Source organism: Phymastichus coffea, unplaced genomic scaffold (assembly GCF_024137745.1).
Source record: "Phymastichus coffea isolate CEN01 unplaced genomic scaffold, Cenicafe_Pcof_1.1 PCOF00053, whole genome shotgun sequence".
Taxonomy (NCBI): domain Eukaryota; kingdom Metazoa; phylum Arthropoda; class Insecta; order Hymenoptera; family Eulophidae; genus Phymastichus; species Phymastichus coffea.
In genome coordinates this window covers 406,574-478,662 of record NW_026706864.1, presented here as the reverse complement: position 1 = coordinate 478,662, position 72,089 = coordinate 406,574, and the positions used below count along the sequence as shown (strand labels likewise).

At 33.4% G+C, this 72,089-nt stretch overlaps 7 protein-coding genes and 1 pseudogene across 7 annotated transcripts; 7 read left to right on the top strand and 1 right to left on the bottom strand.

Annotated features, from left to right (window-relative positions):
* Window positions 1-818: 818 nt before the first annotated feature.
* LOC131665682 (uncharacterized) lies at window positions 819-3,727 on the top strand. The gene is made up of 3 exons (XM_058937739.1): window positions 819-931; window positions 2,368-2,881; window positions 3,450-3,727. Exons 2-3 carry the CDS (start codon window positions 2,386-2,388, stop codon window positions 3,725-3,727), a joined length of 774 nt encoding a protein of 257 aa, XP_058793722.1. The 5' UTR covers window positions 819-931; window positions 2,368-2,385.
* A 16,903-nt stretch (window positions 3,728-20,630) lies between these two features.
* Window positions 20,631-21,706, top strand: LOC131665711 (uncharacterized). Its single transcript, XM_058937768.1, has 3 exons — window positions 20,631-20,872; window positions 21,140-21,312; window positions 21,396-21,706. Exons 1-3 carry the CDS (start codon window positions 20,631-20,633, stop codon window positions 21,704-21,706), a joined length of 726 nt encoding a protein of 241 aa, XP_058793751.1.
* Window positions 21,707-25,485: 3,779 nt separating this feature from the next.
* On the top strand, window positions 25,486-26,560 carry LOC131665710 (uncharacterized). The gene is made up of 3 exons (XM_058937767.1): window positions 25,486-25,724; window positions 25,987-26,156; window positions 26,241-26,560. Exons 1-3 carry the CDS (start codon window positions 25,486-25,488, stop codon window positions 26,558-26,560), a joined length of 729 nt encoding a protein of 242 aa, XP_058793750.1.
* Window positions 26,561-28,837: 2,277 nt separating this feature from the next.
* Window positions 28,838-32,286, top strand: LOC131665681 (uncharacterized). The gene is made up of 3 exons (XM_058937738.1): window positions 28,838-29,285; window positions 31,343-31,555; window positions 32,021-32,286. Exons 1-3 carry the CDS (start codon window positions 28,838-28,840, stop codon window positions 32,284-32,286), a joined length of 927 nt encoding a protein of 308 aa, XP_058793721.1.
* Window positions 32,287-37,278: 4,992 nt separating this feature from the next.
* LOC131665679 (uncharacterized) lies at window positions 37,279-39,394 on the top strand. Its single transcript, XM_058937737.1, has 3 exons — window positions 37,279-37,645; window positions 37,996-38,061; window positions 39,066-39,394. Exons 1-3 carry the CDS (start codon window positions 37,279-37,281, stop codon window positions 39,287-39,289), a joined length of 657 nt encoding a protein of 218 aa, XP_058793720.1. The 3' UTR covers window positions 39,290-39,394.
* Window positions 39,395-43,347: 3,953 nt separating this feature from the next.
* LOC131665678 (uncharacterized) lies at window positions 43,348-45,145 on the bottom strand. The gene is made up of 3 exons (XM_058937736.1): window positions 44,875-45,145; window positions 44,062-44,247; window positions 43,348-43,530 (listed from the first exon to the last, which is right to left on the bottom strand). Exons 1-3 carry the CDS (start codon window positions 45,143-45,145, stop codon window positions 43,394-43,396), a joined length of 594 nt encoding a protein of 197 aa, XP_058793719.1. The 3' UTR covers window positions 43,348-43,393.
* A 10,001-nt stretch (window positions 45,146-55,146) lies between these two features.
* Window positions 55,147-55,930, top strand: LOC131665677 (uncharacterized). Its single transcript, XM_058937735.1, has one exon. It carries the CDS (start codon window positions 55,193-55,195, stop codon window positions 55,928-55,930), a length of 738 nt encoding a protein of 245 aa, XP_058793718.1. The 5' UTR covers window positions 55,147-55,192.
* An 8,179-nt stretch (window positions 55,931-64,109) lies between these two features.
* LOC131665676 (carboxypeptidase B1-like) lies at window positions 64,110-70,415 on the top strand (annotated as a pseudogene).
* Window positions 70,416-72,089: the final 1,674 nt, after the last annotated feature.

Genomic DNA, 72,089 nt, shown 5'->3' with positions numbered 1-72,089 from the left:
TAAATTATCTAGATTACTTAGGTGAGATTTGTTGAAGGGAAAGAAAAGAAATAGCGGAGTTAATTCGCTTAAACGCTGGTTTCACTAAAAGAAAAAAAAAGAGAAAAAAATAACTCAGGTTAATTTAAACCGTTGTTGTCGTCGCTCAGCGCAGACCCATATATTTTGCGTAGTAATGAGGCATTACATTGTGACAGGGGGCAAGGTACGATCTACGAAAGTAGACGAGTATCACGTTACAAAAAACCGCTTCACTTTTAAGTGGAATGCTGAAAAATATAGTTCAGCTGAGAAAAAAATATGAGCGGGCAAAATACTTTCTCGACTGTGTGGTAAAACGCACAACCGCCAAATCAATGTTAATTGAAGACTTCAAAAAATCGTTTTGCTCGAACGAAACGGTATGAAGGATTTGTGCAGGCTATCCAAATAGGAACCCGTGCGTAATTAAATTCTCTCGGAATGCACACGCATAAGTCGTAAACGACAGCCAAAGTGCTCAAGAAATGGAAAAAAGAAGCGGGGCGGAGGAGTAGGAAAACTAGGCGGGATGCTGCTGCTTTCCTCGCTCCGGTGGTTGCGGCGGCTGGTGAGCAGAGCGCGTCAGGAAGAAAAAAAACAGCCAAATGGTGCGTGGTGGTGGGGTGCAGAACTACTACTCGCGCTACGCTCTGTACACGTGTATATACGAGAGCATTTGAGAGAAGAGAGAGAGAGAGAGAGAGAGCAAGCCGACCGGATATATAGAGCTAGGGCAGGGCTTGCGCTACGTACAGTTCTCACAGAAGACTGCGAGTGCGACGAACGCATAGCGTACATAACAGTGGTATCTTAATTTAATATTTCTCGAGCTGATCGAAGGGAGGAATCGATCGACGCACCTCTTTGATTCGTATCGAATCGACATTTTCAAGTGTGTTCCCATACTAAGGTATTATACTCTTTTTTCTAATTATTTAGTCAACAAAAGTTATTTCATTTATGTTTTGAAATTACAGTTGTACGTTCTCGTTTCTGTAATTTCTTCTGAATATTTGTAGAATCTATTCCTCTGCATTTACTATATTAGATAAATACATTTATTTATAAATTTATAGTGAAATCTATATGCATTTGAACACTTCCATTTCGATTTCAAAATTTTTTATTACTGTTAATTTATCTCTAATAAGTTTCTGTAGCAGATAGCTCCCCATCGACATTGAATCAATGACTCGGGGAATTAGGTAGTGAATTTCAACGCTATAACGAAAACATAACATTTTTAAATAGATTAAGTAGATTTTATCAACGAATTTTAGACGCAAAAAAACGTGCTACGAATAACGAAATCACAGAGGCTTATAAAGCAATTATAAAAAATAATCTCTTTGACTGTTTTAAAAAGGAATTAAAGTTCGAAATTCGATTAAATGTGTCCTCCAATATTAATGCAGATAATGCAATTATAAACACAATCAAAACAGAAAAGGATTTAGAAAATTTATAAAGTTTTAGATCTGGAGCATAAAACGAAGAATAAAACAACTATCCAAAGAAATTGACAGAAATATGTCAAATTTGTAACAAGAAAGGTCATAAGGCCTTGAGTTGCAATAGCATTTCACAAAAAGCCGAACAATGTTCTTAACGTAAAAAGTCAGACCATAATTTATCTTTATTTTTATTATTATCGTATCAAAAAATGTTCTGCTTGATTGTAGATATCAGATTTTCTAACTAATTCTACCCTTTACCGTATTGTTTCATTTAGTAATAGATTAATACTTTATATATTTCAGTTAGCTATTAAATAATAAGAATTAAATAAAAAAAAAATGAAAAACTTTAAAGTAAAATATACGTGTAAAGTTTATTTAAAAAGATAACAAATTATTTTTCTATTACTTATTCGAGCTGAGGAGAATTAGTCACGAAAACGTATTTTACATTTAACACATTATTTTTCATAAAAATGTTGAGACATACTTTGCATAAAAATTTAAACGAGAATGTCTTTAATCGTCTTGTTACGTGTAATAAAATACAGTAGTAATATACTTTTCTGCATAAAAATTCAATGTGAAATCTGAAACCGTATCCATAATATTTACATAACTAAACATTTATGTCCGGAATACTAATACTTAGAAATAAAGTAGTTCTAAAATTCTACTTTTCCATCAATAAATTTATGCAAATTCTCGATAACCTGAAAAACTCGGAATTCTTCTAAATGTATAGGGTAAAATTAGTTCTGTTGAATAACTATGTAACATTAATTTAAAAATGTACCATTTATAAATTCAATATAAAATTTCATTGTTAAATAAACAAATAAGTCTTCAACTTAACTTGTCATTATTCAAAAAATTTATGCACTTTCAGGTACCAAATAACCCAAAAATGCAACGTCTATCATTCCTAATCGTGAACCTGTTGCTGGCTGGATGTGCGAACGCGCGTTCAGCCGCAGACTCAGGCCATCCAGTGAACTCATTGGATTCGGATCAGGGTCGTGCCGCTCAGGGTGGCGGTGGTGTGTTTGGCGATTTGCGGTCGGTTTATCAGATTTACAAAGATTGCTCGGGAGCAGAGGTGAGCAGCTGCCTCAAGCTCAAGCTTCTGTCTACAATGGAACGAGTATCGCGTAGCGCTCAAGTCAGTATTGTCGACGGTATTACCCTTGTGAAGGACGAACCTCAGCCTGGCGAAGCAGGACGCGAGGAACCAATCAGAACACCACAAGAGATTGAAGCTTCATTGCCAAGAAGCTTGGAAGATAAGGAAGATGCACTTAACTCTATGATTATAGACAAAGCTGTGAGCTTTCTTCAAAGCCACACTCTCAAGGTCAAGCTTCCCAATGTTGAGGAACTCCAGAGGAGTCTTTCCGATGAAGGTGAATGTCAATTTATTTTATTCTCGTCTATTCATTAGTAATGATTTGGTCATCTTCTTTAATACTAATTATTTCAAGTAACTATGACAAGTATTTTAAACTACAAGACATATTCATAACAACTATTAATTCACTTCCAAAAATTATTAAAAAATTCAAAAATTAGTTCCCGTATAATTAAAAATCGAATTTCAGTCAACTTTTTATTTACTTTTTTACTTTAAAAAATATTCATCAAATTTGTTTGAGTTATACTCTACATACACTGTGACTTGTTTAATTTGGATTACCTCTACGAAAAAATTGACGATTGATTTGAGTGTTTGTAAGATTTGAAAATCAGGTATTGGATAAAAGGTTTGTGCACATAGTTGTTCGTTAAATTTTTTATAGAAGAAACTTTGATATAGTTCTTCATTGGTTATTTCATAAAATAATAAATTCCTTTATTCAAGCAAGTAACGTATGAACATAATTTACGCTCAAATCAATTGACAGTATTTCAAACTAAAATTCGAATGATTATTACACAAACGACTAATAAACAAATCGAATGATGTGTTGACAGGCCGCGGCAAGAAAAGGAAAAACATGGGTGGTCTATTGGCCATTCCCTTGTTGATCGGTGGTACTTTGGTACCCTTGGCTCTCGGAGCACTGGCTTTACTCGCTGGTAAAGCTCTGATAGTGAGCAAATTGGCCTTGGTGTTGGCATCGATAATTGGACTGAAGAAATTAGTCTCTTCGCACGATCATGGCCACGAAGTTCACGGAGGTGGTGGTTGGGCCAGAGCTGGACAGGATCTCGCTTACTCGGCCTATAAACCTGTACCATCGACGCCCTAAGTAACAACAAAAGACTGCGAGTTATTTTCTCTTTCACATTCTCACACTCTCGCTCCTTATCAAACTTCTCCTCTTTCGTTTCATGACGACCGCCTATAATTTATTTTCTTCGATCCTTTCTTCTTTCATTCTCTTTCTCTCATCTCATTACTGTGATTCTCAGTGCCTTTTTTTCCTACCCTTGTTGTTGATTGTTGTTCGTTCTCGTAAACGGTGACGTGTTTCTTCTGTCGCCGTGGTCTTCGTCTTTGTACTCTCATTTCTCTCTCTCTCTCTCTCTCTCTCTCTCTCTCTCTCTCTCTCTCTCTTTCTTTCTTTTTCTTCGTCTTTTTCTTTTCATCTTCTCGTTATTTATTTTATCCATCACTAAGGTTCAATTTCATCTTAACATTTGTTAACTCTATTCTTTATCTTATCCTCTTTTTCGTGTCTTTGACTCATTTTTCTTCTCATTCTCTTTTTCTCTTTCTTTCTGTTTTTCATTGTGTCTGACTATCGAACAAGGAACAAAAGAAGAACAAGACAAAATAATCGCATTTCATGGCGATTTGCGAACACGTGTATGTATATTTATATAGATTTCTAATAAATTATAAGGATACACCTTTGAAACCAATACTATCATGGGGCTTATTTCCAATACCATATACCTTTCGAACGCACTTCTGAGAGTTGCGAATGGAAAAAAACAGGAAACTACTTGAAGCGTCTTGTTATCGGAACGCGGTGATGATGACCTGCCGAATTTATTAGAGCCTGACTTGGAAATTTAGCTTTTTTTACGATGAATTTTTTTACTTGATCTTGAAAGTTGTTCAAGTGTAAATACTGAAATTTTTTTTAGGATTAGGCAAACATTGACTAGAGCATGAAAAAAGGAAATGAAGCGTTCTTCCTAATTCACAAGTCTGTTATAAGATTTAAATTTTGTTTTCATCGATTGAACAAGTAATATACAATACGTCATTAATATGGAATACTCTAGTTATCTATAGATTATTTATATGTAATTAATCTAGTCATAATTATCACAGTCTAATAAAAGTTCAATATTTCTATAAAAATTTGTACGAATTCTGATTTAAGACAATAAGTTATATTCACATTCTCTTTATCTAATCGTCTTTCTAATCCTCTTATATTATTCAAAACTCAATTCATAGAGCAACTTGAAACATACATGATAATTTATTTGTTAATAAACATTAAAAGTTAAACGTGAATGAAACGTATAAGAAATAAAATCACAAAGATTGCGCTCACGCGAGCACGCGATCTAGATCATTGAAAAGCCATAGTTATATGTGCATATTTCCTATGCGGAGGCGTGGAAACAAAAGATATCCGGTAAGCAACCTGAATTTTCACACATGGCGTCGATCGATTACTATTGAAAAGTGCTCGCGAAAAATCGATCTGATGCAGGCCACCGAGTTGCCTACTTGCGAAAAAAAGAACTTGTGCGTACGTGCGTACGCGTATATGTGAGCGCGAGTGCGGCGAAGATAAGTAAACCAGGCCGCAGCAACAGGTTGCCAAGTTCAAGGCAGCCTCGCCTTATGGTATTTTCTCGCGCTATGCTTGGATGCTGTGTTTTTTTCTTATTTCTTGTTGCATACTCGATGCGTGGATGGTGACACTTTTATGATATATGTGAGCTATTTTTTCGATTTTGGATTATTAATTTTACTTAGATTAATTGCTAATATGGAATATTAAAACAATGCTGAAAAATAACAGTTTGGTAATAGTCTTCATTGATGATAATTTATCCATCTGCGAATTCGATAATTCCGATCGGATTGATCGATACGAATAACGAAAGTGAAATTGAAAATTTAATGCGGTGAAACTCACGTAGGAGAGTGTAAGTATTATATTCTATTCACGCTGGCGAAATTATTTACGACCGACTTATCTGCTATAGGTACAATGCACCAAATAGATCCAATTTATGTTCTTTATTAGAATATATAAAAATGCCTGTATCCTCAGTTGACTCAATAAAAAAGATGTATGATTTCTTAAAAAAATATTTAGAGCTAACTGTTCGAGCTGGCACGGATTATTTCGTGTATACGCACAATTTTATTGGCCGTTGCGTTAGATGAAGTGAGCTCATCGTACGGGATTTCTATCGCGTTTGCGTTGCAAATAATCTTCGGCGCAACGAGATTCGTCGTTCTTTTTTTTCTCTGTTGATCGTATAACCGATGTAGCGGTTTGAACGAACTACACGACTTTTGATTTATAATACCTTTTCGTTCCAGCAAACGAGTTGTAAATAAGATGCACGCATGGGACTCTATTTAGTTTAGTGTAACAAATATGAGGCTGTCGTATCGGCTAAGATATTTACAACACTGTTATCAATATTTTAAAAAAATTTATACATAATTTTTTACGAATTTTGATGTCTTGTCATATCTAAGATATATGTAATCTTGTGAATTATAGAGACAAATAAATATACTTTTCATAATAGGCAAAAAATTTAAACAATTTACAAAGAACATGATAAAACACTAATGCTCATATCTACTACATTACATTATTTGATTGAAAACAGACATAATTTTTCTTTCAGGAGTAGTTGGTATTAAAATAAATAAGTAACAGCTTGCGAAAAATTTTGAACTATGTATTATTATTATTATTATTATTATTATTATTATTATTATTTCACCAAATTTTTACTAGATAGCAAAACTTAGAGGTGCACATATAGATACTTATATGCAAAACGACAACTCATAGTAAATAAAACAAAACAAAAGCATATAAATTATTGCACAATCGTGATTTATTTGAACAAGCCATTTTTGTGTAAAAGATCCATCTCCAATAATGCAGTTATATTATTCCGTATCCATTTTTTATGATATTTCTCTACCTTTTTTATACTATTTTTATATATTTTATAAATTTTGTATACTATTGTTAAACTTTTGAAATATTTTAGAAGCCACTTCGCAGATTAATAACTCTGTGTATCCTTGGCATAATGATTTTGTGTCTGCTTATTTTTTTGGAATATATTATATCCCTTGGTTAGATTGTTATAGTTCTCCATTATTGCTTCTAGTATGAAGTGCTCTTTAATAGATAGTGATAGAAATAAGCTTTTTGCTTTTCTGAGTAAAATTTTTATTAATCTGCTATGAGTTTTTTGGATGTAGTTCAAGTTATAACCATACGCCTCTTTCCAAGCAATAATACCATAATTGGCAATGCTGTGAAACAGCGTATAGTAGATTATCATTAGAACCTTTATACCCATAAATTTTACAAGTTTTGCCATTACATTTTTGTTATTTTTTTATTATATCGCAGTAAACCAAATAATTATATTTGTTAGCCAACCTTGTAGGCTAATAAGAGGCATATAATGAATTGGAAAATTCATTTATTGAACGTTACATGCGTGAAAATACATAAAGAAAATATAAGTTGGTGTACAAAAGTAAATTTAAATTCAAGTATAATTTATTAAAAGAATAGAACAAAAAAGAAAAAATATTGTTTACAAAATTTCTTTTTACAAAAAAATAGCATATTCATTATTCATAATTATCACGGAGTACACAAAATTTATTCATTGTAATTGATACATTAAGTAACCAATAATTCTGTAATTGATCTTTCACTTCTTTCTAAAAGATATTGTTACGGCAAATTAACAAAACCAATCAGCTGTAAAATTATTGAGATGTGGCTGCATTAAGATACCTCAAATAGCGAGATGAATCATAAAAAGAAAGAGAAGAAAACCACTACATGCCTACATAAGTCTTTACAATAAAGCTTTGGCCATTCAAATTCTTTTGGAATTGCGTGGCACGAGAGAAATTTTCATTCAAAGAAATGCGTGATTGCAATTTTCGGCTTGCATATTCACCTAATGAAAAAAAAAAGCGCAGACGAGAAAGTGGACGTACCGCCGCCGGCTGCTGTCCTCCTTAGATTCGTATCCGTCCAGACGCTCTGTTATTTCTCCTCACTGTTCACCACAGTATCTCCGTGTATGTATTGTCGGTGAATTTCTGCTTGGAGTACATTGATCTCATGCACCTGTGGGAATGCGCATCGGTGAATGGTAGCCGATCGATGAATCAAGCGATTTTAGAAGGAAAGTGTTAATCGATTGGTTCATTTTTTCCATAGAAATTATCGAACTCCCCGAAAAATATTACGCCTATTTTATTTTCATTTCATTTGACAATCACATATTGTTATAGTACAACAAAAATAGGAACGTACTTGTTTCAAATATTATGAGAAATTGTAGTAAAGATTTCTTATAAAAAATAATGAAAAGAATGATTTTTTTTATCAATTGCACTAAAAGATTGAGGCACTTTTCACAAATGGATAGTCAATTGAAACCAATGCTATAAAGAGAAAAGTTCAATTTATATGAAGGAAGTATTTTTTTTTGTAGTGCAATTATCTGTTTAAAATTTGTAAAACAGAGCCCTGGGCTTTGTTTAATTTTTAAGTTGTATTAAAAATATTTTTAATAACGAAGATTTCTTATATATACAATAATTTATATATAAGATTCCATATATACATGTGATTAACAAAATTCGACTTTGAATATTTAATTTAGATTCAGAAAATTAGAAATATTTAAATTATGCGTGTTATTAAGTAATGCAAAATAAAACTTGTTTAAACATAATGTATATCTTTTGTAATCATAAAACGTAACGCGAAGTAAATTATTAATATTAATTCACACATTCGAATCAAAATTACATTGATTTATACATTGGTAAAAATTCTCAAATTGGGTACACTGTAGCATGTCGGTTTAATTTATGATGATTCTAAAGTTATTAGTATTCAGATAGAAGGATAGTCTTTAAAAACTCATTTTTCTACTTTTTTCACACTTTACTAGCAAATTTTATTTATTCTAGAATCTAAGAAATGTACTGTTATTCCAATCACTTTATATTCAATGTTAAATGTGCCAAGATAAAAATCAGTTTTATATATAAGAAACTCTCTAAAGTAGGTCATCTAAAATGATACAAATTCTGATAAATTACTGGTGTATGTAAAATCCTGAGTAATGGTAAATAAAATCATTCTAATCTATCATTTTTCAACTGAATTACAAGTCAAAAGTGAGTTAATGCTGAAATAAATATCTCTTTGAAATTATTTAATGAGTTAAGGATCTACTAACGCTTTCGCATATGCACACGTCGACGAAGAAATTCGAAAGTAAATCTTCGTACTTTAATTCGTCGTTTACACAGCGATCGATCTCAAAGGAAGTCGGGTGAAAGTAAAGTACTGATTATTTTAAATTTAGACTGGGCTGGATCAACAAGCCATTTCTCCTGCAACACGGCGGAGACTGTTGGTCGCCAAGACTCTCTTTTGATTTTATTTAATAAAAAAAACTGCTACTGCTTTCTATACGACGACGTTTTCAGCGATGCTTTTTTCCTGTTTGCCGTTAATTTTTCATTACCGGAACTGACATCGCAAACAATTATTTAAAACTTTTTTAATTAACAAATTTAATATCCTATGAAAATCCTACCAATTTTAAATATGAAATAAGCCTTCTATCGTAATTATAGGTATATACTTATAATAGTCACGAAAATTAAGATATTCTGCATAGATAACAATTATCTTAATCAATTTATCTTCCTTATGTGTAGCTGCATAATAAATCCAAGTTGAGTAAAACATCTTAATTAAATAGGTTAATCCTGTAAGTCACAGCTTCAGTGCGTTTATAACGAGCTTGTATAGTGTCGCAACATTAGCTATTGTAATTACTTTCATGCAAGAGATACTTCATCTCGACCACATATCCTAGTTTATTTAAATGGTTTTAGTACTGTTAATTGTAATTTGGAGGTGTTGTAACAGAATTGTTTTGTAAGCAATTTTGTTACAAGAACTATATTCTAACTCAATTCGACTGTTTGAAAAAATAAAGTAACAAATTATTACTACTAACCGAAGTACTGTCGATCAAATATTTCAGTTGAAATTAATGGGGAATGTCTGCTTAACGCAGACGGTTCATTATTTTGTAAGTCACACATTCACGATGGCTTACGAAACGCGGTCCCAAGTGCGGTGGGGCTCGAGCTATAACTGTATCTTTTATGACGTCTACTGTTATGTTCAATGTATACGTATACATATATTTTCGCGTGTGGCCGTTTCGCGGCCTCCCGAATACTTAATGAAGCGGTCGCGAAAACGACTCAAAAGATGCCTTGTTAATCGCGTTTCCAACGTTGTATATTACCTCCGCATTTATACATTATCCCTTAACTTATTATACATATAGTAAATTTATTTATTAGATTATTTCATTTATATTAAATCAAATATTTACATTGGATTATTAGCATATTATAGATAATACTTACGATGTGTTTCAAATTATTCGGGGATAGATATAATTCATCGTAAAGGTAGATCAGGACATATTACGAACGAGACCGCTTACAATTTTTCAACAGTATGCCAATGTAATTATAAAGTTATAAATAATGTAATACAAAGTGTAAACTGAAGAGGTCACTGATAAAATTGAAAGTTACCATTCAAATTCACGAAGTGAAAACTGGCTTCCGGTCCAAATACCGAAACCAACCATATGATAATTAAAGGTGATGAAACAGAATGATACATCAAGCTTCAATGAAATTCTATAAATATAGATTTGCGTCATTAAATTCAAAAATAGATTATTCACAATAAAATAAGTCCTGAAGCAAAAATTTATCGAGTTATAAAAATGAAAGTCACACCAGGGAACTGAAAGTAAGTGTATCTCTTTTGCCGCGCGGTCTATCTTCTAACCAGATTATAGATTAAAACTAATCTGTAGAGTGCGCGAAAGGACGAGAATAGAAGGTAAGTAAGTAGTAGCGTAAGTCAGGGGGGCCTTGACCTGGCCTCGATCCTGTTCTGAGTTCACTCTCGCCGCGTGTCGGTGTCGCGAGAAGAAAGTGCTCCAGCCGTTCTCTGTAGTCGCACATGCGCGATTTTAACATTGTTCGATTGCTGTATATCGGTAAATGGAGACGCATATTGCGTTGGATATATGTCGTTAGTACGGAAAAAATTTTGCTCCGTTTTCTCTATGCTTCTACCAAATAATATATATAACTGTTTAAAATAATACAACAGAAAGGCAAAAGAACAAGTTATGAAATGTATGACCATAATTTATAAGCGTCAAGGATATAATTTACACAGCCACTCATGAGTATTTAATCTCAGTCAATGAAATTATTTTTGATTCGTAATTTAAAAGGTAATTTTTGAAAACAAGTTCTTCTTGTCATCGATAAAAGAAGTGATTAAGTATATTTATATTGTCCAATAATTAATTTATATTATCCTTTGCATCTAATTTTCATACAACGCATACGATATATTTCTGGATACAACATAAAAAGGCAGTTTCCCTAATTCAATACATAAAAAAATACCGCCATTGTTACTACTGATTCGGGGTGATGAGAGATTAAACAAGATTGACATTCAGGTGAAAGTGTTATATTCTAATCAGACTTGGCAGGGAATTCAGATAAATAAAGAGAAAGACCAATTAATGTATTTATATCCTTTAGTTTTCACGCTCTTTCCCTGTTACATGCTACTCCTTGCTTATCTCTCTCCATACTCATTCATTCATACAACACAATAAGATCCATCGACGGCTAATCGCAGTGCACCCTCTCGTACCTTAATTCTTGTATTAATATTCTCTTATCTTAAGTTCACGGACTCAATGTAAGAGACTGATGACAGACTGAAAACGAAGATTGATCTTCGCTATTGTTAGTTATTTCGGCTTATCACTCTTCATATTTTCGTCGCTCTCGACTTGCGTTAAAAATCCGTTAACTGCCATAGCATCGCTTTCTTCATTCTTATCTTCTCGATCCATGAATTTTAGCAACTTTGTCAAGCGATCTTTGAGCTGTCTACCTTCTCCCGTGTTTTTTTTTTTTTTTTTTTTTTTTTTTTTATTTAGGCAAACTCAACCCAATAAAGGGTTATTTTGCAATTCAGCGTTGGCTCATTGCAAATGCCACTGTGCACTACCGACTTCTGAAAACTTCTTCGGGCAGCGATGACTCATCCAATAAATACAGTATCTTTGTATAACTATTCGTAGTTACGCCGGGCGTTTCTCAAGTACGAATATGAACCGACATCTTATAAAAAATTATCGATACACTCACTGATTTACCTTCTTTCTTATTTAAAGCTTTCTGCAGCACTAACGAAAGCAACTCGCGAGTATCAAATTCGATCAGTAACTCCTCTCTATGCAAAGCCTTATCTTAATTTTCCACAGTCGTTGGATAACCACTGACCACATTGTTTTCTTTTTAATCATTTTCGACAATTTACTTCAACTAATCCAATTTGTCTTCAATTCAACATTGAAGCATCTTAATGAAATTTTTTAAAATGTAACCTCAAAGTATAATTTATAGAAATTTTCTATAGTGTGAATATTATAAAGCTTATAATATAGTTTAAAGGCAATATTTTTTAATAGAAATAGTAAATCGTTTGTTACAGAGTAAATTACTTTTGCATCTCTTATTTCTGGTTGTGATTATTAATGGTTCTACTAGCTCTAGAAAATATTTAAAAATTCTTTGGTATGGACAAGAAATATTATTCAGGCAAAGCAATGAAACTTATTATATATTTCTATAAAATTCAGATAATACAACATAAAAAATAACAATATTATAGCAACATTTTCTTCTCCCGAATCTTCTTTAGCCTCCTGGTAAAATGAATCAGGTTTAGTAGATGGTTGTTTGTATTTAGATAATGTTCTATTATTATAAAATTCACAAATTTTAAGTATTTTCCAAAAACTCATTTATATTGACAATATAATTAATACATGTATAGTAAGTAAAATAAAAGTTAGGTATCTCAAATAAAAGAGTATCAATATTCAAGTAAGAGAAATTTTGTTCTTTATTTGATTTCTCATTGATGTTTAAGATTTCAAGGTTAGTCCTAATTTTCTTTTTCATATAGATAAAAGTAATCTGTAAGTGAAGTTGAGCATGTGGTAATCTAATCATAAATATATCGTGTTATATTTTCAAATCTAATTAGTGACCAATGTAAAAAATTACTAATGTTGAAAATAAAGATAGAAATTGTTGAAATCCAAAGAGTCACATCTTCTAATTGGTGCAATTACTCAAAGGTTTTTCTTAGAGAAGTGTAAATTAATTATTAATTAGGATCAATATTATTTATAATCATTAACTGTCTAAAATATGGATATAATGTCTTAGTCTATTTGTAAAGATGGTAGTGAATAATCTTGTAGAAAGTAGAAATAAGTTTTGCGAGCTGTTAAAAAGTACACAATCATTATTTAATCTTGGAACATCGTATCTAAACAACATTAACTATCGTCTTGTAATCCATGATAATAATAAATTGTAACAAGAATTTACAATATAGCTATAGTAGGTACATGATGCAAGGGAAAAAATGACTATGTACACTCTATTTTTAGCATACCATTTTTGTCAATAGTTTTACTATAAATTTTAATTTATTTCTTATTACTTCGAGACCATAATTTTGGACAAAGTAGCTTACTATCTTCTATATCTAGATAATTTTGAAAATCATGAACAATTTCAAAAAAATATTTCAAAAAACCTAAATTAATAAGATAAAATATTAATTTATTAATCAATTTCATTGTTTGGATTATACTGTCCAATGTTGTATTATTAAAAATACTTTATAACATAAACAATTGAAGATAGATAGAAAATAAGCCACGTTAATATTTGAAAAGTATCGATGACAAGAGGTGAGTAAGCAAACATCTGTTGAACAGGTCATGATCAAGCAGTGAGGCTATATACCGAGTGTCTTAATTGTCAAGTTCGGGGTCAGTGGTATATGTGTTCAGTTGTAAGGTGCGGCTCGATAGTCTTCCTATCTCTCTCGCTCACTGGCACGCTCCCAAACGACTTCCAACATACGTACTCATGAGTAAGTTCTCTCTCTCTCTCTCTCTCTCGCTGTTAAAGAACAAGAAGAAGCAGCACACATTCCACCATAAAACCGTTAAACGTTGGCCTCTCTCGCTCTCGGACTCTTGCTGCCGCTGTTTCTACCGGAATACATTAATTTTCAATCTTTTCTCTTGCGTGTCTGCGTGAGTACGAAAATACCTATGAGAGAGTACATTATCGGACTTGCAACGACTGATGGTTGCTTTGAAAGTTTCTAACGTCTTGATCGTAAGGAAAAAAAATCACGAATTATGCACATTGTTGCAAGCTTGCGTCAGTGACATTGAAAGGGATAATGTGGATGCTTTGAAAAAATTCACATAATTCTTTAACTTTCCCTTTTCAGTTTTTGAGACTTCGCTGCCTTGCCAGACAATTGACTGAAGTTAACTGTTCTCAATTATGATCATTCAGAAATCTAGCTTTGAATGAAAAACACGTCTAGAACGTGTGGTCTATTATTTTTCTTAAGAATTAATAAAATGTTCTCGATTCGAACGCAATCTTGCGGTTTGCGGTTTTTGAATTAAAAATCTACTATCGAGCTGAAGCAAAGGAATCATAGAAGGCAAAGTATATTCGATTTCTCTGCATTTTTTGTTTCCAGTTCAAATCAGTCATTAAGAAAATTTATATAGGTAATACGTGCGTAGAGTAAAAGTAAAATGGTTGGGCGCATGTGTGTGTATTCATATAAAATGATACTTTTTCTCTTTGTTTTTGTGCGCGGTAGGCTCATAAAGTATGTTAATTATCTTGGCGAAAGCGCAAGTCGCGAAATTCCATCAAGTATAAGGATAATAGACCATTTGAAAACGACTTTCATTTGTCATCGTGTAATTCTATTTCCTAGACTAAATCTGATTCTCTACAAGTACACGGCTGACCTAGAAACACCTTGTCCATACCTTTATCTTTATAGTTGCCTTCTACGCACGAAACATGTGTAATTGACTCTATTATGTTTTGAGGAAAAGTATGAACTTTCGTATCACATTATTTTATTAGCTTGATAATAACATCAGATAAGAGTATTTCTAAAGGAATTTGTGATGTGAATCAAGCTAAAATGTTGAATTAAATTTGAAAAACGTCAAAATGAAAAATATTTGTTGTTGCGAAATAATATTATTAGAAAGCAAATATAAAGTATCGATAAAGTTTGTCAAATTAGCATACAGATAATCTAAGACGAAATCTTGAAATTCCTACAGAAAACATTAGAAAGTAGATACATCAATCATATTAAAAAGTCATGATAACATCAGATTTAAACTATAGAGTACAACCAACTTTTTTCCTGCGTCTATATTTTTTCAATGAATACGTGTACGTTCGGCTAGTTCAATGAATTTCCAGATCACTGGTTCGGAAGAAAGACAATTCGTCCTCTTAACTTACATTGCAATAGAAAAAGTTCGATTTGTTCGCGACACTTTATTCAATGCCAAATTGGTTTTTCTTGCGTCAATTTGAAATGCAACTAGATCGAATGAGGTGTCGAACTAGAAAGAATTTCAAGATTTGAGTCTTTCGATATACTTTTAAAGATTTATTATCATATAAATTTTGCATATCTGATAACGTCTGTGGTTTTTCATCTATCAATAAAAGAAAATTTTTTTAATCAATTGTAATATTTTCTATGTACCAATTAAATAACCAGTTTACATTCTGTCGAAATAATAAAACTACAAAATTCTATGTACCGATACATCCTTATCCACTTCTAAGCAATACTTTGAAAAAAACCTTGTCAGAATCAGAACCCGCAAGCTCATAGAAAGTCAATGATCGTCGTTGGAGTGAACAAAAGAAATCGATGAAAGAGAAAAGTTCGGCGCGTTACCTAATTGCTCGACATCGCCCCGACAGAAAGTGAGACCTCCAAGTTGGATAACGTTCGCTTCAAGGCTTTTGCTTTGACTGCGACTTTGCTCTCTGATCATGCCAGGGGAGATCTTGACATTGGAATCTGGGTCAACTCTTCTTTCTCTCTCTCGTTAACGTAACTCTCTCACGGGTTGCAACGAGCGCACAGACTCGCACACACGCGCACAAATACACGCTGCAATTTCGTTCGTTCGCCTGCCGGATTTATGTGTGTTTACAAATTTTTCGGTCGCGCAGGCTTGAGCTGTAAATCACACGATTGCTGCTTAAAACTCAAAGTGTAGCTTCTCTTCTTTTTTGTTACAGGTGGTTGGCTTGTATGGTCAAGTGGATTTACGAGGACTTTCGACTGTGTTTTTAAAGCCTCACCGCAAATGAAATAATACAGGATTTTTTTTACATTTCAGCTGGTATCTTTAGCGAGTATGTTTAAACTTATTATAACATAAGCGTAGTGACCAGATATCGAAATATTAAATAGTTCAACATGTGCGCAGTTGTATTTAGAATGTTCAGTTTTGAAATTATATTTTAAAAAATCTGGTTTTTATGATTCTCCTTTAATTTTATAAGATACTTAATTCACTTGTCACTGGGCATAGACCTGCAATGTATACTTTGAAACAGTTTCAAAAATATTACCGAGCAATATTAATTCGTCCACATTAAATGAAACTTTTTTAGATCTGCAATATTATTTCGAACGAAAATTTAGATTTGTTTTATTTCTTCTAAGTTTGTTACTCGTATCAAATGTGGGAATCATCGACATACTTTCTGAAAAATAGGTCACGAACGAGGAATCAAATTTTTTAGCAAACACCGTTTCGATAAAACGCTAAAAATCGCACGTCTCATCTACTGTTCCAACGTTACAGCAATAATTCAGTCGCAGGAATTTGTTTGAAAAAGAGACCGACGACGGAAGCCGCAGCGTAAGAAAAACGGTATTCATCGATACATTTTAACAAGTCAACCGCCTCTCTAACGCGCGATGAAAAATCAAGTTTCTCAATGAACCACACACTCTTCCGTAATACGAGAACTATCTGGCTTTGTACCGTTCAATAATCTTCATTCGAACGTATACCATTTCTATTCATAAATCCCGCAAGCGACAGCATTTTTTCGCAGACTTACATTTGCATCTTTTATTCACTTTCGGGTATTATTGATTTGAAATTTTCTTTGAGCTTTTCTCCAATTACACATTAACCAGTCTGCTTTGATGATTTTTTTGAAAGCGAAACAAGCACCGAGAGACGTGCTTCGTTTTTCTGACTTTTTGGCAAATCATGCTATAAACGCTGCAATTTTTCTCGGATAAAGGAGGTCATTGAAAGTGTTGTGCTTATTACACAGGTTCTCTCTCTCTTTCTCTCTCAGACTTGCTGCCGGTATTAACAAGAATGTCAACGATCGATATGCAAGTTCTTTTTTCTTTCTTCCTCGACTTATTCACCGAGAAGCACTTAAAAAAATTGTATGCTCTGTGAAAGTTTAATGCTCTTAATCATCATTCTCTCATGATTCCTAAATGTTCTGGGATAAGAATCTATTTATGGTAATTCTTACAAGGGGACGCCTGCGGGTGAATCGCATATGTGTTATCAATGCGCGAGACGGCAGTATGATCTTCTTTTGGAAAAATAAGAAAGAGAAAAAGACCTCTGAGAGTAAGTATATACCTTTCTCTCAGACGAGGCCCTTTAACAACCTTACAGTCTTGCCTTCGGAAGCCCTCGGGCGATATTTTCTGGTTTCGACGTTCGCCTCCTGACGCGACGGATTTCGGTGCCTTTGACCGTCTCGATGAGTCTGACATACATATCGCCCCATACGACCTCCACTGCTGCTACTTTTGTCAGAAAAACCTGAACATTACTGAGAAGATACAATCGATATGACAATTGGCCTTATTAATGCGCTTCATGTAGTTCACAAAGTTATTATTGTATTATATGTGGGACACACACGATTCTTGATTTTTTAAGACCAACAGTGGGCGGATAACTTGTTTCTCTCGACACATATATTAATATCAAATGTAATCGATCCGGAATCTTCATGCATAAAAACGTGTTGAGTATCATTTTTCAAATAAACACAATGATAACGATTCTCAACGGTATAATTCTAGTGGAATAATAAAAGCATGTTTGAAAAGTGATTTTATAAGATCATTTAATTATTACTTATTAAAATATGTTTTTTACCGATCCCTAAATTCCAATTTTCTTTTTTTAGATTTTAGCTTAATTATTCTAACATTATAAAAATAGTTGTTCATTCGACAATGTCATATTTTTATTAACTTCATAGTTTTTACTGGCAAAGATTATAAATATTTGAGTTGTAAGAGATACACATCTTTTACGAGCAGTGAGAATCAATTGATAGTTAACTTTTAAAACTCATAATTTGAACAATGTATAACTTTTATGTATTTTGTAACTCCTGTTCATTTTTAGCTCTATTCGTGTATATGCTGTCCACTTGTTCTATAATACTGCAATAAGTAATCAAAATGTGATTTTCAGAAAACTATATATTTGAAAATGACTGAAACTTACCTTGCTATTTCCACGTCAAGTTTTACAATTAGAAAACAATTCATAAATAATCGTACATTTTGTAAAGTGACTTTCACTCTTAAATCGTTACCAAAAAACGTATTGTTTTCTCGTTACAAGCCTCAATATCTTTAGAAGTTTAAAAAGTCTTAAAAATTTTTCGAAGTCTTTCAAACAATATTTTGGAGTTTTAAACAAATATTAAGATATAAAACGATAGCTGTAACTTAAAATATTTGAATATCATAATACTTTTAAATTACTATACTCTGAGCTAATTAATTATATAAAACTCATTCTACATAACATGAACAATTTTCGCAAAGTGATAAATGAAGTTTAAAGTATATAAATTGTTGTTGAAACACAAACTCATATCTGATAGATAATCTATAAAAGAAAGTTATTGAAGTTATTTTAGGAGTGAATAGAAAAGTAAATCACATAATTGCAGGTGTAAAAAGTGCTTAATCATCATAAACTTTGAACCATTGGTGCCTTTGTGTACACCATCTGTGATTACAGAAAATCATATAACAGTTTCACTCGACAAATCATGGCTTTCATCGTAATCATCCAATCAAATGCCATTACTTGCACGCGTAATGAAGAAAAAAAGGAGGATATATAACGAGCTAATGAGATCGTTATTGTTTTTGTAATGCAAAGATAATAATCAATCATTTTACTCTATATTTCATAGGCTTCTCAACAATTAAATTAGCCTACAGATGTTTTAATATAATATACCATAAAACTAATCGTTGGAACCGAATGAATGAAAACAGAAAAAAGAAGAAAAAAAGAAGCTTCACGTATATGGGCACTTTCATGCGCACTGCTAAATGCATAAATTCGCACGTGACTAAATAAAATGCAGGCACGCGCGTGTTTAAACTTCGCTCGTGCGCCTTTCAGATACAAAGACGATGCCGACAAGACATTGGCATAGATGGGATTTCGAGAGAAACAAAAAATAAGAATTTGCATTTTTATGGAGACACGCTAGCTCTTTCCTTTCTTTCTACAGAGAGATTTCGATGACTGAATGAGCACTTATTCCTTTAAGAAGATTCATTTTCGTTTGGATTTACATGGTAAAAATTTTTCGGGCAATTATTTATTGAAATCAGGATTAGAATTTCGTTTGAAATTTGAATCATGCGAAATCTAGCATTTCTGCGAGATGTTTTCTTAAATGAAATCTATTCGTACAGCATGTTAACAGGAATTTCGAGATAAACGTTCTATCGTATATGTGAATAATTTACGCGCAACTTCCGCACTGATTCGTATAAAGTGAAATCATATTCGTTTCAATATCTAAAAAAAGCTTACAGAGCATATTCCGCCTATTTTGCACATAATCTTTTTGTAATTTGTCATGATTGTTATAGAAAACGTTGTTTTATTTCATAGCAATAAACCATTTCGACATTTCTACAATAAATTCTCTCCTGGCAAAACATAATTTTATCGAGAAAGAAAAAATAAAAAAACTGATAACGTAATTTTATGTAGCTTGTTCAAATGGTCACTACTTATACAACATTCATATTCATGTTAGTACACTTGAAAAAAGTGCGCGGTGCAGCTCTCAAATTCTCTTGAAATGTGTTCAACGTTAAAGTTGCTTTCCCGCGGGTGCACATTGGAAATTAGAGGCATTTGAAAGCAGTGGCCACACCAAGGTAAACGCGCGCATGCAGTCGATTCGACCAAAGGCAGGTCTTAAACTCACAACCGCATTCACACATTTTTCCCCGACTCGCGGCTGCAGATGAGTAAAAGAGGAGGACCTGCTACTGGCGCGTGAGAGAAGCAAGCAAAAACAAAAAAAAAGAAAAATGAAAAAAGAGTCTCAGGGTGTACATACCTCTCTCGGCGCTTGCCTCGCGAGAAAGAAAGAAGGAAGGAGAAAGAAGAAAGCACGCAGCTCTTGTGTATACAGCGAGTGCGGAGCCAAGCAAGCAGCGTGTGGGCACACATCCAACGGATGACCAGCTTGGCTTGCTGGCAGTGGCGGTGACATGAAGAGGACACGCATACATGTACGTACGCGCACATGCTATAAGCGAACCTGACCGAGCAAGAGAGAAAAGAAAAGAGAGTACCAATACAGCTAAAGGAGGGCTTTGGGAATGTACGGTGGGGGCCATCAAAATTTCAAAAACGTACGCGGGCCCCTTTCGCGCACAGGGATAAAAGCCAGCATCGTGATTCTTTCGGTCAGTTCCGATACGATCGCCGTCGTCGTCGTTCCCGTTGCAGAGTTCGCGATATTTCACTCGCCACTTTGTATTTTTTCGCAATATAATATTTCGCTTCGGTGAAGTGCAACCCAACAGAAAAAGCAACAGAAGCATCATGCTGAGATTCGTGGTTGTTTGCGCCCTTGTGGCTATCGCCTCTGCTGCTCCTGCAGCTCAGGAACAGCAAACTTCACTCTTCGAAGATGCTTACAATCTGTATAGCTCGTGCTCGTCCGAAGCTGATATTGCTGTCTGTCTGAAGCTTAAAGCTCTTGGATACGTCGACAGGGTTTCCAGGTCGGCACAAATCGACCTTATTGATGGATTGAAAATCGTTCAGAATGAAGAAGGCAAAAGGTAATTAAGAAAAAAAAAAAACTATTTTATCTCTCTCTCTCTCTCTCTCTCTCTCTCTCTCTCTCTTTCTCTCTCCCTTCCGTGGGTTGGATAAAACTTTCGATTAAGGAATTTCACTTTTGCTTTCTGTATCTTAAATAATTTCTCCCACGGATGAATATTAAGCAGAAACGTCAGAATGTGATGAAAGTAGAATGGAAAATTAACATGGATTGCGTAATACATAAAATAAAATAATCACGATGATTCATTTGTTTCTTGTTGCAGCCGCGCCGACAATGCCAGGTCGTTGAACGATATCGAAGCTACATTGCCTACCGAGCCAGAAGCTAGGGAATCAGCTATCAACGAAGCTCTTGTTGACAGAGTTGCCCGTTTCCTATCTACTCACACCGTTGAATTAAGTATGCCCGAGGAAGTCTCCCGTTCTCTTGGCGAAGGTACGTCATAACTTAAATATTCTCGTTATTTATTTTCGCAAAATTAACAAATTTTTTAAAAGCATAATTTACCATCGTTGCAGCTCGTGGCAAGAAGAAGAAGATCGTTAAATCGCTACTGCCTCTTCTCCTTCTGCTGAAATTGAAGGCTGCCGCACTTATCCCCATCGCTCTTGGTGGACTCGCCCTTCTTGCTTTCAAGGCTCTCGTTATCGGCAAAATTGCTCTGATTCTCAGCGCCGTGATTGCCCTGCAAAAACTCTTTGGAAACAAGCACCAAAGCTATGAGGTTGTTACCCATGATGTACCACACCATCACGACGAGCACCACAGCAGCGGTTGGGGACGATCACTCGAGATGGCTTACAGCGCCCATAAACCTGCCACCGCTTAAAAGGTGTCGAAGTTTGTGATGACGATAATTCATCTCTTCCCAAATGTCATCTTGTCTCTCACTCTCTGTCTCGTCCATCGGCGTTCAATTTCTCAATCAACTGGAGTTGTTGATCATGCGCCTGACCAAGCCATTCTGATTATGTCTCCAACTATCTAATATACTCTTCTATCCTTTCGATCCTGAAATGATACACTGGCACTCAGGAATTGAGGACGACGATGATCGTGAACTACACAACTAACTGACAATCGTGAATTACACGATGACTAACTTGACTGTGCGACAAAAACGACTGTGGACGTGACTCACATTTGTTGTTGATGTTGTTATTGTTATTGTTATTACTGGACGTTTCATCGCTAGTTTTTGATGAAGTGGCGATATGACAGAAAAACGCACACGCACGAGACAAAAAAAGGACGATTGTTGATTATTGATGACAAGTTGTTAGAAAAAAAGACTCATTTAACAAAGTCTCTACTACGTGGACATTGAGACAGTGACGACGTAATTGTGCCTTAGTTCTTATTCCTGATGGACTTCGGGAACTTTCTTCTCCTTCTTCTCTTCATTTTTTCTCTTCATTCTTCGCTATCTCTACCTACAAAGTTATTTATTACACGGACAATGTTAACAAATAACTTTGCAGGAGACTAAACTAAAGTGGTCATACGCGTGCGCATCTCGCATCATCATCTACCTTGGGGTCATCAGGGTTATATTCTATAACCATAAGATATGACGACCCCTAGTCAGCATTCACAAGCATACTTACGCCACTGAGATTATTTGTTTCCAATGATTATTTATATTTAAACCGGCTTGAAAATAGTCCGGATATCACCATTGTAACTTATGATTTATTTATAAATAAACCTTAATACGTTTTTATTATAAATACCTTATTTTAATTCATTGTCTATCTTATCCTTCATATTATTCAATTTACGAATACGTTAATGACAATTGTTACAGCTTATGTCTCAAGTAACAAAAACTATTATATTTACAATTATTGATCACGCGTAAGAATAAATAAATCAAGAAAAATAGATATTTACCAAGATATAAATATTAATGCTAAGAAAGTAATAAGATTATTGATTAAGAAAAGAACTAGATACTACTATAACTACTGCTGATGCTACGTCGAAAGACTACATTATTCGATTTTAGTCTTGTGTAATAATCATATTTTTTTGTGTCCATATATAAAAAATTATAGATATCTCTGAGAATAGTTACTACAGATACGCGGTCAATCGATTCGATAAAGAAAGGCCATAGCTGAGTCATTTACACCTTTTCTGCTTCGTAAATAAGCAAGAAGAGGAGAATCTTCGACGTGTAAAAGAGAAGGACAAACGCTTTGATACACGCCTCATGGTACGTGTGAGAAAAAAAGAAAGAAGGAGAAAGAAAGCATATCGTGTATACAGCGTGTTCGAACGACGCGTAGGCACATATTGAACGAATGCCCAAATTGGTGGGGATGTGAAGCTGACACGCATTTATATGGGTTATAGCGAATTGACTTAGAGAGAGAGAGAGAGAGAGAGAGAGAGAGAGAGAGAGAGAGAGAGAGAGAGAGAGAGAGACAGACAGACAGACAGACAGACAGACAGACAGACACTTATTTTAAATTGTGTCAAAGATGCGGTCAAAAAAATAAGAGAAAAGACGATTAAATTGATAAATAATTTAATTGAGAGAGGGGGGGGGAGAGAAAGAGAAGGACTTCCATTATATAAAATTTCATTAGGGTAACAATGCATATGGTTTCACAACTGTGGTCAAAAAAAAATTGATTAAATTAATAAATAATTAATTTTGAGAGAGGAAGAGAGAGAGAGTGAGAGAGAGAGAGAGAAAGAGAAAGGTAGGAGTTTGTTTATATCTAGGCAGCGAAATGTAAAGGAAGATAGGATGACAGAAGTATGTGCATTTTTCGTCACAGGACGAGCAAAATGTTTTAAAGTTTTATAATTTGGCTTCAATGTACCAGATATTTTTAAAACAAATATAATTAAAGATTTTATACATAATTTTTTACAATTTGATATCTGGAAATCCATTTATATTATTATTGATACAAATGAAGAAGAGAAAATAATAAAAAGAAAATACTACCAAATGTCGATGAAATATTACATTTTTTGATAATCCACTTACAGAAAAAGATTAGTTCTTTGAAAAAGACAGAATCATGAATGGATACGAATGCGTAATTCATAAATTTTTTTTCAACCAACTTTATTTACAATCTGTCTACGAAAGTGACAATAAGTAAATTTTATATATGCGATAAAATTATACCTGAAGGTATTTACCTTCATGTATAATATTAAATAAAATATAAATACCTTCAGTGATCCGTATCATTACCGTTACATATTTACATTATATTTATAAATTAATTTATAAATAACACGAAACAATTACAATCAATCTTGTTATTATGTTGACCGTAAATGTTGATCCCATTTTTTTTTTCGAGTAACGCATAGCGAAAAACAGTCCATTTCTCAACAAGAATTTTTTTTCATTTCTACAGCTCTCATCTTCAAAGCTATACTAAGCCGCTGGGAATATTTGACCCACCTTTACCTAAATATTTCTGTGCAATATAGACTCGAGCCAGAAGTGAAACTCGAAACGGTTACTGTACAATTTAGTTAATATATTTTTACGATAAATTTTAATATTCCAAATTATGTTTATTTTTTACAATTTAAAAATCTTTTTCATCAAAATTCTACAAAACTATATATGTGTAAATTGTAATTTACAAAAATTGTTTTTACAACTTTTCATTTTATCAATTGAAAAGAAATAATTTAATTAATCTGTATAAGCGCAAGTGGATGGTTCGTAAATGATATGGTCTTATTTAATGCATAATTAATGGTGGTATAAAGATTTTCACGCTATTTATCAAACATTACTGCTTTAGCAATCCATGGCCATTGATTATCAATTAATGAAAAATCATTATAAATTCGTTAAATAATGTACATAAAACATTTGAAAAATAATTTAGGCTAAATACATAAATAATAGAAGCTACATTATTAGTACTAATAGACTTAAAATGTTGATTAAATTTTTTGATAGCTTTCAAAATACACTATTCCTTTTATTGTCTATATTTACAGTAATATTTTAATCAAACCATGATAAATAAAATTACTCATATATTTTTTTATTGTCGCAATGTAAAATGTTTTATAAATATTGATATTTTCGAAAACGTGAAAATAATTTTCCAAATTTCCCATGAATAAATTTCATTTCTGAACACTTAGTGACTATTCATAATTTAAATAGAAAATAATTTTTATTTGTCTTGAAAACTTAGATATCGCTTAAATATTTTCCGTGGTATCCTGTACAGTAAAATAAAAATATTCTATGACATCGGATTCCAATGAAAAAAATTTTGCATAGAATTGGAAAAATTTATCAACAGTTATGTAGAATCGTTATTGGACATAGCGGCTTTCTAAAAACTTGTCGAACAGTTTAATAAAATTTTTTTGGGGATCCAATAAGCTATAGAATGGCCTAGACATTGGTGGTGGGGCTTATTAGAATTTCAAAAACGTACGATGGCCCCTTTCGCTCTCCGTAATAAAAGGCAGCATCTCGATTCAGTCGATCAGTTCCGATACGATCGTCGTCGTTCGAGTAGCTCAAGTCTGAGTTAAAAGTCTCTCTAGGTGACTTTATACTATTTTAATACCATTGTCGGTGAAGTGCTTCAACGTAGAACCAAGATGTTAAGATTCGTGGTTTTATGTGGCCTTGTCGCTGCTACCTTCGCTGCTCCAGCTCAAGAACAGCAAGCTTCTTTCCTCGAAGATGCTTATAATCTATACAACTCGTGCTCTGCAGAAGCTGACATTGCCGTTTGCTTGAAACTCAAAGCTCTCGGTTTCGTTGATAGAGCCGCCAGGTCTGCTCAAATTGAAGTTATCGATGGATTCAAAATCGTACAGAATGAAGACGCGAAAAGGTGAGATTACATTTTATTAAGTTATTTGAAATTTTTTTTGTCGGTAGCTCGGTAAACCTTCCATAAAAGTTATTGTTCAAAAGTTCACTTTTATCTAACCTTTTCTTTTCGTACGTAAAGTGAAATAACACTAAAGCAGAAGACACTAAATTACATTCCGTAGTTGCAATTACTTATATCTCACCGGAAAATAACGAAGGATTATATTAGAGTGATGCCCGAGGAAACGTTAATATTAAGGACATTTGCATTTTGGTTGCAGTCGTGTCGAAAACGCCAGGTCTTTAAATGAAATCGAAGCTTCTCTGCCTGTTGAGATTGAAGCTAGAGATGCTGCCATTAACGATGCTCTCGTCGACAGAGCTGCCCGTTTCCTCACCACTCACACCATCGAAATCAGCTTACCCGAGGAAGCCCGATCCCTCGAAGAATGTAAGTATCTTAATTATCACGTCGGTCGATTGTTTTTTGCAAAATTGAATGAAAATTAAGATTGTGTTTCATTTGTTGTTACAGCTCGTGGCAAGAAGAAAAAGAAGCAGATCATGGAAAATCTGAAATCCGCCCTTTCGCTTTTGAAACTGAAGGCTGCCCTCTTCCTCCCAATTGCCATCATCGGATTTAAACTTCTTGTCCTTAAGGCTTTGGTGTTCAGCAAGATTGCCCTCATCCTCAGTTTGGTCTTGGTTGTCAAAAAATTCCTCGAGAAGAGGAACGTGGGTGGTCACGAAAACACTCCCCACGATGTACCATACCATCATGACGAATACCACGGCGCCGGATATGGACGTTCACTCGAGATGGCCTACAGTGCTCACAAACCTGCCACCGCCTAAATAGTGACGAGGTTGCTGTTAAATATACTTCTTATCCGGAACGATCTGGAACTGAGGAAAAGAATAACGCGAACGATGACGACTGTGACACTTAACTGCGACTGACTTTACTGTGACGTGACTATTTTGCTTGTTGTTGTTTGCTGTTTATGGTTTTTGCCAAACATTCAGTTTTTACCAAGTGACGATATATAGCATTAGACAAAGAACGGATCATCGACGAGTTACTAGAGACAAAGAGACTTTTTGAGGAAGTTTTTTACGTGGACGTTTTAAGACAGCTAAGACAGTAACGACATATACAACTTGTGCCCTTAGTTCTTGTTTTCTAACGCATTTGAAGAACTTATTTATTTCTCTGCGATTTATTTTTTTTTGTTGTTTTTCTTTGTTATATTTATACTAAGCTACTGATTTGCATGAACAAATGTCGATCACGTTTCTTATTAGAAATAAGTAGCTTTTTATAAATATCAACTTCAATTATGAATTGATAACATATCTATGTTATGAGGTGTTATATTTATTTAGATAGGTAGATGAAACTAAGTATCTCGCCTTTTATCGATCGGTTACGGTACTATGTTGTTACAATATAATCACACAGATGAAATACAATTGACGTACCATAAGACACAAACTCTAAGTATGCAAAGATTTGACTCGAGTAACAATAATTACGAGTTCTCAGGAAATATGCTCTGAAGTAGGTTATCGAGGTCATCGGAATCGTATCTATAACTGGATATGATTCAGTGCGATTGACCTGTAGTCAGTATTCAGATTATGCTACTGAGTAATCGTGTCGAAGAATTATTTATATTTAAACCGGTCCTTCTTGCCCGGATCAACAATGTAACTTATGATTTATTTATAAATAAAATTTAATAATTTTTTTATAAATCTCTGATATTTTACTTTATCTTAAACTTATTAAGATGCAATCCTTTGTCCTGATGACCAATGTCTTTCAATGGAATTTTTCTTAAAAAAGTTCAGAATTGATACCTCGACCTATCAACTATTAGCAACATCATTTTTGTTAAGGTTATCTTAAATAAATATTTGCAGTTAAACTACAAAAGTAGTTTGTTACAACAATAACTTGATTGTATAATTATACCTGTTTGGAGAAGGCAGTAAGTTTTCCGATATCCTACATTCTCTAAATTGTGGTTGCGAAATAACTGAATAGCCGGCAAGGGAGCGTCGCGTGAGAGCTTAAGTAAAAGTTAATAGACGACATCTTCCCATGGCAATGTCGTCGCGACATAAATTAAATATCGCTCAGAAGGAAAGTTGTGCCTCGCACACTATCTTCGATAATCAGATAAGCCCTGCCAGAATACATCACTTTCGTACGACGAAAGAACAATATTGCTTATATTGTTCTGTCGGTAGTTAGCCGGAACTCTTCGGGTGCATCCGGTGTGTCCTTTCCCATGCGGGCGAGAGAGGACACATCGGACATCATAGCGGATGTACCATGAGTGTACGAAATACATGCACGCAGGAAAAGTACTTTGTTCGTTGCCTTTACTTTCGCTTGCCGCTAATCTGCCAAGTGAAACCGATTGTTGTTCCCTCGTGTGTGAACGCCCTGAGAGAGTATATAGCTTCGCTCCCCAGGATCAAGGTATAGCAGTTTTACTCGAGACCTCATGGAGGAGTGAAATTTCCTTCTTCATGAAGAGATTCAGTTCTATTGTTTACATGCTACGAGCTCGTCGTTCATTGCAAGTCTCAGCATTTTATTTTCGTTCTTCAGAGAGTGATTGTTAAGTTAACAAAGTGATGTGTGATCGGAATTTATCATATTTAAATTATCAAATTTAAAGATTAATCCAAAAAATTCGACGAGAAATATTATGAATCAGTATTAACTAATGAAAATCTTTGGCTAAAATTTAAGAATGTTAATAGGTTTCAATTATTAAAATTATTAAAATAATAAATACATGGCATTATCCTGTCGCTTCTTCATTTATATAACGATACGTTACAAGCCGCAAGTCCAAAAGTAAGAGAAATTGACTTCAAAGTAAGTGATTCTCATGTGAGAAAAAAAGTGTATAATTAAAATTCAAGGACACTAACGGTATTTTCTTTAAAAGTGTATCTTTGGACATCGAATAAAACGTATATTGAAATTGAGTTGGCCTCTGTGATCTCAAAATCAATATTCAACGCTAAATATTCGAAAAAGAAAAAAAAATGAAGACAATTTTTCACTACACACCTTTCTTCGCTCTCGTATCCGCTGGTCTAACGGTAATAATGAATCCTGACTCATCAAACGATCATCATCAGTTACCCCCAGATCTGCTGCAGATAGAAGAACCACGAACCTTCAATGAAGCTCTACGCAATTGTTTCGCTAAACGAAGTTACAGCACATTCGAGTGCGTTAACAGAGGTGCATTAACAGCCCTGCAATCCTGGAACGATGACGAGTGTTTAGACTTTGGCAGTGTAAAATTGGAGCGCAATTCTGGGGAAAGTCGCAGTCTATTAGATCTCGATTGGGATCCCAAAGATTTTGGCAACGTAGTAAGGGCAGCCTCGAGATTACTGGAGCGTAGAAATATGAAATGGGATCTTGGGAATGTTTATCCAGGACTGCAGATGCGCGTAGGCCCAACTTTGTCAGCGGGAAGTGGCATTCTTGAATTCGTGATGGACGAGAGGAGTCATCATCATCTCCATAATAGGCAGGCCGCCACCGGTGAGTGAGTGAGCGCGCCAACGCAAAAGAGTGAGAGCGAGATAAGATGCCTCGTAAAAATTTTCGAGAGATCCGAAATTTACGGGAGGCTGTTAGCCGCCTGTGAACAGTTATGATTTGTAGGTTAATCCTCGAACTGTGGTTTACGCACACCTATATTATACTCGATGCAAGTCTTGCGTTATTTATTGCACGCGCGCCTAATAGTCAATGTTCGAAGCATCGGAAACTGCTGGAGTTATTTTTTTTAAAGCATGCTTTAAATTTTTCTTTTGTTAAAATCTTTTTGATGAATTAAAATATTATTGTTCGTAGTATAATCTACACATGTTGAGATCGTAATGAAATATCTACGTCAAATGGTTCTGATACTGGAAAGTAGAATTTTCAATAATTTTATATAAATATTAATAAAATTATTGTTACTTATTGAAAAAGCGGGCTGATATTGAATAATGAAAGTTTATTTTACTGTTGCTTAAAAATCATTTCCATACAGAGAACAACAGCAACTTTTCTCATCTTGGATTTCTCGATCTGGACCTTTATTTTGTAAAATATATTATTTACTAAAAAAAATGAATAGCATTCATAGAGTCAAAAGTGAAAAACGATAATCAGTAGATTGCGTATTTAGACCATGAATGTATTTGGTAAGTCCATAGAACGTAATAATTAACAACCGAGGTGAAGTCAAGATTGTCAAACATGCGCTGTGGGCTTGTCGATATTCCCGGCTGTGGTTTTTATGCTATTTTTTGTTCATCAGTCTCACTAGGCAAAAAAAATACTATACGGCCTATGGCCATCGTATTCACAAGCCCATAGCGCTTGTAAATTGACACCCGAATCGAAGCCGAGTATTTGTAATTTTCCAATGAACGAATCGCTTATTCAATAAACTTAATTTTTTAATTTTTAACAACTTAAAAATAACAAAAACAAAATAAATAAAAAAATTTCGTTTGGTTTCATATTCAAAATTTTTTACAATAGTAATATTGTTCAATAGATGAGATCTAAAACTATGACCTTATGGAGTCTTCAATTAAGATTTTGAAACGCGTAACATAATAATTGAAGTTAATGTCATAATAAAAAAGTGACGATATCTTTATTAGCAGAATTGTTAAACAGTAATAAAAATAATTTTTAATTTTCATTATTTAATGTTTACCGAACCTTTAATGAATTAGTGCTTTTTGGTAAGGTAATGTATGCATAAAGTTTTTTAATAACTATTTCTTTTTTTACATACTGTATATTCTAAAAAACTACTTTTAATGAAAATATCCAGTTAATTATTACGATAATTACAAAATATATCATAAAATAAAAATCTATTAAGTGCTCTTAAAGTTCCGAGCCACTTTTATTGCGTATAAGTGTCAATAAAGTTGAAAAACGAAATGACATTCCACAGATGAAATAATTCCAATGTAATTTCATTTATTTATTATAAAAAAATTATATATTAATTTTCTTACATACTTGTATAACTTTCTAAATCTCACTCTAGCGGCCAACGACTGAAACTCGTCTGGCTAACGTTGCTTTTAACATTATTTGAGAGTTTATGAATACAATTCAATATAATTTACTATAAATTCATAACTTTATCATGAATAATAATTTCTACTATATAACTTGGTTTGTAGTAATAAAAAAAATTGATTTGCGTGATATTTATTAATATTTAAATTACCATTCAAAGTATTGACTCATAATTTATTACCGGTAAACTTGAGTTTACAAGCATCAGTAGCTGCAACTTGTTAATCAAAATTATCACTCACAAACATTTAAACATTGAAAAAATTGAAAGAAAAGCAACTAATCTATGTATGTACACGAAATATGCATTGTACCTGCTCGCTCGCGGACCAAAGTCAGTATGTATACCGACAGTCAACCTTTGATACCGACGAAAGTAAAATTCAAGGCTACCCGCGGTCATTACCACCTGTAAGCTCCGTTCTCCAGGCGGCAGCACATTCAAGGCCGCTGGTAATAACCGCGAGTAGATGTTCCTTAACTCTCTGCTTTACCACTTACAGGCAGACTTTTAGTAAGACAACTAGTGCTGCCGTTTTTGTTGGGTTTCAAGTTTAACTTGGCCTCCCTACTGCCTCTACTTTTTGGTATGCTGATAATTATCTCGAAGAAAGCCCTGCTGTTAACCAAAATCGCCCTCTTCATCGCCGGTTTTCTGGGTTGGAATTCGCTGTTTGGCTCTGGGGGAGTCTCGGCTGGCGGCTACATTCCTAACGGTCTCTGATTTTGCATTTATGCACGCTCTCGCTGCGGGCGGAACTCACGTGAATTCTTTGGGCTTCAGGTGTGGCAGTTAGACATTCACAAGCGGGATTATTCTTGAGCGGTAGGAACGTACTTTCGATAAGAGTAATTGGAATTCTCGGCTTAAAGAGTTACGTTTTCGACGAGTGGAGGCAACTGTTGTTGGAAAATGGTTTAATTCACAAGCTTTTTAATTCCTCCGAAAGAATAATTTTCGCATCAACAAATAGCTGCAACATCTGTTGATGCATCAAGTATGACCATTAGCAACTTGCACTCGATTTGTAATCTTTTCTAATCCCCGCACGCGCGTGATCACAATATAAAAGAATGTGCGCACGATGGCCACGCTCCGATTGAAGCCCACGTAAATCACGATTTTTCCTCAGCGCGCACCATGGAAATAAAACACTAATGTGGCTGCTCTACAATTGCAGCTTTCAATGGTCTAAATAACTATAATGGCTACGGGAGTGGTGGAAACGGTGGACCTATTGGCGCTGTAGGTTTAGGTGCTAATATTGTTCAAGATCAGAATTATCCATTCCAACCGTATCGACAGACACCTGATCCTAATGCTGGATTTCCATTTGGACAACATGTCATCCGTGAAATTGTCAATGTGTACGAGAACGCTAATCAGGAAGCTGAGGAGTCCGAGAGGAGGAAAAAGAGCTTCGTGTGGACTAGAAATGATTCTTGAAATAAATTGTAATATTTACCCAACATTTTATAAAGAATATTTTTTCATGCTCTTTTATTTATGTGTTTTCACGTTGATCTAGGATATATATGTTTAAAAATATGAAAGAGTTAGTTGACAAGGTAAATAGGATAGTGAAAATACCATTGTGCTAATATCTTAATGTTAGAATTCGAATCCGTTGCATTCACAAAATAGCTAAAATCACGCGAACTTCCGTAATTTAAGAAAATTACATAATTAAACTCTGATGAATTATTAATTTTTTTCAATAACCCGTGGCGTATTTTATAATACCGTTGAAACATATACCAATGAAATTCATTGCTTTATTCTTCTAGTTAAATACGCATTGACGTTATAAAAAAGAGGTATTTTTGTAGCAAATTTATATGAAATACCATATTTTCAGTTTGAAAATTCATTTGAAACGACCAAAGAATCACCAATAATAAAAGTTAAAAATTCGTTACTAAATATAAAGGTCTTGCATTATAAGTCCTTGAACTAGATTCTCCATGATGTTATTCTCATTAGAAATTAATGGCCTTTTAAACTTGCACGACGTTGCGATAAGAAGGAGTCGGTTTTCCTGGTAATATAACAAACAAAGCAAGTAGTGCAGTAAAAGTGACTACTCGTCTCCACACCGCTCTGCTGACATAATTGGATTATCATACACTTATGAGAAAAGAAAAAATATATGTGCCTGCATTAGATTCCCGTGACGCCGTGGTCCAATAAAAAATAAAAACCAGGATCTCGCATAATATTGAAGTCAGTAGAGCTCACAGCTGCTGCCTGCTGGCCAATTACAGTCAAATAACTTCTCGCGCCTACTCGCAATTCTAGCTTTCCGTTCCGTTTCCGCTTTCACTGTCGTTTTCAAACTCGCGCTCGTGCGATTACCCAGAGGGAGTTTCTGTACAAGTATGATCGCGATTATTTGATTGTATGCAAGTGAGTGAAACAATGATAAAGCAATATAGAGAAGAATGAAATGAAAGACACACAAGACGGATGTTCTTACACCGTTCGCTCTCTGGGTGTCTCCCTATTAGTCTCACTCTATTATCGCGCACTACGCGAACTCAGCAAATCTCGTCTAACTGTTTTATTTATTACCTTGTGTGGTCGTGCCGAGATTCAACTTTTTTTCAACTTGCACGATCATATACTTTTGTCGTGGTTTTTTATTCAATCATAAGCTAACTCCTCACAAATTATGCATCGTTGTTTTCTTTCATTTCACGATTTGCAAATATGACTATTTCTACATCTCAGTGTGTACTTATATGTATTCCATCAATATTTAATATTCTAAAATTCTAATTTCCTGAAACTTCAATCTTAATAAACTATTTCAATTACCTCGTCATCGAAATCCATTATGACAAATCAATCTTCTGTTTATATCGTATAAAAAATTACATTCAATACTTTATCTTCTCGAATTGAACAATAATGAAGCTCAATTGGAAAGTTACGTCAAAAATAAAAAGAAGAATTTTCAATATCACGCCTCAGCTGGCATCATGAATATGCTGGCTAATGTACATCATGAAACCCGACGAATTTCTCCCGACTATTAAACACCTTTATAGTTTCCCCGACCCAATTGCTCTGCACGCGCGTCAAATCTACGTGCGAAGCCCATATATCGGGTAAATAAATTACTTCATCTCTCTCTCTCTCTCTCTGTCTCTCTGTCTCTCTCTCTCTCTCTCTCTCTCTCTCTCTCTCTCTCCCTTTCTCTGTTTTGATTACGAGAGTACACAAACTTTACCAACGTATTGTAGAAAGAGAAAAAGATTTAGATCATTCAGGCACACAAAATTTCGGAACGCGAATAGAAGCCAGTTTTTGTGAACGTGCAGTTTCGGTCTTCTCTTGACTCGATTTCTTTATATAATTGTGAAAGAGCGTCACTGGTAGTTTTGTGTAATGAAGTAAAGAAATGTTAATGGAACTTAGACTAAATAAATTTATCTCGACTGTCAGTTTTTTGTATGTGATGCGTGATTATGATTGCATAGATGTGAATCCTGGGAATAGGAACGTAATGCATTTACTTTTACGGCTAATGATAATTTGTAATGAGAATCCGGCAGACTGTTTTTCAAGCAACTTCAATTTTATACCCGATGCTGAATTATTTGTCACGTAATGCTTTTTAGCTAAAATTACAGTGATTTTGATAAAAACTAATCAGAACAGTTTTTTTAAGTAATTAATACGGTTCAAATAGAATATTACCACTTCATTACATTTTCAAATCCTAATCACCCATGTAATCAACAAGATGCAAATAATCTCTATAATCGATATAAGCTTCTGTTTCGCGTGGTTTTTTGTCATTTTTTCGTTCATAAACATTGTATTTCAAATACTTGTAAACTGATTAGATATAACAAAATAAAAAGTTTCTTTTAATGCTATTTAATGATTTCATGACATTTATAAAAAAAAGTTCATGATAACTTTTTCTTTGCGTAGCTGCGTAATTTAAATTGTATCTGGAAATCTATAACTTAAGATCTGTACATCTGCACATGATAAAATCTTCAGTGAAATAAAAACCTGCCTCATGTATACTTTCAAATGACTCGAAATAGGATGCTTTCGTAGAACAACGGAACCAAGCTCAAGATTACTTTGCAAATAAATCGATAATAAACTTTTCACTTAATTTATTTATAAGAAAATTGTAATCATTTTTTAAATGAGAACAATTAATTACTGAAATATAAAATAAATAACGAAAAACGCATAATTTATTGGAAATATTACGTTACGCCCTATAGTTTAAAAAAGATATATTTAAGCCAGTCAATAAAAATGTATCAAAAAATTTTGAATGAAAATATTATTATTTATATAAAAACAATAGTATTTTTTTAAATATAGAAACATTTAAATTCAGTCGTTCAATAACATCTAGTCTTTTGCTTTCTCTATAGTGCATTAGGTTTTTATTTACTTACTGCCGTCACGAACGGTGACACAAAAAGTACCTAACAGAAAAACTCAATTAATTTGCATGTGACGGCAAAGAGACCGTTTCTTACAAGCTGGGACAAACGAGAGAAGATGTTAAAAGTAAACCTCTATTTGAAAGGAAATGAGAAGTAGAGTTGAAACAAAGAGCGGAAAAAAGAAGAAATTCTGCTTTGCGCGTTCGCCTTGCAAATGACATAATTCGAGCTTGCTCAGTGGGTTAAATGCACGATATATGCTCATGCGCCGCTAGAACACAACAACCATTTATGCGTGAACTCACGGAAAGAGAGAATCAATTACCTTGTGCTCTCTCGTACAAAATGTACTTATATTACCAGAGGCTGCGGTTGGACATTTATAACGCATGTACGCGATGCCGCGGTGCATTTGATTATACAGACTTACCGTGTTTACATAAAATTCTTGGGTTTGTACTGCGTTTTGCATAGGATACCATCTTTTTTTTCTTACGAATCAGGGTCAGTGAGCCAATGGATTCCTTTATTGGTCATGATCAATTTCTTTGTTTTTTTAGTAGTAAAAGGCAGCTGTGGTCAAACATGTGTTTGTGTATAACGATATATCGAAATCCATTCGAATAGAAACTTTTGACAATTAGCGATGCCGTTAATGACTAATAGGAAATTGTTTTTCCCTAGAAGAAACTACAATTTTAAAGTTACACATTAGTAATAGAATTTCATTCGTTTGGTTGGCATCCAATTAAAAATATTTTTCTGACTAAAGCAGTTTGCGAGCTAATTATGTCAAATGTATATCGTTTATTGAAATTTTGAATGAAAGAAATCTAAAGTTTAATTTAAAAGTAATGAATTCGTACGTCATTATATCAATATATCTTGATATTACCGTAACATCGTGACCATCGACAAAAGTTATTGTCTTAACATTTTTGTTCAATGCCACAGGATTTAATTTAAAAAAATTATTACTGCATTGTTCCAGCTACACTGTGGTAATACATAAATTCAAAACATAAAAGTTTGATCTCAAAGCACTTGCTTCAACGCGGTCTGATTTCTCTGATCTATTTCATATAAAATCTCCATTCTTCTCGATGTTTGAAATTCGTAGAAAGTAGTGAAATAAGTCGATCAATCAGAAATATTTTAAACGATACGTTATTCTAGGTCTTTTTTTTTAATTAATTCGAATGTTTGACAATGTATACTGTTATTATTGCTATGATTAGAAAATAATCGTGTCGTTTAGTTTTCTATTAATTGATTTAATTAAATCCTATAGACATCTTGTACTGATGTCACATCTCACGAACTATCTCTTTGTTTCACAATTAAAATAATATTATTATCATTCGTAGTGTTTTTCATTATATCTTTTGTACTTTAATATTCAAATTTATTTTCATATACATGTTTATCATTGTAAGAAAAATCAATATTTAATTATAACAAGGACAAATGTATCAAAAGATAATATTGAATATCAAATAAAAATGTGTATTACAGATTGCTTTCTCTATTTAGCGACAATACAAATCGTACGAACAAGCAGCAGTAGTAAAAAACAATTAGCGAGGATCAAATCCAACAAACATTAATTAATCTATGCACATGTCATTCACATCCTCCGTCAAATTTCCATCCTACCCACAGGGAGAAAAAAAGGATTCCATATAGAGTGAAGCTCGCATTGCGTCGGCTCGTTTGGCAAGGGGGTCATCAGGATGCTCCAGCAGCACTCGAATTGTTTTGCTTGAGGGCTCGTCTTGTGTGTGTGTGTGTGTGTGTGTGTGTGTGTGTGTGTGTGGGTGTGTGTGTGTGTGTGTGTGTGTGTGTGTGTGTGTGTGTGTGTGTGTGTGTGTGTGTGTGCGTGCGAGCGAGCGCGCGCCGCGCCGTGCCGCGCCCCTTCTCCTTGTTGTAGCCGCACGCACCTCGTAGTCGAAGTATATATAAGAGTCTAGGCAGCAGCGTGGCGTTGTTTAATCAGTCAGACGTTCGGGTGCGAAACATGGGTAGGAAATTGTGGCTTCCCGTTGCCGCGATCCTTGTGTTCACGGTAGCTGAAGCTCGTACTCATTCGGAAGGATATGGCAAACTGTTCGAGAGATGTACCAAGGAAAAAAATACATTCGAATGTCTGAAGAAGAAAGCACTTGATATTCTGGATAACGCTATCAAGGATGACACGGTTTACTCTGTCAACGATTACATATCCATCGGTAGAGATGCCAATGCTGTTAAAAATATCGAGTTGCGATCGTTCAACGAGAATTTGACTCAACAGAGGAGCCTCGATGACGAACTGGATAAAAAGTTTCATGATTATCTAACTTCTAGGAGCATCAAACTCACAATTCCTGGAGATGCTTTCGAAGGTATGACACGCGCTTTTTATAATTAACGTATGAGTTGTACTTTTTGATTTACCAATATTTATTTTTTCATATTTTTTTTACACGAACCGCGAGTTCGACTAAATGAATAAATTTTTATTTCATATTACTTTGTTGTTCAAATATTGCGATATAGCTTTACTCTTATACGAATCATTAGTTTGTTTAGTGCGCAATTTGATAACACATGTAAACTATCTTGGAACGTAAGGTGATCTAGTGTAATGAACGAAAAATGAAAAAATTAAAGCTTCAAACATTATTATAATAAAAATGAATTTCCATATGACTAGTAATAATAAAATAATAAAAATACTACTTTTCTATAACAGGAAGAGGGAAGAAGGACAAGAAGGGTGGCATGAGTGGTCTTATGATGGGTGGGCTGGCACTTGCAGGTAAACATAATTTTTTATCATTCAATATATTTGATATTTTAAGAATGCAGCAATTTGTATATCAAACTATTATCGATGTGATTTGAACGTACATTGTTATAAATATAATAGAAGATGATTTTTCAGTAGAAAATTAATTGGAATCATATTACATAAAAGAAAATTCTTCAAAAATTTGCTGCATTCAGTTGAGAATATTTTTTACACGATCTAGTGAACTAATTTTACAAAAATCACACGCATTACTATATAATGCATAATTGTATTAATTGCATTCATATATTATTTGATTAAACTGATATTATTTGATCGGTCAATATAATTTGTACTTGATATAGTGTGTTAATATATCATTTATGACAGACAATAAATTGTGACATGTGTCGTATGTGTCGTAATAATTTTGTTGAAAATACATTAAGAATATAATTTTTGAAAACATAGTAGTACTTTTTGTAATCTCATAATTCATTTCTACGCCAGATAATCTCTTACAAAAAACCGTAACATTTTAAGAAGACTATCAGTAAAAAATACCTTCATAGAGATGATAATCGTCTCTTTACGTTAAGATAATGCTCAGAAAAACCGGGTTAAGCGTAATTAAGTAAAACAGAAGCTGAAATCTATGTAGGCCGTCTGAAAGTGCTTGTCTTCTTGCACTTATATCACATAAACCGTTTTTTCCCTCTCAAGCAATTCAGTTCTCTCAAGGTTTTCACGTCTGTTCTTGATTTATAAGCAAGGCAAACCAAACGTCAATCAAATATTTCACCTAGTATTTCATCGAAAGTTCAATTATCTTACACCTAATAATCGACTAACCTTAATAACGGTCTATCATTTTACTATCCTCTCATTAATGGGTAAAAAGATCACTCACCTCGAGAGCAGCGCACACATATCGCGAGAAAAAAAAATAACAGTTATGCGCCAGCACATAATAACTAGCGAACGGCAAATTTGTAACAAGCATTAACCTCGCTTCACTTTTATAATCGTAGGTATGTTAGCGCAGCTGGCTTTCGGTAAGATTGCTTTCCTAGCAGGAACAGCATTGCTTACAGCGAAGATTGCGCTTGTGCTGAGTGCAATTATCGGCTTGAAGAAACTTGTCTCAGGTGGTGGTGGTGGTCACGAGGTGATTTACGCCACTGCAAGTGAACATCACGGAGGTAGTTTTGGAGGTGGATGGCAACGTGCTCTCGATGCCATACCCATTACCTGATTCAGTCAATTAAGATCCGAAGACGTGAGCGGACGAGACGAAAGAGAAAAAGAGATAAACAATCATCTTGAAACCCTCGCCACACTTTTTGTTAGCTAGGCTACTCATTTCATCTGCACTCGAGTCATCGTCGCACCTGTTCATTTTTTATTTATTTATTTTATTCATTGTTTATTTATTGACGTTCCGAATGTCAGATTCGAGGATTCGGTATTGAATCATTATTGGACGGGTTCGGAAGAGAACAATAGTTTTATTGCCAAATTATGTAGCGACTGAATTTTATGCAGTTGACCGATAATTTTATGAGAAGAATTCGGGTAAAAATGAAAGAAATTTAGTCTATGTATTCCAATAGTGGTCCAATACCAGTGAAAGTAATTGACTGAACGCTGAACGACGACATTATAATATTTCATAAAAATACTCAGATGACCTGAATATTTGTACTTTAAAAGTATACTTATCTTACAGTATTGCCATTTTTTACTTTTATTAGATACTTTGGTTTTTTCTTTTCCTTAGCCGCTCTCTACTTTTGTCTTTTAAGAATAAAAATTTATAAAATTATAGCTTTTCTAGAAACTTCCGTGCATGAATAACTCATGCTGCATTGTAAAATATATAACTCACAACCATAACTATATAATGAGTACTAGTGCATTACTTTTAAGGTACAAATAATGACTGACTTGTTACTACTACTACTACGCGTCACACCAAAAATTTACTTTAAAAAAAAGTTTGAAACCAATGTAAAATACATGTACTCTGTTATTATTACTGTAAAGTGTTACACATAGAATAAAAAAACGGTTAACCACGTTACGAATCTGTTGTTATTAACGAGTCTCATGTTTATGACTGACAATAAATACACTTGATTATTTTGTCCGGCATATATTCATTACAAACCTTCATATTACATTGATTGGTGGTAAATTCATTGTTTTTGATTTTCTATGGAATACAGTTCTATCAATATACTATTTCAAATTGCAATAAAGATTATAACCAAATGTGAATTACTCGTGAGTATGTATTCAATAAAAAATTCAATGAGTTGTTCACGCCATAATAAGTCGCCAACATTCAGCGTTGTGATTAATGGATGCAAAAGAGCGCAAAATTTTTAATTTTCGTGTATTTTGAAATATTTTTATTATATATCTAAGGGTGTGAGATTTATATTTCAGCAGTAAATTCAATACAATTAAGATGGATAATTATCTGTAAGAATGGAAATATGCCGTTAATAAATCATTTCAAGAACATAAGACGTCATGTTTTGAAATTATTATTACAAATCGTTAATTTTATAACCACCTGTGATAGTGAAATTAATAATGTCATATAAAAATTTCGTAGAAAGAGAAAGAAAATGAATAGAATAAAATAGAGGAGAATGCATTTCTATTTTTTGTAAATTTGAAAAATATTAATGAGTGTTTTCATAGAGACAACAAAAAGCACACGATGTTAAACGTATTACTCATACTAATATACATTGGAGCCATAATCACTACTATTGAATTTGTAAAGTTCAGTGTTGTATTATAGTATAACAGCTTTATCGATGGTAGGTTGAATTAATATTTTGGATAATTTATCTTGAATTGAGTAAAAGTTCATCGATTGTTGTGGAAAAATGAGTAAAATTTTATTTTTATTCATTAATGAATATTGATGTATGTAGTCTATTTTAATCAGTAGGACTAAAATAACGTAATAAATGATAGAAAAAACACAAAAGAAAGAGCGTGCGAAGCGTGCTAAATAACACTAGTATAGTAAAAAATAAATATTCCTAAATCTGAAATATACTAGTTCGCACCTACAAACCATATGATAACGATAATTATACAAACCATACTAAATTAATATTCCTTTCTTGGACGTAATTATAGTTTAAGCGCTTCATCATCTCGTGATTTCATAGTCTCTGAACAAATGTGACGCGGCCGTTGTACAGATAGGTGTCGAGATAATTGAAGATATAGCTGCGTGCATGCAGAAGTATCCCATTGTTTTTATAAACTAACACGCTTCGCTGATTCACCGCAGGAGGGAAATCCTAGTAGTTGAGGTGCATTTTCCAAGAGGGCAGCAATAGTCATTCAAAAGCTGTGTTTGAATGTTGTTATTTTTATAATTTACATATTATATTGAAAAAAGCTTTAAAACGAACGCACAATTACATTTCAATTTCGATATTTATATTGAAAAAATTATCTTGAATTATGATTTAGTTTATGAAAATCTGAAATGAAGTGAAATTAATATTCCTACAGTATGATTGTAGTAAATATCAGACTGTCGTATAACTATCATGTATATAATATAACTATAATGAATAAAGTGAATACTTATGAAATAAAACAAATAAAATATTGATTTTGTTTGGATATCTTTCAATATTTACAGGCAAAATAGAGATTCTCGAAGAGAATATATTTTATATTGTGAATATAATTTTGTCATTAATATTCATTATTATATCAATAATAGTGATAAATAAAAAGATTTTATGCCACAAAATTAAATAGCAACCACCATCGATTCTTTTTCAAGTTTTTGACAATGTAAGCATGATCAATGAAAACGAAAATGTTACGATAATTTTTTTATAATTCGAAAGGCATGTTGAAACTGTAACTTATAAAATGTTAACTTTCAATATGTTTGTCTTATCACATAAAAGTTTTTAAATCTGCAAAAACGGTAGTCTAACTGATATTCTTTTTCATAAGATTTATGAAATCAATGAAAAATGTAGATATGTGTTCGAAATGTTGAAAATAGTCTATAATCGCGTTGATAAAAGAAAAAGATTAGGTATGTCCTAGAGTAGGATGTACGAGCATCCCGTGAGTCCAGCTCCAAGAGTTTACTTTTAGAGGCTGTTAGACCTCGAGAGGAAACCCTACTTTTAGGAATTATAAGTCATCAGGTACGGAAGGGGAAAGCTGCAAAGCTGAGCCTTAGTTCGGTAAGGAACCGAGCAACCGAACAAGTGAGAGAGAAGAGCATTTGGAAGTGCGTCCGACTGCGTGCGTATCAAGGTCCAAGAAAATGAGACAATATAAGCTGGCGGTCGTGTGAACTCCAGTTAGTTACACATCGTCAACCGAAGCAGACAAGTCACTGTCAACCATTGTATATCGCGATTTTCACTGTTCCTTGTGAAGTTTTTTCTTTGTAAACCGGAATCGTTTCAGTTTTCTTGAAAAAAAAAAAATTTTTTGTCATCGAATTGTGTCTGATTATTTCTGCCTCTAGTTGTTCCTTACAATATGCATATGGTTTTAAAAGATACACTATGAGGCTGAATCAAATAAAAATGTCACAAGTATCATCATATTCGCTTTTTCTTACCATGTATCATTTAAAATATGACATAAGAAAAAAAACGTACCTTTTCTTTTTTAATACGAAATATATTAGTTTGTGACTGCGAACAATTTCGTAAGCCTTATTCTGAGCTTTACAATTGTTCAAATGTATTATTTGCTTTTTTATATCAATTAATAATACAGTAACGATCAATAAAAGTTTTTATTTATGAAAAGTATTTATGAACTATGGTCATATACTACGAATAAAAATATAAATTTTATATGTATCACAAAAAGATGCTGTAAATATTTTCGAATCAATATATGTATAATAATAATACAACAGGGTAGTATTTTGAAAACAGTGACACAAGTCATGCACAAAGATATTATACAATAAGATAAATAACAAATATATATCATGTATTTATAATTGAAACCATACGAAAAATTCCATATTTCGCATAGATACAATGCTTTCAACAATAAATAATTCCTTATATTTTAGATTCCTGTATTTAAACAAGATTGCTTGCGGAATTATTGAAACGTTTTATATTTAATTTGAAAAAACGACTAAAATGAATTCAATTTTTTAATGAATTGATTGAATTTGAAGAATTTGACTACAATTAATTTGATTTTTCTCAACAGCAATGAAGAGCTCATTTGCTTAGCTGAGTGGCGTAGTCTTTGTACTGTCGATATCGCGACATGGCGAACGTTAATGGAAAAAATAATAAAATCGGAATATGATAGATAAAAAAATTTATCGGATCAACTCTCGTCTTCTACGGCTGCTACCTTCGTAACCACCGCTTCCATGGTCGTAGTCGACGCTGGAGCTATGTGTGTGGACGCTGCTGTACTGTGGATGTTTTACTATTTCGTACGAGGTTTTATGTTCTGGAGAACATACAAAAAAATCACTTACTCAATAATTAAACACAATTTTGAAATAAGTTAATCTTGCTTTTGTTCTTATGGACTAATAACGTAAATAAAATTTATTATAACCTGAAATTTATATGGGAAATCTTTCAATTGCATAGCTACGTGCCTGGTTCAACTTTGTGTTCTACTGTAACATCTTGAATTTGGAAAAATTCAATTATTACTGAAGTTGTCAATTACTTTAGTAATTACTTTTTGGAGAAGAAATTGAGATAAGATTGCGAAAAGTTGTGAATTTACAAATCATATTGAAATTGAATTTGGTGGTATAACTGTGAATAATGAACTGACCAATGAGTGAACTATAAGTCGGCTACTATTGTACTTATGCAAATTATTGTTATGAAGAAGATAAGAGTAAAGAAAATTGAAGTATATGTTGAATGAAAAACGAAATGAATGGTGAATCAAGACTAAATTTACCACATAAGAGAGTAAGATAATAAATATTAGACGGCCTTTTAAAAAATATCCTTCACATACCTGAAGATTTCTTAAGTGCCACTGCTACAGCTATCGCTAGTGCAATTTTAGCAACGATAAGAGCTTTACCAGCGAGGGCAGCGACAGCGTGAATCATGAAATACAAAATCACTGCTTTTGTAAATCCAGCAAGGGCCATCATCATTTTTCCATAGCCCTTTTTCTTTTTTCCTTTTTTACCTCTTCCTAAAATTATCAATGAAAAAATGAAATAGTTAATTTGAATGTATTTATATGTTTTTTTTATTCTAGTGATATTAGTTGTATATATAATCATCACTGAAAATTTGTTTTTAAATGGATTCAAAAGTATTTTTAAAAACAATATACGTGTTGAAAAATATTAGGTATGATCCGATAGAATTTTATGTAAATCAATAAATATTTTTATAATTAGATATTCAGACTGATTTATAAGTTTATGTTTCTTCTAGATTACCAGGAAAATTAGATTTTGATACTCTACAAGATATTTAAAATTGTGTAGAATGTGTCAACTCGATAGAAACCACAAAACGATTAGATTATATATCATGGCGTGATAATGGTGCATAAGCTTTAGATTTTATGAAAATCTAGCTATGCACATCATATATAACAGATAAAATGATATCATTAATTATGAAAGTTCCATACTATTATTTATAATTTAACAAAGAAATTGTATAATGTAGATTTTCTGACCATACACTGGTCATATTGTTGTCACTTAATAATGTTCATAAAACTGTAGGGCCGCACTTGTACTTGTCATATCCATAACACAGAAATCAGTACACTAAAAGAAATCTAAACTTCAACTTCCAAAATTACCTTCTTCAATCGCAGTTTCATTTTTATCTTCATTAACATCCTCTTCGTCGGCACCGTTTTGAACACCATCAAGACTTTTCGAAATAGCTTGATCTCTGATATTGGTAATTGATCTATTAACACAACTGACTCCCGTACAACCCTCAATAACATCACCAATCCTCACTCTATCCACAAAACGTTTCAATCCCAACACATTAGACTGCTGATTGGCAGATGTAATAGGCAAACCAGCGGCAGTGGCCAAAAGAGCGAATAGGATAAGCCGCATCCTGAAGACTAACTGGCTACGAGCACGAGCGGCTATTTTTATTTATACGGAGGATGCGGGCACTGGTAATTAACGATGCGGTCGCCTTCTGGGTATACAGAGCGTGAATACATCGCATGCAATATTCGCGCGTGTGCGGGGTCCAGTTCCGCCTCATCTTTATACCTTGCATGATGCTCTTTCGCGTTACACCTATATCCACGTCGATTCGCTAACTGATTTAGATAAGTGCAGAACGGATAAACGGTAGTTTGCTTGCATTCCTATACCTATATCTGCAGTGCTGAGTTGCCGCCGACTCGGGCTAATTGTTACCGAGAAAAGCATTGTATAAATGAAATGTCTGCACTGCTGTAAAGATTCAATAAGGAATTATTTTTCGTTGCTCTCTCTCTCTCTCTCTCTCTCTCTCTCTCTCTCTCTGTCTCTCTACATACACACACACATACATGTGCCCGCTGATATCCGCTAAAAATCTATTTTACTTAGATAGGCCTAAGTAAACACGCAGTGTTATTGTCCCTTAGTTTTAAGTAATTTAATTATTAGTAACTGCTCGAAGAAATAATACAATCACTCGAACAAAGAGTAAGTTTCATACGTGAATGTAAGACTACAGTCATCATTTACTGAAATTGGTCATATATGTCAGAATTGTTTCAAAATAATTCAAAATACATATTCATCAAGCAATCTGCTGAAAGTAATTTTTGTAATTAATCGTTATACTTATGAAACCATAACTGTGATCTAAGATAACAATAAACGAGAAAACTGCATAATACAACTAATTTCCAACTCACTTTTTTGCACTAAACTAATAATAATATAAAAGATAATAAAGTTTCGTCTAACCCCAAAAAACTTACTTGTTGATGAAAATTTATTTACAAAGTAGAGATGTCAAGATAATTAACTGTAGAGTTCATATACTTTATTCCTTAAAATAGTGCAAAGCGTAATTCGTTAAATCTTATGTCTGCTGTAATTAGTTACGTACACTTTATCTAAGAATACTTATCTATAATTTGCTGAGATAATTATTCTAGGACACTTTGAAGTATCGAGTTTATTACATAAATTGCACGAAAAGTAAATAACTAGTAATCAACGTTATATCAATATATAAAGATCTCTTGTATACCATTATACTAACAATATTTGGTTACAATGATCTGATTATATCATTTAAAGCTCAAAATTAATTGTTCCATATATCATACCATCAAGTTATTTTCTCTAGTGTAATTATCGACTGTTTCTACATCTATCAGTTACTCTTTCAAGAGTTCATCTATCACATTTTTCTTACTTACCAAATTCTCATCCTATATGTGTACTACAAATGATATTCTCATAAAACTAAAGAATAAAGTTTCTCAACGATACGACAACAAAGTCGCGCAGAGATAAATGTCTCAGGGTATAAAAAGTTTTATTTTCGAGCGCTATTCTGCGGTTGCACGCGAGAGTAACTCGGCACACTTGCACGCATTAGGCCATTTAATGAATAAACGGGCGCTAACGAAGCGGTCACGTGTACATCGTTTTAAAACCCTCTTATACTTTTCCATTATATGCTTGGTGATAGTCGTAATTTTTCTTCGAGATGCTCCTGTTTTAATTTTTCTGCTTTCAATGAAGTTATCGGAAATTATACCGTTTTTTTGCGTGGTGAAATTCTTAATAGAACATTTTCTGCAGTAGAGAAAAAGTAATCAGGCTGTAAAACAAAAGGAGTTTAAAGAAATCTGTTTTGTTTAAATAATTGAACCATTTATTGAAAGCGAGTATGCATAGATTTAAGATCCTAATTATAAAGTATGTCATCGAAAAAAATCAATTTGTAATATCGAAAGGCTGCGCATAGAAGATTTTTTAATATTGCACTGTTCATATTTTGAGAAAGATACTTAATCATAATTTTATATTTATTTTTTCACCTAAATTTTAGAAAATTTCTATATTCTACACGAAAAAGACAAAACCTTGTAACCTATACTGTTTTTTTTTGTTTTTGTTTGTTAGTCATTTCAAAAGCATAGTAAACATATTTTTTAAATCTCCAATCAAATCCATTTTAATCAAAATAGTTGGTCTAGGACTCTTTACTTTCAACAAGAAAATTTATCACTTCAAAGTATTTAATGAATATAAAGGAACTCGCCAAAAATCTCCCATTTTTTGATCGTTTTATGTATTATTTGAGTTAAAAATAAATTTTTAGAAAAAATTTATAACAACTTTTATGGGACTTTTACTGAACAAAATAAGTCTTCTTAAAATAAATAGAAAAATAAGCTTTTTACGACAGTTTCGTGCATTAGAAATTTGATTGCATCGGTAACAGTGAAAAAGTGATAAATAAGCTTATATGTAGTTAGATGGACATCAAAGAAGTGGAATTGGTCATTAAAATTTGAAACATGTGTAAATTTTTAAATCCTATGCTTGTAAATAAACTATTTAAAAATTGTGCATCTTATTCGAGTTCTATTTTACTATTATTTTTTCTATAGTGTATGTATACAATAATATTTTATTACTGATATAACTCACTTTTTTAAGATTTTAATAGAGTTTTGAAGTTTGAAGAAAATGTGAAGTATTCGCTTATGAGCACATAAATCTATATACTACAATATAGGAAATAAATAAACATGTAATAAAAACGCCAAAGCATTCCGCTACATTTTTTTAGCACCAACGTTGACGATACCTCCAGAAGATCGATATATTAGTGCAATTTCTCTTTTCATAGTTTCACAAGTTGATAATCTCAGAAATCACATATACGTACGTAAGGTTAAATTTGAAATCTGTTGCTAACAGCAGTAGTTTTATTGTAACTCACAATGGAATACTGATAAGCAAAACCATATCAGTATATAGTGTTGATTAGTCAGCTCATCAATGTTATAAATTCACAAAGAGATAAGAAGTTTGCCAAATTAAGTTTGGCACTAAAGAAGCAAAAAAATATCTGCCTAGAGAGAAAAGCATATATATTTCAAGGTGATCTAGCTTAGTAGTGTGAAAGGGGCCGCGTGAATATATGTATAGCGTGCAATGTATACACGGTAATAAAGTACGTGCATCTAGTACGAAGCATATACGTGGATCACAGGTACATGCTATGCGATGCACGCGCTTGTTACGCATATGTGCGCGCCTCCTTCTCTTTATCATCTTTTTTGTACACCGATTCCTATCCAAACCACCATACAGTGGACGTACCGCTCTCGGCCATCGTGATGGACGCGTTCGACGAATATTTCTTTGGAGCTTATGATAACTATGCTTTTGCTCTCTAAGAAGAGTTAGTGGTTCTTGATATTAGAATGAAATAAATTACTATGCTAACTAATACGGTAATTAAATGTTGATAGTTAATTTTAGAAGAATGATAAAAATTATATTTTTCTCGATTCTAATATTCATGCACATTTGAATCAACGCTTCAACCTGTAAGTCCGCTTAGTAAAAAATTAATGTAACTGTACACACGGCAAAATAGAGAAACAAATGTATTTATCGGATTTAGTCTTTTACGATTATTCAGATATATCGTTAAGTGAAATTACACGCAAGCCCGTTCTCTTGAAAAGTAATTTTTATGCAAATTAGCGAACAATAATTATCAAACGTTAACATTTTAATTATTCAATATATAGCTAATCAAATTACCAAAGAATGCGCAAAATACCAGATGTACGTTTACGATTCATAATCGTTGTACAAATAAGCGAGTAAAAAAACATCTTCAACGAAGATAAATTAACCGCGAAAGCTATAAGTGTGACTATAAGCTGCATAACTATAAACTGTATGCATAAGAAAAGGTGTTCCCTCCTTAAACTCGAAAATATGCTTTTCCGCTTGCGCAGCATATTCATAAATTACTCTCTCTCTTTCTCTCACTCGACGCCAACGAGCTTTTCAAGATTAATTATCAACGAATTTTTTCACATTCCTGTAATAACATAAAAGCCGAAAAGCTATATATTTCACTGAATGCGAAACAATAGCAAGAGAGACAGAAAGAGACGATGGTTGTTCTGATTAACGAACACATTTATCGTATAGAGAAGCAACCACCCACGCGCGTATACGAACTAGTTCGGTATATATATCGTTGGACTATACTCCCACGGCTCATCTTGAAAGTAGAAAACTAGGACTAAAAATCAGCTCTCGCGCATACACACACCTTTTGCATGAGTTTTATGTGTCACTAGGCCGTTTGTATGCTGCATCCTCGTTTCTTCTTCGAAGGTCAAGGTGCAAGATCCCATCGCACAGCAGCGCCGACAGCCTTGACAATGTGACGAGCGCAAAGCTAAACCTCTATGCGCGGCGGATTCGACTTTGCTGAATAATTGGGCTGAGCTTTCTCCGCTCTACTCGTATGTTTCGTCGTGAGAGAGAGAGAGAGAGAGAGAGAAAGAGAGAGAGAGAGAGAGAGCAGGAGAGGGAGAGAATTGATTGCAACCTTTCTCTCCTCTCCCCTCACACCAGGGAATCTTCTTCCCTGTGGTATTTTCTATTCAATCGTGAATACGCGCGGGCATGTTTATTTGTATTTTTACATTATTCTCATTTTCCATCATCAGTAATACAATTTTTCATATATTTACGAAGGTCTATAGATGTTTTTTATAGATGTTATAAAAGCAAATTTTTTTTACAACTCGTGCGTGGATTTTCCAATACTAATTACAAAATTTTACGAAAGTAATAGAAATTCGTTACAACGAGATATTTATAATGCTGGTGTAAAATCTTGCCTCCGAAAGGCATTATATCTTCAGCGAAAAACGCGTTCTGCCTACTTAACATTTTGTACAACTACCGCATCACATAAATCCTACAACGTTGCATTGTGCGCGTAAAAAATTGTTTACTAGAAAAAGTTTATAGTCTTGTTGACACAAAATCACGAGGGAAAAAAAATTAAAGCCAGTCATTTGCCGACTACTGTGTTAGTGCCCCATAACAACGCGCGCATACACGTTCGTGATTACCAGAAACTGTTTCGTGACTCTCATCTTTCGATCTACAACGTTTGATGCATGTCTTACTTGTTCCACTATGATTTCTTGCCCGTTACTTATGGAGAATTAAAGAGATAATTCTTCCTATGCGCACTCGTTGTAGCTACTTTTGGAATAATTTCGTTGTACACATTTTTTGTTCAAAAAATGTCAATCGATTTGAAACATCAATCATCGCATTTAGTTTGTCGTTTGTCATTTATACGTACAAATTTAATTTCTTATTATATGTGAATTTATAATCGTAGTCTCTTATAATAATACACTGACAATGATAGTTATCATCGACAAGCCATTCATTATCAAAATAGCAATTAAACTGTCAATTCCCCTCTACATTTTATCTGCAGTTATTTTAAGACGTTTTTAAAAGTCTTAAAGTTTCCGTACGATATGGAACCATATCGATAAAAAACACTAAACTACGACAAAAATGTAAGTAAGTGCTGATTGAACAATTATGATAATAGTATGCAAATTCTTCTTCCAGGTGTGTTTTTATCTAATCTTAGAAGTCGAATGTAATCAAGTTCTATTTTTAATGTGTGCAAACTCACTCAGGGCAGTCCAATTCACAATTACCATATGTGCAACTCTCCGCGCATGGCTTACTTTCCCAAGCTTCACAGCTTAAGTAAGACATAACAATAGCAAAAAAAATAACACTACGGGCAGATTTTGTCCCATGTCGTTTATTTTTGTAGCATTCCGTTAACCGTACATGACGTTTTCAGGTTTCTAAGATATAGAATTCACGGTAAGATTACCATAATTAATAGACTTCTAAGATTGTTAACGAAAAGAATGTTAATTAGCACAACCACCCGAAAATTACGCTGCAATAAAAGAGACATTTAAAGTATATGCATCGCACGTACTATCATGCAATTAGATCAAGGTGAGATATCGGGCAGCGATTATCACGAGTGTGAGAAAGAAGATTCCGTTCGTCTGTTTTCTTAGCTCGCTCTTTATTCAACATCAACAGACAGGAGACATACGTCGTGCACTGAAATCTCTGCTCTCACGTGAGAAAAGCCACACTGTAAATTATGCTGTTAAAACAACGTTACGCACGTACAATGGGAGAGAGAGATGAGATGGGTGTATATCTCATACGCACACACACATACACAGATACACATACGCATACAAGCGAATCACAATGGGTCATTAGAATATTTCTGATGGCTGACCGTTAAGAATTAATTGAGAGCATGCTCACGCAAGAGGAAGAATGTAATTAGCGTGGGATCATTGTTTTCGACAAGATTTTTATTTATTTTCCAGATACTTTTGATTTCATTAAAGCACATTGGCTCTTTCATTGTTGGATTACGCTGTTGTTAATGAATATATTTATTTTGGTGATTGGTGGTCAAAATAATAATAGTTTTATGATTTCTTTGCAGTTTGTAATTCAAGGGTGTCAAGTACACACTAAAGCGAGAAGCTTTAAAAGTTATTTTTAGAAGCTTAGTGATAACTTACTGTATTAACTATGTTTGAAAACCTCAAAAACTAAATTCTTTTTCCGCATAACTTCTTGGCGACCAATCATTAGAACACTGATGTATTCTCAAGTACACCTGTTAAAGAACAGAAAACGAACAAACACATCTCAACCAACAAATACGTTGCCGCCTATATCAATAAATAACTTTGCTCGACTTTTCAATTAACGTTCTCCAACCAACAATCCACTTAGAAACTCGTAAAACTTCTTCAGCTTGCATGCGATAAAAAGAGCGAGAGAGAGAGGAGAGAGAGAGAGAAAAGCGCGAATATGCTTGTACCTCCGCCACCGCCACACACGAGGAATGAAAGTCTTTTCCGTGCATGGATTATGAGCCTTCGGCTATGGGATAATCGGCCAAGAGTAGGTAAGGGGCCAATGTCGTTGGGTCTTGCCTATAGCAAAAGATGCGCGGTATAACCTCGATGCAAGGTGCGTTCGTACAGTAAGAATCAAAAGTATAGACACGCATGGTAATGCCTTAAACTCGATGAATTATGCAGTATCTGCTGCTGCCATGGATGTTGTATTGCCATTTGAAATTATCCTGACAGTCAGATACATTTTAAATAGCTGTGTGCATACGGTGTTTTTAGACTGTCGATGCGGAATTTCATTACAGGTACGGGTCTTTGATTTTTTGCTTCCTCGCATGAATAGTTTAAATTAAAGAATCGTACTTATTTGAAGTTGATATGGAAAACATGTTGGATGAGTTTCTTTTCTTTCCTTTTTTGAGTAACTAATGTTTCATTCTTAATTAATCTTTTCTTGCTTTCCTTTTTTTAAGTAATATAATCACATATCGAAATTTTACTTAAATATTTTGATTAGATTTGTCTTGCTTAGAAAAACTTTCAAATATTTGTACTAAATGAATTGACGTAAAACGAGCATACTATTCATTTAAATTTTTGCAAAACACACATCAAATTTACCGCCCCAAAGAAATATGTACATTAAGAAATGTGTATACCGCTATCATAACGTACATATCAACATAGAAATGGTACCCATTGAAATTCATATCTCACCACTCATATACCAGTACTAGATATTCATAATAATAAAAAAAAATCAGTGTGAAAACTTTTAGTAGTAACTGTATGCCTCCGCAATGATATTTAAAGATGCGTGAGTCATAATAATGGCCGCATGGTATGCGCTTACATATAGCTATATGGCCGTTTTGCGTGGAATATCTCGTGCTATTTCCTTCGTTTGCCGTTTCGCGTTCGCGATGATCGATAATCCATGTGTGTGTACGAATATCTAAGAGAAGGGGCTTTTTGTGCCGATGATGAGTCGGATATTTTTTTTATCACCGATGCTCTTTACGTTTTGTATGATTTTCAAAGATACGAGGCCTTTTTAAACTTTCTAATGACCATTCCATTTTTCATACGCACTCACCTTTCGCACCTTTGGGTCACTGCATTATTTATACTCATAGCACACGAATGTGTGTCTTCAGGACGATTATCCCTCACTTTTTTCCTTCATCTGTTTTTGTACATACGAATAACTAACCGTGCATTTTCTTCTAATTATACTAGAATAGGAGAAAGAGGAAGGCGAGAGAGAGAGAGAGAGAGAGAGAGAGAGAGAGAGAGTGAACGGTAAATTTTTTCAACAACGATTGCTAAGCAATGCGGGTTTAATCGAAGAAACCCTTTCGCCCACACGAAAAAAAGATTGTACAGTTATATCCGATCGAAATGGAAATATGTATAATAAGCGATAGAAAGTGCGCTTGCTAGGACTATTAAAGCTTCGTATAGGAAGTCGAACTGAAGCATCCGCGGTCTTGTCTTAAGATACGTTGTAACGATATAAGATCGAAGAAGCCTGGTAGCGTCCGACAAAGAAGCGTAAATAACTTCTTGGAGCATCAGTAGCAGAAAATTCCCTCTCCTCTGGACTAGTTTTACCTCTAGGGTCACGACACGGGTTCAGGAGGCCATCCAAGATCTTACCGACGAGATGCCGCTGTGCTCTTGCATCTTAATACTCTTGTTGCTGTTGTGTTCCCTTTTTATTGTCACACACACCTTGACCGCAGCTCCTGCGGTGTGGAAAGTCTAAATTCTATCGATGATTCTTCGTGACGATGCTGATTTCAGGCAGATGCATCGGCATTTGTCCCGAGGCTTTTAAGGATTAGAAAGTAGAGTGAAAAAAGTTACGTTTGCAAAGGTGAAAGGAACAATTTTATACCGATATTACTTTTGATTACACTTTGAAAAAACAATTTTTATACCACGATCCAATATTTTTCGAATCAAAACTTTCATCATCAAAATAACCTATTCAACAATTTTCGTGTAAAAGTATACGTTAACACTGAGAAGATGAGCATATTCAACAGAGATTTTCTCACAAAGACTGTGGTCATTCAAGTTTCAGAAAGATATCAATTTTCAAAACCACAAAAGTTTTAAGCGCCGTGTAATTTATTGTGCACTCCGCTTGCACTTACACATAAGCTACGGGTTACGCAGTAGATACGCCATGAGCAAAGCACGTGCAAAGCATAAGTGTCGTAAATTTTCAATAAAGAATTGTACAATGATATCAATTAATCGTAATTATCAATTAATTGACCGTAAAAAGTTGTGTACTTGTAAGAAGTAAAATAAACAAAAGAAAAGAAAATAAAATTAGATGAGTACTTTTATTTGAAAATAACAAATCACCAAAGCCAACAAAGTCCTCGACAAAAGTACAAACACTTCAAGTGGTAAGCAGCGTGTAAACGCGAGCAAAATTACAAACCACAAGCACTCGAGTACACTCATAAGGACACGCGGTCGCACAAATAATCAAGCAAATAAGCGAGAAAGACAGGCAGAGAGAGAGAGAGAGAGAAAGTTACCCCCCTAACAATCATGATAATTTCTGACCAAGGATAATAATCCAAGGATTGCCGATTCTATGCGGCATGAATTTGAATGTCGAACGTGTCTCTGCAAGGAGGAGAATACGGAGAAAGGAGTAAGAGAAAGAAAATAATCTCTCGAGGGGGCCAAACCTATCGTATGGATGCAGAAAATAAAAAAATTGCTCTTTCTCTCTCTCTCTCTCTCTCTCTCTGTCTTGATCTAGCAAGAAGAGAGTGAGGCGAGTGTGGGTCTCTGTGTCAGGAAGGTCACACGGAGAAGAGATAGCATGAGAAAACACATAGTCATCACATACAACCACCATACACAGATCGTCCGTACTCCCCTCTCTCGCGTAGCGGCAGTCGCGGTCCTTCGGCGGCTCTTGGTGAATGTGTTGCACAATGAGAGAGGAATGAATGCTGCGCGAATACGTGGGAGAGAAGTGCGCATCCCCTTTTTCACCTATCGCGAGGTCTCGGGGATCCACTATATAGTCGGCACCCGGCGACCGTTCTATTGCCAGTCTCCCCAGTGGTGCGCCAAGAAACACACACGCTATCAGAGAGCCGATAGTCGAATACGTAATTAAACAAACATGGTGCACGCGCGGAAGTGTTTGTTGCTCGTACTCGGGCTCATCGGTGTAAGTCTGGCACAAGAAGAGTCGAGCTTCATCGAACGAGGTTACCGAGCTGCATTTCGACTTTACGAGGATTGCCAACAGCGCAATGTCGGTGTGTCGGCGTGTCTCAAGAAAAAAGCCATCACGTTTTTCGATCGTCTGGGACGCATTGACAATTTACCAATAGCCGATAATCTCGAATTGGTAAAGGCTCCGGGTGCCGAAGTCGAGCCAGTCAAGAATATCTCGGAAATCGAAGCGAGTCTCGGACGTGGTGCATCGCGCGAAGATGCTTTGAACGACATTCTGCTGGATCGAGTGTCGTCGCTGATGAACGGCTTCAACGTACAGATTCGCCTGCCGAAAACTTCACCGACCGAGTTGAAAAGGTCGATGGAAGAAGGACGCGGCAAGATGAAGAAAATGATGGGAATGATGATGATGGGACTGGGTATGAAGATGGCTGCGATGGTACCTTTGATGATGATGGTACTGTTCCTGCTTGCTGGCAAGGCGCTGATCATCAGTAAGATCGCACTGGTCTTGTCGATGATCATCGGTTTGAAGAAACTGCTCTCACAAAAGAACAACGACAGCGGCGGCCATGGATGGCAATCCGGTGGTGGCGGTGGCGGCGGCGGTGGCTGGGACCGAAGCCTCAAGGACATCGAGTACGCACAAAATCTCGCTTATGCACATCAGCATAAGTAGACATTGACGACTAGATAAGACTTTCTCATTCTCTCATCCTTTTTCTTCCTTGTTATCATCTCTCTTGCGGGTGTCTTTTTTACTTTTTTTTTATTTCTCAATTATTCGTGTGACAGTGACGTGACAAATGACGACTGTGAACTTGACACGACGATATTAACTCGACGAACTCTCTGTTTCTTTAATCGGTCGCCGAGATTTAATCTCACGTAATGATACGTGCTTACAATGTGCCAATGTATTTCTACACTATCGCTGAGAGAATTTTTCGTTTTCTCGACAATTTTTTATGAAGATTACTACAAGCCTTTATTTTCATGTTAAGTTTGTGCGATTGAAATTCTCTCGGCAACTTTTTTATCATTGCGATAGATCGTTGAAGTCAGCAATACATTCAATATCGATTGGCGAATGTCGAAGACGTATTCTTACGTCAACGTCGAACGTGTTGTTTCTATTAATTGCCGTCGTACAAAAAATCCTTGGAAATGTCTACTATACATCACCTGTAAAATTGTAAAGTGCTCATATTAATTGTAATTAGTCCGTTCAGTATTAGTACGTAACAAGTTAGTAACTGGTTTTTTTTTCATCTTTAAGGCAAACAACAAAAGTAAAACTCGATGTTATACATCTCACAACCACAAACGTTTTTATTTATTTTTAAAGCGAAAATTAATACACACTCGATCAAACGGACTCCATAATGACGACAGAACAGCTATACGAAGACGAAAACTACTACAAAGTAACAAAAAAATTGTTTTCTTGCTCCTCCGTCATGTATAATACTACCGTCATTAAACAGCAACTAACCCGTTCGTGCAGCGGCAGCTCTGAGCCAAAGCACTTAATCATCTCGTAGTCCGGTAGCAGAGACGAGCAATGCTCACGCGTGTGTGATGCGAGTGGCTAAAAAAAAAAGAGAGAAAGAGAGGAATAACCTCTTGGCGTGCATATTCTCAACTTGACTTTGCCGACTTCCCTCTTTTTCTTTACATTCTTTTTATGCTTCTCTAAATGACTGATATTTCTTTTCTTCGTTCTCTCTCTCTCTCTCTTTCTCTCTCTGTCTGTCTCTCTCTCTCTCTCTCTCTCTCTCTCTCTCTCTCTCTCTCTCTCTCTCTATACTGTAATTTTCGATGAATTTCTTCGAAATCAATCATTCATTCGGCCGAGTTAAACGTGAGAAATGTGCAGCCGTAATGTATGTGCTCGCTCGATCGTTAGTCTCTGGTGAATGGCATTGACGATTACAAACTAATTTATTTATTATATTGTATTTATACTATTTATTTGATTAACGTGTCGATTTTGTAACGGTCTCTAATGCAGCAATGTTATTTTGTAAAGAATCAAGCAAGTTTGTTTTTCTTTTTTAATCGCAAAACAGAGATAAATAAAAATCGAATCTGTTCGTATTTTTTTTGAATCAACAACCATTGACTTTGTGTATCATTACTTCTTTTTCATTCCTTTCTCATTATCCTCTATTCTTGAACTTCAGTCATGCTTGTGATCAAGTCCAAGGACGGCAGCAAAAAGAGCGTAAAAGAAGCCGGCGAGAGCAGTAGTGAACTTGAGCAGGATGAGAGTACCAACGAAAGTTGGTATCAGAAACATAAACTTCAACGAGAATGCCATTACAATCGCCATTAGCGTACGGTTCATTTGTCTTAGCTTTTTTCTTCTGCCTCGTCCTTCTCCTTCACCTGTGAACCATTACTTTCCGTTAGACTTATCGTTTCAGTCAGCGACACTAGCGATAGTTTTAGAAATCATTTGAATTTTTGTTTTTATTACATTTTTTGTTTTTGAGGAATTTCCGACTAGAATAATTTTCGAAAATAAATTGGAAGTACTTGGAAATTAATTTAATACGTTGCATTATTTCTTTAAATGAATAAATAAAGCTTACAGATATAGAATAAAATAATATTTTTGATATTTAAGAAATATTTCAAGATGTCATAAGATCAAATAAAGAAAGCTGTTAAAATCAATTAGTCACTATTTAAACATTTACGCTAATAATTTGACATATAATAAGTTGATACTTCCTGAACATATAATTTCTTATAAGTTTTATTTACACAAACAATTAGAGCACAATTGTCGTAAATTTAATCTGATATATTTAACCGATAACGAATAAAATAATGAATAAAAATTACTTAGTTCATCAAGCCGTTATATGAACAATTTATTGAGTTCTTAGAATAAAGCTATAAATAATGTGTTACATGCGGAAGAGGTAATCATTTCTCTACCATAAAACCGTAAAAAAGCTGTTAACTTCTCGGAAGAAGATTAGTCATCCTTGTTAATTGAAATGCACGATGATTTGGAAAAAAACAGAGAGCATTGAACTTTTCTGATTCAATCGAACATAAACCGCATCAATTTTTGAATAATTATTTACTATAACTGAGATCGATATAGAAATTAAATGTGATCCCGCTAATTAATTTTTTATTTTTGTGAGCAGTAATTATCTTTATTGCAAATAAATTTCTTATTATTTTTTTATACTTGAACTGTACCTTAATATAATACGGAGCCACGAAATCTAACCACTAGCAATGTATCTGTTTTCTTGTCCACTTTTGAACAACTATATGCTACGCAATTTTCGAGTATTAAAAATCCAAGTGCGTTACAGCTATACAATTCTAATCGCCTTGAAAAATTCATTTTGAAATGATAAGTGGTATGAAAATTATGCTGATCAGCGAATTAGATTCATATAAAATGAAATATTACAGCAACGAAAGCGCATTCTGTAATTACTCGATACTACACAAAATAAGTGCCAGTATCCTCGTGCTCTCACAAAAGCACCCCGGTATCGCAGATGAATACACACATCTATCCAAACTAACGTTAAACAAAAATGATAAAAGAGGTATTTAAAAGAAAAATTAAACACCCAAAGCAGTTGTAAAATAAGTGACATTTTTGCGTGCGTATGCAAACGCACGCAAATACGCACACACATACTCGCGTAACCGTACGAGTACACGCGCAGATACATACATAGGTACGCAGGCCCACGTACCCATGCTTTCGCGACACGCATGTCAGTGAGCGAAGCACAGTAATGAAGTCATAAAAATACCTGTGCAGTAGTTAGACAGTCGCGACAATCCGTGTTTTTATGTCACCAGCAAGCATTTCGCGGCTGCTTTGTAGCGCCATTAAGACGCCAAGCTTAGCTCAATAACTCACCTATCACGTTACTTTGCTCGTCGTAGCCGATGCCGTAGTATTGTTGCTTCTCGAGTAGCTCAGTGCCATTGCCAAAGCCGTCGAGAAACATACGTCGATGATGCACGAGCTCTTGCAATGCTCTGTCGACAAGACCACTAATTATGTTTCTCTTGTCATCACTATCGTACGGCTTCGTCATCTTTATCGTGTAAGTAAGTTGTAACAACGATACGAGCACGGCAATGTTAATGAAAACTCGTGACCACCTCATATTTGCGAAGTCCATGCGGTATTGTAACTCGCATGCTACCTGTCAGCAAAGCAATCTGCCCGCATTCTCTCTTTGGAAAGAAATGTGACTCGAAGTGTCAGCGCCGACGAGCGAACTAGAACTATACGAGTTGAGTGAACGGTCTCGATCGCACTGCTACTCCGAGACCCGCACGCTTCAGTTGTCTATGGAATCGCTAGTCCGTAAAAAATTGGCTTAGGCGATATTATTATGCGTACGAGCGAGTTTCTTTAAGTGGTGCCTTTGCAAGTGAGCCTCTTCTTCCGTTGGCTGCGTGATCTTTTCTTTCTTTTCCTCGCTCTCTCTCTCTCTCTCTCTCTCTCTCTCTCTCTCTCTCTCTCTCTCTCTCTCTCTCTCTCTCTCTCTCTCTCTCTCTCTCTCTCTCTCTCTCTCTCTCTTTCCTTTCCACCTGTTCCAAGAGCACGTGGAAAAGTGGATCGACACTTTCCGCTGTTAAAATTGCACGCTCAATTTTGCACTGGAGAAATCTAACGAAGGACGATTAGATTTTTAGGTTTCACACTCGATGGATCGAGTTTCACTCTCGCTTTATTAGTGCCTCGGGATGTTTTACTTTTGCCTGTAATAGATTATCGACAATTTTTTATCGACCTTGTTAGGCGACAAATCTTCAAACATTATTTTATAATTAATAGCCTTCTTTCTGGAAAGTAATTGGTTGTAAGTACATAAAGCGAAGCATTACAAATAGTTTCCAATGGCTCGGTCTTGGCCTAACTTTTTAATATTTCACGATCAATTCCATACTCAATATTCAAATACTGATATAATTGATATTTCTAATACATCTGCATAAGTAGTTTACGGCAATTTTGAAATTTTCGACCATATACGAGTACACAAATCATATGCATTCAAAGCCATATAACAATTTTTCATTCTCATACATTATAATTGCTCGAAAATCAATAAAAACTGCTCGTATTATAACGACAGGACGTTCTAGATTTTAAGATTTCTCAAACTCTGCCAATTACACGAGACTTTCATTGACAGGTGTCAATGAATCTCAATCGAGTGGGAAATTATATCTAGCCGTCAGCTGGCTTTTAAGGGCAACGTGTAAAAACGATCCGGCATAATTGTAAGCAGCGCCTCTCTCTCACGTAGTCATTTTTTATATGCTTTTCTTTTACCATATTTTACGCGCACGAGAATAGTGTTTAATAATTTCACTAGTTTGCAGTAGAGTGGAGCTTTCAGTCAATCCTGGTATCACGATTATATTAATGTTTTGGAAAACTAGTTCAAGACAAAAGCGTTACAGACTATAAAGCGAATCTTCTTATGTATTGGTGAGCATCTGCTCTATTGTTTTCTATTTTTATCATAATAAATTAGAAATTTGGATTGAAGAATATTTTTATACCTACTATTTGAACATTTTTAAATTGAAGAAAAGGCTTTTTACAGCGTATTATTGAACCAATAGGTAGGAAACTATATAGGCATGCTGATAATAATATCGATTAGTCTTGTACTATTCTATTAATTTATAACAACATCGACATAATAACAGAATACATTTTTGATAATGTATACTTGCTATAATAATCTGACTTTTCTATCTGTTATAGTAATATTCTTTATAATAAAATGCGGTACTTGGTTTACTAAATTTAACTAAGAAATTAGAGTTCGTTGTTTCATATTCGAAAATATCGCGTTTAAATTAACATTTTTATGAATGTTTTTAATTAAATGTCACATAATAATCGAAGAAACAATAAAATTATAATGAAACAGATAGTGGATTAATTCTTATTGAATTAAATTCATATACAAAAGATGATATTATATCATGATTTTTGACTATTTGTTTATAAAATAACATTTTTAATTATTTAAATAATTATAATTAATAATAATGCAATTTTCTCGATTATTACGTGAAATATAATTAAGAACATTCATAAAAATTGTATGTTTCTAGGTGCAATTCCACGCATTACGATTTCATGTAATCAAAATCCAGAGCATTAAAAGTGCTTGAAGATTATCTATCGATGCAAAACTACAGATGCACACATTTTCCTTTAATATTATCAAACCTGTATTAATCATACAGAATCTTCATATACAAGGTTTTTTTACGGGAATTGCGTCAACTATTGTAATAGAGCTATAACACTAACGAAGTTATCTCAGCTGTCATTACAAATTATAAGGCTAAATAACTTTGACCGTTTCTGCTATTTTATTTTTTAGGGAGTTTGAATAACATTAACCGTCATAATATTTCCATTACATTTTTATTGCAAAAAATATAAAGAGAGAATTATTATTATCGTAAGAGCTAAATTGTGACTTGTTACAACACAAACAAAATCTTTTTATAAATATTACGAGGATATTATTAAATTTAATCACTACGCAAGAACTGGCAATGACAATAGCGACTTTTTCTTACAGCCTCTCGTAAACCGAGTAATCTCTGTGTAACGGTCTGAAGTCAAACAGATGAGCGAACACAGCCAAAAATCGAATTTGATGGAAAATAGAGCGCAAAGAGAAGCTATTTATCCAAGTGAAAAAAGGGCACGTTCCCATAGTATACTATGCTCGCGACAACCATCTCATCATTACGGTTTTTCTCTCTACAATGATCGTTTACCGTTTGGCTTTTGTTTCGTGCGTTCAGCGATGACGACGATGATGATGATAATGATTACATTGCCTCGTACGCGTATCGACTCACGAGCTATTGGGTTGTCATCAAAAGTTACGCTCTATGAAGTCCGCATCGTTTTACGATGGTATCGGAAATTAATGAGAGACTTTGGTTATTTGATCGCCAACAAGTTCTCATGTAGTAACAAGGATTAGCGTACTTAGTATTGATAATGATTTTAATGGACTACTGGATATTCATATCTTGATATATTTTTTATATTATATTATAGATAATGTACAGTAGAGATAGTTGCATGGCAAAACATGCGAGTCTTAAAATAAGGAGATGACAAAGATGTGTAAGTGAAATATTTTGGTAGATTTCACTTTTGCGTTATGTTTTTATTGATTCCAAATATTAAAACTCCCCACGCGCTATCGACGTCAAAAAAATTGATTTATAGATAAACAAATTCAGTAACACATTAAAAAGATATTCCCTAAATAATATTCGTGATTTGTGTTTGTTAAGACTATGGTAGAATGTCCATCGCTATATTCAAAATTAACACCTTAAATTTTTTTAATTTAAAAAATTCAAGTTGCAAAAAGATAATACACTTTCTTATATAAATTTTATAAATTTATTCTTTTATTGATAATAAGAATATAAAGTTTTCATGCTATGAATAAATAATATTTTAATTCTGCATGAATTCTGTACATCAAATCTTTCGATTATGACACTCATTCCAGAAATTAATCTTACAACCTGAATTTTTGAAGAGAGATTATCTGATGTGTTAGTTTGGTTTATATTACATTTTCGTACTTAATTATGAAATCGATAATAATAAATAATTTTAAATTAAATGTTTTTTGAGAAGTAAATGTTGATTGAATTAGGCTTAAAATATTTTTAAGTTTTATTGGATTTCAATTTTTAGTTGACATAAAATACGTGCAATAACCGAAACATCCGATATAACTCTAAAATCAATACATTGTTCTACATAAAATATTGATAAAAATGTAACTAAAAAAGTATTTTAATAACATAATGATTAAAAAGCATAAAATAATTTTGTATAATAAAATCTTTTATGATAAATGGCATATCAGAATAATATAGCACAAAGTATATATTTATTTCCCGGATATATTAACTATAACTGTTAACTTTGCTTCTTCCATAATTATAAAATGCTTTGTGAAACCGCCCAACAACGTAATCATGATTGTCATGGTATATCCAATCAATCGTTCACGCAGAGCATCTTTTCATACTACAATCTAACCCAATCTAACCGTGAATAACGACATCGTCGGTGTACAGTTCTCAGAAACAGTATTGTCGCTATTGCACTTCAATTGAACTTTCAGTCCTAATTGTGACAAGACTGTGACACTACTTTATTACCCCGCCTCGCTCAACTGTGAAGGACCTTTATGCATTCTCCCACGGCTATTTCGATACTACGTTCTGTCGTACAATTGATGAAATATATTGTAAATGAGATTTTTCAATTAATGGATTTGTTAAACATTAAATATTAGAAACATGAAGAATTTGTATTATTGCAATTAGTGATAAAAAATGAAACACAACGAGATATGATAAAATAATTTCTAGGTTCAAATTGTATTTCGTTCTACTAATTTTTATCAGGTACAACTGTTATTACTTCTAAAGAATTTTAACCGTGCAGATATCTTTCTTATGAACAATTTTTCATTGCTATTTCGCCAAAAGAATTAATAAATATTATAAGAATAAATATTTTTCAAGAAATAAGCGATATTGAATATTATGTCACGTAATAGTAAGATTCAAAGTACTAGTTGAATTTATTGCGAAATTGAAGCAGAATAGTTTTATAACTGCAAATTATTATAAGCATTATAAAAGAAATTGAATGAGCTAATCATCACATCGATCATAATTATCTTATCAGTGATCATCGGTATTGCTTATTCTCTGGACAACGAAATAGCTAATATTTATTGAAAATCATCTTCCCACAGATAGAACAGTGCAATAAAATGCTTTTTAAAAGAATAAAGGAAATAAGAAAGCCAAGTGATAGAAGGGGCGAGAGTAAGTGCTCGACAGCCAATGGTACTATAGCGGGAGGAAACAAGTGACCGGAGAGAATCTTTCGTCACGCGTGAGTACCGTGTTAGATGAGCAGGGCTCGTTTTTTCACGGATATGCACTATATAAACTAATCTACTGCCGGGGATAGACGGCTAGTTCTTCTTTTGTTCTCTCGTCGCACGTTTCTTGTTATACATCCTTCCGATATTTTTTACTACTCTCATACGGTTAACTAACCACCATTCGTTCGTACGTAAGTGTCTTTGATTGGATAAAAAGAACTTTTTTTTCTGAAGCAAGGAAGTATCATGGACGAAGATACTTGTGATTGTTTTGCTATTTGAAGTGTTGATAAAGATTATGAAGACGATGCTTGCGATTGCAATTTTTTGTGTGTTACTTGTTCGTCTGTCAGCAAGTGCTGATGTTAAAGTTCCTGAAATAAGTTTAAACAAAGATGTTATAAAAAAAGAAGAGTATTTGCAAAAAGGTTTCGACTGGATCAGTGACAAATTTCTTGGAGCTTTGGAAACTTTTATTCCTGATGAGAGAACGGAAAGATCTAATGATATGGAGGGTGCGAAAATATTTTTCATATTATTTACGTTTTAATTATAAAACAAATGTACAAATGAATTTTCCAATCATTTCAACTATAAAATATATTATGCATAGTGATCTACTGTGAACTATGTTTGGGTATTCTATTATTTGTACTAATAATATTATATAAATACTGAAATCGTAACTGTGTTTTGCTTGTAAATATGGCAAGATTGCTTGTAAATATGGCAAGAATTTCTATGAGATAAAAAATATTAAAAACGATTAAGGAACCATACTTTTCAGTAAATTTTTTCTTTTCTTATATTTTTGAAACATACATATTTAACATTTACATTATTGAAAAGACCGATGTTTTTTTCAACGTTACAAATCAAAAATATCATTCATTAATTTATATAACATTAGTATATACATTTTTTACATAAAATATATAAAAAAAATTTTTTTCAGGTAGAAAAAAACGTAAAAAAATAAGACTCAACAAGTATGTGTTCCCCCTACTTATCGGTTTCATGCTCATAAAGTCCGTCCTTCTACCACTGGCTCTCAAATCTTTAGCCATTCTCAGTGGCAAGGCTATAGTACTAAGTTTAATAAGTTTAATTCTTGCTGCAATTATTGGATTAAGAAGTTTGGCCGGTGGGGGCTTGGCTAACACAAATGCTGGATTGCGAGAAGCAGTAAGCAAAATTGATTTGGTCAATCTTCCTCTTACCAAGTATCGACGAAAAGATTATTTGGAGAATACTGAGCAAATTGACGACGAGCCGTATCCTTATAGATATTATGCTGAACGAAGGAGAAGAAAAAAGTAGTTTCTTATTTGAAAACGATTTGTAATAAGTATAGCTTAAAAAGTAGTTATTAAAAGTTTTTGTAGATATGGGTTGTAGTTTTTTTATCCACTCATTCATTCATCATTAATTAAGATCATTTTAATCACTTACTTAAGCAAAAAAATGACCTCTGAAATAGAACAGAGTGTGGTACAAATTATTTCTTAAGATAAAAATCTGAAAATCGATTATAATGTATTTATTTATTTGCATCGGAGTATACATTATGTTTTTAAAGTCATGCTATATTATCAAGATTACATCTTATCGATAAGAATTTCTAGACTATCCGTACTTCTCAATCAAGGAATATTTAAATTGTCGAGAAAAGTAAGATACAGCTCAGTAAAAATGGCCGTTCTACTAATGTATATTTTTATTCTATGGATATACAAACAATACATATATTTAAAATTTTTTGGAATAGAATTTATTGAATACAAATATAAATTTTTGATAGTATGCAAGCTTTAAAATTTGTTGCAACACGGATGCAAAACTTGAATTCGTACACAAAAATGAGATTTCGCCACTCTTTGATATTCTAAGATTGATAAAAGATAAATCAGTACCTGTGGAAATTCTTGTTGCTTCGGATCATTTAAAACGATTAAATAAGATCTACGTAAACAAAACATATATCAAATACGATGTATTAATTGAAGATGTAAACAAGACTATGAAACAACAATATGCAGAACAAGGAAAAACTCGAATACTTCATTCTGGTCAAGGTATTTCATTCAAAAATTTTTCACATCATTCAGAGGTCAATTAAGACTAATTGTTTTTCATTTATTAAGATTATTATTTAGAAAATGAATTGAAATATACATTAAAAATGCTATGTGCTACAATTATATTATGAGATAATATAATTTAAAATTACTTTTAGACTATTATTTCACATAGATCAAAAGCTTATTTAGATAGTCATTTGAATGAAAGAAATATCGTTAAAACCTTTAGTATCGATAAAAACTTTCAGAGCAAAAACATAATAGGCGTAACAATTTCATTTGTAAAAAATTGATTTGCCAAATACGTTATTTTTATTAACACTGGAATTTATGCTTGAGAGTGGATTGCGTTAACAACTAGCCATTACTCAATCAACCAACTAGTGAAATATATTACTAATCAATATATACTTCATGATATTAAATATCTATTTTATCTCTTTTTTAAATGTCAATGATTATCAGTACTCGCACCGAAATGCTGATATATATACTTGATATTTTGACTGCATGTACATTTTTGAAAGGAACGACAATGACTAATTATTTTTATTATTAATTATTAGGCAAATCAATCGTAATTTTTATATAACATGGATGAATATGATTTTATATTACAAATGGCATGACAATTTTTTTTCAATTTTATTAAAATAAATGAACTGTAAATATCATGCAGGTATTAAAGCTTCTTCACATCCATGTAGTGATACTTTTGGTAGCTTGAAAGCTTTTTCTGAGCCGGAAGCTGCTGTACTTCGTTATTTTATATTGTGTTTGAACAATAACGTTAAAAGTTATATTAGCTTACATACTTACGGAAACGTGAGTACACTAAAGAAATTCTTTATATAACTTATAATTCGTGTTCAATATTGCAGTTAAACCTTCACCCGTGGAGTTTCATCTATGAGCTTTCGAAAAATGCAAAACCACTAGTATCTAAATTCGATCACGATTAGTATTAAATTCATAAAATTAAAAACCTAAGGTTCGCGTTTATCAAGCTCCGAGCTACTCAGTAAAAAAAATGGTAACAGCATAGTTGTTTTTTATTAGTATACATAAAAAGAACAATGAATTAATTGGAAAAAAAACTCTTTTTGAAGAGCATTATTTTATTATGAAAAATGTATTTTTAAAAGTCATATTGTGAATAATAAAATAATTATTTTTCATTATGAGCATAAAATCACGATTGTTCATGCAATCACCAATGCTACTTCTGGTAATAGTGTAGACTGAGCAATGGGTAAGATGAGTGCAAAAATTAGTTGCATTGTCGAATTACCTAGTAGAAAATATAGATTTCTTGCACCGCCATGCGAAATTATTTCTGAAAATTATGAAAAATTCGGAGCAATTAAAATCGTAAGCGAATTCACTTCAGGCAATCAAGTACTAAAATTAGTAGAGAAAAAAATCTTGCTTCTAAATTTTATCATTTTATTTTTTACTCCATTTTTATTAATAATAGTAAAAAATACATTAAAATAGACGATCTAAAATCTATTTTTTCTATCAATTTATATAATTTGTCTTTTAATTCCGTTTAAATTAACTATAATAATTATAATATACTTTATTGTTGTAGTCATAATAATTATAAAGCAAGTCATCAGAACTTACTAAGGTCATGATTAGTGTCATGATATTTATATACAATTTAATATTAAAAAAAATTCTAATTGTAAATATTACTGTTTTACTATTGATACAAACAAGATAAACCAAAAGAAAAAAAGGTATGTCACATTTACAAAAATTCACTTATAAATCCTTAATTGCCGGTTTGTTCTAAAGTATTTCAATCAACAAGGTTTTGTTATCAAAAGTACATCGAATCGATAAAAGTTCCACAATCAATGAGTCCGGTCAATTTTAAAATCTATAAGTTGTGTTGATTGTGGTCGCACGATGGCATAAGTAAACTTAATATGAAGACGCTACAAGTGATTTTTGCCGTTTTGGCAATTAGCTTTTTCACTCATGGTGAATACCAATCATCGATCTATGGGTATGATTTAACATTTTGTATATTTTTCGTATATTTAATAAATTTAACAATCAGACAACCGTCAATAGTATGCAAGCTCTGAAAGTGTTCTGGAAAACCGATGCAGAACGGGAATTCGTGCATAAATACGAAGTCATTTCCGGTTTTGATTTTTTGCGATTATCGATCAAGAATAATGTACCAATCGAAGTACTTGTTGCTCCCGATCGTGTTAAGGAATTTAAGCAAGATCTGGATTCAAGAAGTATCGAATACGAAGTTTTAATCAATGATGTGAGCGTTGTAATTGATGAAGAAATTGGAAAACAAAAAGCGACTCGAGCGCTTCGAACTGATGGTGGAATTTCGTTTGATAGTTTTCCCTGATATTCAGAGGTAAATAAGATACTTTTGGTTTTTATATTAATTATTTACCTATAAATTTAATACTTACATTGTTTTCAAATTTTTTTCTGTGTACTTTTTCAACAAAATAATATAATGATAAAGAAACTTTGTAATGAGATGTAATAAGACAATGACTCCAATCTTTTTGTTAATTGATAATCTCAAAATCTTTGATGCAAATTATTTTACCATTTTCTTCTGCAGATAACAGCATACCTGAAAAATCTTTCTAAAAAATACAGCAACATAGTGGAAACTTTTAGCATCGGTAAGACTTTCGAGGGTCGAGACATCGCTGCCGTGAAAATTTCAAGTGGCTCAGGTGCTCAACGCGTTATGGTTATCGATGCTGGAATTCATGCTCGTGAGTGGATTGCCCCAACAACTGCGCTCTATGCAATCAATCAACTGGTGGAGAACGTCACAAATCACGATCTTTTCAGTGATCTCGATATTTACGTTATTCCTTCTTTGAATGTCGATGGTTATGAGTATACTCATCAAAATACCAGTGTGAGTTTTTTAATATCTTGATTGGCAGTAACAGTATTATTTGACTGATAATGACTGGTTTGTATAATTGTTTATTGTAGACAAGACTTTGGAGGAAAACGCGTTCAATACAACCTGGTCACAAATGCATTGGTGCTGATGCTAATCGCAACTTCGATATGGCCTGGATGAGTAAGCTAACTTTAAAAAGATCATTTGTTTCTTAAATTATCAATAAAATGTGATTAAAAGAATGAATATCTAATGTAGGCATTGGAGCGTCTTTTGATCCATGTAGTGAAATTTATGCTGGGAATAAAGCTTTCTCTGAACCAGAAGCTGCAGCCCTTCGAGACTTTCTATTATCATTTGGTGATAAATTAAAGAGTTTCGTTAGTCTACACTCTTACGGCAATGTAAGTAGTTAAAATAGCTGATAAGTATATCAATAAGCCGAAATTCGAATTATGTGTAATTGGGCGATTAAAAAGAATTATGTCTTTTAAATAATTTTGAGTAAATAAATATTCACTTAATGAATATTCAAATGAACATAAATATTCAAATCTGACCAAAGGCATATCAACATTTTATAAAATAATTAAAAATTTCTAGTAAAACAATAGACAATATATTAAGTAAAAATGTTTTTTGCAGTACATGCTTTACCCTTGGGGATACACATACGAGCCTGCTAGAAATTCAAAAACAATGGTTTGTAAATAGATTATTTTTTTCATAATTTATTGACAAAAAAATTAGACTTTAATACTTATTACGAAATAATAATTAAATATTACAGCAATGTGTTACCGAAAAAGCAGCCTCAGAACTCTTTAAGTTTCGAGGGACCCGTTATGAGACTGGAAGCAAAATAGCTGTTCTCTGTAAGTACAATCTAATTGTACATATTTACAATTTTCGTACAATCTGTTTAACTTCTATGTATGAATCTGATTTGCAATAAAACATGCGTTAAAATCTACGAAAATATGAAATCATACAAATTATTTAATTACAGATGCAACTTCAGGAACGAGTGTAGACTGGGCATTGGGTAAAACCAACACTGAAACGAGCTATACAATCGAATTGCCCAATGGGAAATATGGATTTGTTGCACCGCCTAAAGAAATTCTTCCTGTTGGTCGCGAAACCTTCGAAGCAATTAAAATTTTCATCAGGCACACCGTAGGAGAAATTGCTTGTTAATATATGTTTTGTATTTTTACTGTAAATTTGCAATGTATAAAAGATTTTTCTAACTCAAAAGGTCTATTAAGTAAATCAATTGAACTTTATCTTTCTAGCAGATAGTATTACCTATCATAACAAAGTAGCTTCCACTTTTGAGCGTGATTACGTTGTAGTTGCAACTTTTCTCATCAATTTTAATTTATCTAAATTGTATTTTAAAAAATACAATTGATTTAATATATACTTCTATTAATTTATTTGCGATTAACATTAATTTGGAAAACGCGAATGAATGCAATAACTATAAATAATAATTTATTCAAACAAATTTGAAATAAACTCTTCCATTATAAATTTAATAATAACAAATCAAAGTTTTTATTAAATGAAGTAATAATTAATAATTAATAATTAATAATTAATAATTAATTTTTATTTATTAAAGTTTTTATAAGTTTTTATGAAATTTTTTTACATATCTTAATTATAATATGATACCCATAAAACAAGGTAATTTCAGAATTTCTCACATTTTTAGTACTACACTTGGATTATTACAAAAAAATGATGTATTTTAAGTAAATCCAAATCAACTTAAGCTATTTTATAAATGAACATCAGATACGAAGTATTCTCGTACGATTTCAAGAAAATTATCGAGAGAGCTTTATAATAAAAAACAAGAAATGAACAGCAACATAACAAAGACATTAACTACATAAAAGTCAGCTTGAAGTACTGTTGTATATGCTATAAATCAGATTGTAGAAAATCTGAAAAATCAAAATCTTTTTCAAGATGTTGATATTCGCATTATTTCATCGCTCCATTCCGATAGGTATAAGTACAGCTATCAAAATGTTAGTGTAAGTACATTCTGAGTTCATATACAGGTTGTTTGAAGGAAATAATATTAGGTGCATTTTATAGTCAAAATTTCAGAGGAAAACGCGGATGATATAACCTAATGTTACTGTATTGGAAAGTTGATGCTAACTGAAATTTCGATATTGAATAGCAAAGTACGTTAAGTTCTCTCATAATAGTATTTTTTAATGAAAATAAAAATTTTTTTTCGTCAATAAAGATACGGAACTTCCTTATTTCCATGCAATGTCACTTACGCTGGTCCGAAGGCATTCTTTAAACCGGGAAGTGCTCTACTCTACGAGATTTCATATTGTCGTTCAATGGAAACGTCAAAATCTACATTACCATACACTCGTACGGACAAATGAGTATGACATTCATTATCCAGTACGATAATATTTTTTGCGAGTCTTGCAATTCATTCGTATCGTAAAATTATTTTTTATATAAAATGAAATTTTACATTTCCGTAAAAAGTATTAGTTATTTAAAAACAAATTTGATTTGAATACATTTGATTATCTTTTCTTCGTTACCATAGAGTAAATTCTATGATTAATAAGAAAGTGTTTGAAGTGACAATTGTTTTTACATCACTCATTAAAATGATATTGTGGTATGAGCCAAGTGATGTTAATTGATAAATTATTCGTATGTTCTATCTCTATATTACTCGTTTTAATTTATAAGACTATTGCTGCGAAAACTTTCACTTTTCGGTTATTATGCTTATAGACTGAAATCGAACGTGCTGAAAGGTAATATTATTCTAGGCTTATTTACGAATGTTTTGTTATTTGCTATTATTATTCATGTTAT

Coding starts and splice junctions, on each gene's coding strand:
- LOC131665682 (XM_058937739.1), top strand. CDS start 2,386: ATGCAACGTCTATCATTCCTAATCGTGAACCTGTTGCTGGCTGGATGT. Junction 2,882..3,449: donor GAGGAGTCTTTCCGATGAAG/GTGAATGTCAAT, acceptor ATGTGTTGACAG/GCCGCGGCAAGAAAAGGAAA.
- LOC131665711 (XM_058937768.1), top strand. CDS start 20,631: ATGCTGAGATTCGTGGTTGTTTGCGCCCTTGTGGCTATCGCCTCTGCT. Junction 20,873..21,139: donor CAGAATGAAGAAGGCAAAAG/GTAATTAAGAAA, acceptor TTCTTGTTGCAG/CCGCGCCGACAATGCCAGGT. Junction 21,313..21,395: donor CTCCCGTTCTCTTGGCGAAG/GTACGTCATAAC, acceptor CCATCGTTGCAG/CTCGTGGCAAGAAGAAGAAG.
- LOC131665710 (XM_058937767.1), top strand. CDS start 25,486: ATGTTAAGATTCGTGGTTTTATGTGGCCTTGTCGCTGCTACCTTCGCT. Junction 25,725..25,986: donor CAGAATGAAGACGCGAAAAG/GTGAGATTACAT, acceptor TTTTGGTTGCAG/TCGTGTCGAAAACGCCAGGT. Junction 26,157..26,240: donor AGCCCGATCCCTCGAAGAAT/GTAAGTATCTTA, acceptor TTGTTGTTACAG/CTCGTGGCAAGAAGAAAAAG.
- LOC131665681 (XM_058937738.1), top strand. CDS start 28,838: ATGAATCCTGACTCATCAAACGATCATCATCAGTTACCCCCAGATCTG. Junction 29,286..31,342: donor TAATAGGCAGGCCGCCACCG/GTGAGTGAGTGA, acceptor TACCACTTACAG/GCAGACTTTTAGTAAGACAA. Junction 31,556..32,020: donor TGGCGGCTACATTCCTAACG/GTCTCTGATTTT, acceptor CTACAATTGCAG/CTTTCAATGGTCTAAATAAC.
- LOC131665679 (XM_058937737.1), top strand. CDS start 37,279: ATGGGTAGGAAATTGTGGCTTCCCGTTGCCGCGATCCTTGTGTTCACG. Junction 37,646..37,995: donor TCCTGGAGATGCTTTCGAAG/GTATGACACGCG, acceptor TTTCTATAACAG/GAAGAGGGAAGAAGGACAAG. Junction 38,062..39,065: donor GGGTGGGCTGGCACTTGCAG/GTAAACATAATT, acceptor TTATAATCGTAG/GTATGTTAGCGCAGCTGGCT.
- LOC131665678 (XM_058937736.1), bottom strand. CDS start 45,145: ATGCGGCTTATCCTATTCGCTCTTTTGGCCACTGCCGCTGGTTTGCCT. Junction 44,248..44,874: donor TGAAACTGCGATTGAAGAAG/GTAATTTTGGAA, acceptor TGATAATTTTAG/GAAGAGGTAAAAAAGGAAAA. Junction 43,531..44,061: donor GGCACTTAAGAAATCTTCAG/GTATGTGAAGGA, acceptor TATGTTCTCCAG/AACATAAAACCTCGTACGAA.
- LOC131665677 (XM_058937735.1), top strand. CDS start 55,193: ATGGTGCACGCGCGGAAGTGTTTGTTGCTCGTACTCGGGCTCATCGGT.